Raw genomic sequence first — 72,089 nt, 5'->3', positions numbered from 1 at the left:
AAAGACATGAAACACTAAATTGTTTGAAAACTTTACCAAGATAGTTTAAGTTTCATTGCATTGAAACTGTAGTGATTATAAAGATTGTGTCATGTGTTTTACAATGATGCAAAAGAGTATAATCATGCACGTCATGAATATACAAATAAGGTTCTGTTATCAACCCTGAACCCTGGGCTAGCACTTAGGGTGGTCATCTGAGACAGCTGTTTCATTCCTTATTTAAGATATGTGGAAAGAGAAATGTGAACATTCAGATACTTCAATAAAGTGAGCATAAAATAAAACATAGAAAGGGAAACTTCTCAAAAATAAAAGCAGCTTCTTTCACATTTGAGCCATACACATAAGTATTACACAACACAAAAACAATGGTACCCACTGAGTCTACACAACATGTAGGTTTGTGTTTACTTCCCCTTCCTAGAGAAAAGCTTTCCTTAAAAGTAGATATATCATTCTATCTACAGGAAGTTTTGCATTAAATCAGAGGGAAAAAAAGAACCTCTTAGTTACATCATTTTCCAACAGAATCAATGATATATTTAATTTTGAAGTTTGCAGAGACAGAAGATTTTAATACTGTAAAAGTGGAAAAGGAGTCATGTGTATTTATGTAATATTTCTTTGTTTTCTTCTTCTTCTTCTTCTTCTTCTTCTTCTTCTTCTTCTTCTTCTTCTTCTTCTTCTTCTTCTTCTTCTTCTTTTCTCTCTCTCTCTCTCTCTCTGTCTCTCTCTCTCTGTCTCTCGTTATTTTAAGTCATTTAGCTAACTGTGCCATGAATTTTCAGTCATATGGTACCTCCTCCTCCCCTCCCCTCTGTAAGTCTTCTACACTCAGCCAGCACAGTACATTTTCATGCTATTTCCTTTAAACACAGCAATCTTTTTCTACCTCTGTTTTGCTCGAACTGTTTCCACCATAGTCCATGTTACTCTACCCACCACGACCTCTCTGTGCTCCATGGAGTCTTCCTCCTTTCTCAGATTCAGCAGCACTTTCCTCATCCACATTTAACAATTCAATATTCTACTTACATTTTATTTATTGCAAGTAAAGTCTACTGGAAAGGTACATACATGACAAATGAGTGCTTCTTTCCTTCATAATCCCTTGCTGAGACATATGAACACAGTCAGGGTGAGATATTTTTAAAGCAAGCACAGAGAAGGGGTATGAACATGTCATTAAAGAAGAATGATCAGATATTCTAATACACACTAGAACAAAATTATAGATCTTGATAACAGTCTTTTTGGAATACTAAAATGCAGTAACAATATTGCTGGTTTTACCATTTCTTCATATTTCTAACACCTTTATTTCTTTTCTTTTGAAAGTATGGCCATGATATGAAATGACAGTAATAAAAAAATATTGCTATCACTCTAAACTTGTGAGTCATTTTTCCAGCCCCAACCAATATTTTTAATGAATGATTTGGTAAGATAGTAATTGAAAAGAAGGGAATGAAATATGACCCCAATATTTTGTTGTTGTTGTTGTTTTGTTTTTAAGATAAGGTTTCTTTTTGTAGTCGGGGGTGTCCTCGAACTTTGTAGACCAGGGTAGCCTTGAACTCACAGAGATCTGCCTGCCTCTGCTTCCTGAGTGCTGGGATTAAAGGCGTGCACCACCACTGCAGGACGAATTCAAAATATTCAACACATGGTGATAAGAAGCAAATCTTATAATACAAAATATTTTCAAACATGATTGCCATATTTGTTATTCAAAAGATAAATAAAAGCAATTTCAAAATAAATCATGTGTGTAGATTTTCTGTATCTGTAGCCTTGAAATCTGATTTATACCACTGTAAGCATAAAAATTTTCAGTTTAGATAAAAATAATCATAGCTATATAAAATATTGGTAAAGGAGGGCCCATGGGCAATGAAATCCATTAAGCCTAATATTGTTTTTTCTTGTTCACTATTACTAGGTGGAAAGGTACTTACTCCTGAGAATCAGAAAACATTTGGTTATAAGACATCGAGAAATCAGCCTCAAAATAATCAGAAAAGTCCCTCCATTCTGCTTAGCTTTTATAGTACTAGAACATTCTATACACACTGCTGGGGAAAAATACATCAATGATTTATCAAGAACTTGACCCTATATGTGACAAATCTAACCTACCCGAAAAGATGTGGCCACTGGTACAAAAGTGGCAAGACTATTTACAAGTATAAATAAACTGTTTCTGCATGGATTTGGGGCCTGATCCACAGGAGGCCTATACTATAGTGATGGTTAAAAATAATAGCTCAAAGGCCATGGGTCTTAAAGAAGAATATACTGTTTTTGTTTTTCTCAATGATAATATTGTCAAGCTGCCTTATGTATACTTGTGTTTGCGGCAACAGATATGTGTTGTGCTCAATTTTGGTCAAGGTGCTTCTTATTGTAGTAAGTTGTAGTGAATGAAGAGATTAATAACTGGTCAAAAATCTGAGAATAAGCAACTGGAACAGTTAACACATGGATGGGACATCTACATAAATCTGTCATTCAAATCACAAGACTGAGAAAGCACCACTAATCAGGATTAGAAAGAATATAAGATCCTGGGGATGATAAGGAGAGCTGTGAAATACTATGGTTTGGACATTACATGCCTCTAACACACATGATCTCACAGGAGGCATGATTTACTTTAGAAGGTTTGCTCTAGCCCAAGCCAATTAAATTCTCCAACATGAATGGAGGAGGGGACCTTAGGTTCCCTCCAAGATGAGCAGCTATTGGCAATTTAGTTATTGTGAGGGAAACAGTATCATTTCTTTAGGGGGTAGTGTCTCCATATGTATTCCTGTCTGCCCTTGAACTAGCTAACTGACTAACTAACTAACAGGTTAAACTTAAATTCACAAAGAACCCTGGGCCTCTGCCTCTCAATTCTGGGGTCAAAGAAAATAACACCAAAAACCCATAAATTATTGTATGAAGTAGAATAGGAAGGAACTCTTCAATGTAATTTTTGTTAGACAGGAACATATAGGGTAATCTATCTGATTAATGTACACACAATTGTTTTCAATAATATACTTGCAAATTAAATCAAGAATGCATCAAAAAGATTGTCCATCAAGATCAAGCTTGCTTCATTCTAGAGACACAAAGATGGTTCAACATATATTAATCAGTAAAGGTAACCTATCTGCTGTGGATATCACTCTATATAAATAAAACACTGATGGCCAGTGACCAGGCAGGAAGTATAGGTGGGACAAAGAGAGAGGAGAATTTGGGAAACAGGAAGAAGGAGGAGAGACACTGCAGCCACTGTCAGGAGAAGCAGTACGTAATGACGCCGGTAAGCCACCAGCCACGTGGCAAGGTATAGATTTATAAAAATGGGTTAATTTAAGATAAAAGAACAGTTAGCAAGAAGCCTGCCATGGCCATACAGTTTATAAGTGATATAAGCGTCTGAGTTATTATTTTATAAGTGGACTGTGGGACTGCAGGGCTTGGGGAACCTGGAGAGAAGCCCTCCAGCAACACCTATCACATACAAAAAGACTCAAGATCAGAAACCAAATGACTATCTCCTTAGATGCAAAAAAGACCTATAACAAAACTGAAATATCTTTTTTTTTTTATGAAACTTTGGCATTCTTCAGATATAGGGACACAGGTCTCAATCCAATAAAGGCAACATACCACAATACCATGTTAAGTAGACAATAAAACCAAAGTATGATGGTGCATACCATTAACCCCAGCACTCAAGAGGCAGAGACAGGCAGACCTCTGAGTTCTAGGTTAGCCTGGTCTATAAAGTGAGTTCCAGGACAGCCAGGGTTACACAAAAACCCTGTTTCAAAAAACGAACAAACAAACAAACAAACAGCAGATAAACTAAAATCAGAAACAAAGATAATTATTCTCTTCACTTCTGTTCAACTGTTAAATGTATCCATCAAAGTAATGGGAGTATAAAATAACAGGAAAAACTCAATAACCTTCCTGTATACAAACTCTAAGAATACAAAGAAGGAAATCAGGGAAACAATCCCATTCACTGAAGCCTGAAAACCATATTGGAATACATTTAACCAAGCAAATGAAAGATAGACATTGAATAAAGAAATTAAAGTAGAGACAAGAAAATGGAAAGGTTACTAATAGTCATATATCAATAGGATGAATTGTGGAAATCATCATCCTGCCAAAAGGAATCTATAGAACCAATGCAATTTCCATCAAAATTTATTCATAGAAATTAAGAAAGTATTCAAAATTCATCTGGAAACATCAAAGAATTGGACCAGCCAAAATAATCTTTAAAAATAAAGCAATCCTGGTGGTCTCATTAGTTCTATTTTCAAGTAATACTAAAGAGCTATAGAGATAAAAATAAAAGTGTGATGTTGGGACAAAAATGATACCTTATTCAATGAAATATAATTGGGTCCCACATATAAACCCATATTGCTGCAGGAACTTGATTTTTGACAGAAATCTGAAACTCTGCATAGGAAAACAGACTATTTTCAACAAATGTGTTGGACAAACTGTATAGCTAAATGTGGATACTCTGATGAAATTAGATGAATTTCACTCTTTCTGTGAATGGGAGTTTTTCTACTGTCTTTGTTTTTAGAGCTGAGGACCAAATTCAGGGCCTTGAAACTGCTTGGTAAGCAAGTGTTCTACCATTAAATTAAGTCCCCAACCCCTGTTATTAATATTTACAAAGGCTATAGATTTTTGTAAATTAAGCTTTGAAATCTATTTTTCTGGAGTTTCTGGTCCTCTCTAGAAGCTTTCTAGTGAAATCTTTGTAATGTCTTATTTATGTGGTTGGCAAATAATGTTAATTTTACCTAATTTCCTTTTTGTATTCTTCTAATATACCTCTTTTGTCATATGGGTTTAGCTAGTTTTTCAAGCACTGTATTAAAAAGAGTAGAAATAGTGAGTGGACTTATCTAGTTCATAATTTTAATGAAATTTAAATGACGTTGCTATTGGCGTTGCTGCTCGGGGAATACAATTCAGTTTTATTTAGGAATACGGCTCCTGAGACGTGCTCTAGTAGATGGTCTACTATCTATGTACGTACAATAGTGTATGAAAAAAAAATAATAGATAGGGGAATACATTTATCCATTATGAGAATTGAAAGGGAAATGGAAAGGAAGGTTTTTGTCATTCCTCTATACATCTGCCAACACAGTGTGAAAAAAATTGTTAAATTGTGAAATTAGCAGAAAGTGCATGAAGCTTGGTTGAGTTATGAAATTTGTGCAAAATCCGCACAAAACAAAGTGGTGCTGGTGTCCTGTTGAAAGGTAGATATTGTACTGCATTAATATACCAGCCAAGTTTCTGCTGTGGCTGAGATGAATGTTGAAAACAAATGAGTTGTTTTCCCAACAACAATAAGAAAACAGAATATTGGTTACAAAGAAATAAAGATAATGATTTATGTTATGCACCTACTTGCAGACAGCTGTGGGAATGTTATAGCAGTAACAATAAGTGTTTAATAGGTCGACCCACCAGATGCATGATTCCTTGTTGGGGGCCCCTACTTAGCAAAGCCATGGGTTTATTGATAATAAATTATTGGCTGTTTCCTGTCTGTAACTTTCTCAAGTGTCACTGCTATGCCTCCCTACAAAGAACAGCTGTGGGGTTCTTTTATTTTTTTGTTTTTATTTTTTGGTTTTTTTTCTTTTTTTCTTTTTTCTTTTGAGACAGAGTTTCTCTCTGTAGTTTTGGTGCCTGTTCTAGATCTCGCTCTGTAAACCAGGCTGGCCTCGAACTCACAGAGATCCTCCTGGCTCTGCCTCCCAAGTGCTGGGATTAAAGGCGTGTGCCACCACCATCCCGCTAGCGGTGGGGTACTTTCCACAGCCCTTTGGTGATGTGTTTTACACTTATTGGGCACACATATAACTGTGGATGTTCAGGGAAATTATTTCTGTTTAGGCTGTATAATTTTGATGCATAGAAATAATACTAGGATGTTTTATATTACTCAGACTGACATCGTGTTTTCAGTCACAAAGACAGAGTTTTACACAGACAGCTCATTTTGGATTTCAGAGCAGATTCAAAACAGAGTAGCTGCCCATGCAGAATAAACACAGAGAATCATTCCAAGGCATTGTTTATTGCTAAATCAAGGCCAGGGCGTTTACATTGAGATATAGCTCCCTGCATTAGTTTTCATTCTGCACCTACCCTGACTGTTCAAATTTCAGCGAATTGTTTACTGTCTGGGATCCCACACCAACTTTGAGCTACATGCATGGGTCAATGTGACATTACTAGCCTAAGAGAAACTATGTGACTTATCTTGTGTTACAAGAATGGGTAGGGCTCTGGAAATGTAACTTATAATTGTCCAGAGTTTGGCTGTGAGATATCAGTGGTGGTGTGGAGAGAGATGGCTGTGTAGAGCTATGTGAGAGCTGCTATAGAATGTGAGTGGTGTGTGTGTGTGTGTGTGTGTGTGTGTGTGTGTGTGTGTGTGTGTGTGTGTGCTGAGAGATGAAAAAGAAGAATTAAGAAATGTGAGAGAATGAATGAGGGCAAATGATGGGAAGGACTTGTATAAGAGCTAGGCAGAGGGTAAGAGTGAGTATGTGAGTATGTGTAGGTGTGCATGCTAAGTGAGGGATGTAGCTGAATGGACAGAGAGATAATCTAACATATAATTGTCCACAGTTGGGCAGAGAAGAAGTGTGAGAGTAAGATGAGAATGAATGAATGAGAGGAGTGAGTAAAGAGTGAAGTGAAGACATGATGTAATATGTGAAGGAATGTAACAGTAGAGAGAAGAAATGTGTAGATGTAACTGTGCCAAGGAGATTTGTAACTGTGTGGGGGCAAGGAAAATGAAGCTGTATAGAAAAGAGATACAGAAGAGAAACGTATGTAAAAGAAAGATGCATAGCTATGTGAAAATAGATGTAACTGTGTATAGAGATGTAGAGCTGTATATATGTAAAGATATGTAGTTGTATGTACACAATGTGTGGAGACAGAAAGGGTCAGAGACCATTTTTAAGATGAAGCAAAAGAGAACGTTATCATCAGAAAGCATGTGTTTCCTTATTTTACCAGATAGAAACTTGTCACTAAATAGTCCTTAGACAGAAAAAGTCTAGCCCCCAGATAAGATTTTTTTTTCTAAACCCTCACTACTCTGAGGTCTTCTTTTTCACTGCCCTGGAGCATATCATGGGAGCTGGCCACCATGATCAGTGATACCTATTAATAAAGGATAACTCAATTCTCAACACAATCATGGGCTTCAGAGTGTTCAAATGAAAAGAAATATTTTTTGTGCAGGTGTATAATTTGTACATCTGAATGTTGGATCAAATTTGAAATTAGAAAGCTTAAATACAAATTGTGTTATTTAAAGCTGGATGCACACATTTCCTTCCATTTTTTAATGCCAGTACACATGTGTACTTATTTTCACTGCTTTGTATAAGGGGCTGAGAATCTCTAAGAAACCAGGAAACCAGTTATCCCGAGATACTTAGTGTAAATTAAGTAATGTAAGCAATCAAATCATAATTAAAAAATATAGAAAATAAAAACAAAACAACAAAAATACTTTCTGCAATGGCATATCTCACATTTGGACTTTAAAATGGTTCAGGAGGTTGAAGCCAGGAAGTAGGGAGTTCTTGGATGTAAAAGAATGGATTTGGGTAGTCTATAGAAACGATCAGTGCTTCAATTGTGACAGTGATTTCCCTAGGAAACACACTTTCATCAATTTTTATAAAATTATAATGATAAAATGATTGCTATTTAATGAAATAACATTGGTTTTGAGATTCAGTCTAACCCTGAAACCCAGTCTGGCCTTGAACCCATGATGCACTTGGTCCAGCATCCTATGTGCTAGGATTATAGGTAAATATTCATGTCTTTAAAAGGCCTACTTACTAGACTATAGCAAATGCATATACTAAGTATATTATTAAGTAAACACTGAATTACTATAAGCAAAGTTAGTGTCTGTCCCAAATGTTTTTAATACTTAGTTGAATAGTGTTAATTTTCTTTATACAAAATTCAATTGAAGTACCATTAGTGCTCTGCACACCAATGCTTTTAAGTGTAAAATTCTTTTCTTTCTCTCTTCTGTTTATTTAATTAATTAATTAATTAATTAATTTCTCATGTATTTAATTCATTTCTCATATATTTATTTATTCTTTTCTCATATATTACATCCCAACCACAGTTTCCCCTCCCTTCTCTCTTCAGCGAATATATCTCTGTTTTTAAATCTATTTGAGTATTTGAAAACTGGCAAAGAGACTCTCCAACTTTAACTATATTCATTTAAGAACATAATTTCAAAACATTAAAACAAGATAAAAGACAGATTTTTATGTCTTGAGCCTAATTATTTTTATGCATTTTATTGTGATGATATTTTATTTGTATGTTAATTAATAATGTTTGCCTGTAGAGAGAGGAAATAGCAAGCCATTTTAAGTAAACTGAAGTCAGGCAGTGGTAACACACACCCTTAATACTATCACTTAGCAGGCAAGGTCTCTGTGTGTCAAGGCCATACTAGAAAACAGAGCCAAGCATGGTGACACATGCCTTTAATCCCAGTACCAACCATAGAGACCTGGAAGTTGTACAGACAGGCAGTGACAAAAGTGAGGTAGCTGGGCTAAGAGCCAATGAGAGGGCAGAACAGAAAAGCAATAAAGGTGTGGGTACACAGGAAGTAGCTCACTTTAAAAGCTGCAGTGTGGTGAGGTAAGGTTAGCTGGTGGCTATTCCTATTTCCCTGATTTCTAAGGCTTTCACCCCTATATTTGGCTCCGTGTTTTTTATTTAATAAGACAGCTTAGAAATTAGTCTACATTTTATTATTTGTTAGTTTTTTGTTTGCTTGTTTTTTTTCTTCATATTTTGAGACAGTGTTTCTTTGTATGGCCCTTGCTGTCCTAAAACTAGCTTTGTAGACCTGACTGGCCTCAAACTTATCGATTCGCCTGCCCCTGCCTCTTGAGTGCTGGAATTAAAGCCATGTGGCACCACCCCAAGCCGATTTTGATGTTCTTATCAACAAAAGAGCCTGATGTGAAGACAATTTTAAAGTTTTTGAGAAATGTTTTATTATTGATAAACTTTCCATTGAGAAAACATATATTGTTCTAGTAAATATCATTCTATTCATAATATTTATGTTATGAGTAAATTATATTTTATAAAATACAGAATGCCCCATTTACTAAGAGGATTACAGAAAGAGAATGAGTAATCTTCTGTCTTACCTCAGAATATCACCAAAGTTCATTGCCTAAGATTTGCCAATACTGTTAGTTTATCTGCTTTTGAGGCAAGATCTCACTTAACGTACCTGGCTTCCTAGAATACATAGTCATCCTCCTGTCTCATACTTCCTATTGTTCATAGCACTGGTTACAGGTATAAGATACTACTCACTACTAGCTTTCACAATATATTAATAAATACCTTTAAAATGACATTAAATGTTATTTTGTAAAAATAGATACACACACACACACACACACACACACACGAACAACATGAGAGATTACTTTCAAATTCTTTCCTGAGGTGATTTAAGGTAAATAAATGCTCACAGAATTTGACATAAGCAGATGCAGGTTGGGTTAGGAAAACATTAAAGCAACTAAGTGAGTGGCTGTGCTTTTATTCGATATGATTTGTGTCATCCAATAAAGTCAAGACATAGATGTACTTTGCCATATCTTGCTATGATGTTGATACTCAAGGGTCCATAAGTATTTCTACTTATCTATTAATTTTCTATTAGTAACTTTGGCTCATGATTGCATGTTTTTTCAGAAATTATGTGTCTGCTTCCTTTGACTGTACTTTTAATCATTACAGAACTCAGGAAGTGGAATGTCTTGAGGGAGTCAGTAAGTGCTTAAGAGTTTCCTAAATCCCTAGAGAAACAGAGAAACTCAATAATGAGCACATGAAAGCCTTTGAATCAGAAATTTCCTCCAGAGATGATTTCTTTGCATCAAGATGTATATATAAAACAGGATTTCTCATCTCAATGTGTCTTCTGACATGAATTAAGTGATCTCACTCATATTTTCATTGCAAGGGCCCTGTGCCTTTTACTCTCCTATATGCAAGTAGAAGTTTGTATTCCACTCTTGCTACATCTCACTACTATCATTTTCTGCATTTGTGCATCATTCTAAAAGTAAGAAAATTTAGTCTTCTGTTTTATTTTTATTTGGAGAATATAGAGAATGCAACCAAGTAAAGTATAGTCATAATTTTCTTAAATGGGGGAAGTATATATTTTTTCTTTCATTAATAAGCTAAATTCCCTTTTTTGATAATTAAATGTATACTTTTTAATTATTAACTTACTGGTTTAGGAATTAAGAAACTATGTTCAAATTTTTATCTGATAAACTTGTCAACAAAAAGAGAGAAGAGTTGTAATTTACAAATTTATTCCCTTATATACAATTCTGTCTCTTTTTCTACATAAATATTATTTTGTTTCACAACTTCTGCTGCTAAGACAAAGAAATCATCCTAAATGATTGCAACCTAAATAAACCACTTATGTTTAAAACTGTCATTCAAATATTACTCTATTCTAGATGTGATAAAATTACCTTCCATTTTTTTTTATTTTACTGCTCTTACTATGCAATGTTCTAAAACAAAGCAAAACAAGAAAAGCAATAAAGCCAGAGGGAGCAAAAGGCAGCTAATTGACCCAGTCCTTATGAAGCAGTCTGAAAAAGGCTGAGAGCTCATGATTTGGCCTCCACGACATAATTACAAGCTATGTTGTGTCTTCCCTGCTTAATGGACAGGTGTCATTTGTTCTTTATGATGCCATGACTTTTTAAAATAAGCATGAAAAGGACAATAACAAATAAATTAAAGTACCACAATATTTTTAGGCATAGATAGCACGTTTAATAAATAAAGGCACCCATGTTCTGAATGATGAAGAAGAATTAAAGGGAGAAGTGTGAGTCCATTTCAAGGTAGTTTAAGGAAGTTACCCTGCATATCAGTGGGGACAAATATGTGGGTTATGATTTAGAATAATCAGAATGACATGTTCATTTCATCTTCAAATTGTGCATGATACAGAAGACAGAAATTTGAACGAAGCTGACTAAGAGAATGAAAACATTTTCTTATAATACATAACTAATTATATTTTATGTTTCTTTGTATTTACAATGTAAATGTGAAAGTTAAAGGTTTCATGGGAAGCGCTGGACTCACAGATAGATATGCATTTGTTATGAGAAACCCCTTACCCTGAAAATTGGGCTGGGTCATGGTAGCAAAGACAGTTTGCTAAAAATTATGTGTGTATCTTAAATGTTTGCATCACTTTAAGGGTTAAAATGGAAGCTACTGAACATGTGATCCAGAATCTAAGAGAGATATTTTTCTTGAATTCAAACAGCAGTTTTGAGTGTTTTTCACAATGCTTTATATTTCATATCAAATACCCTTTAATAACATTCCCTGGGGGTGGTCCTCTAAAATTGCCTAAGGATTATTACAGACCGTTTTGATTCTAGGACTAGCTTTTTGTTATGTTTTGGTTTAGGTAGGGTTTGTGTTTGGTTGTTTGGTTGGTTTGGTTTTTCATGGCAGGGGTTTTCTATGTAGCCCTGGCTGTCTTGGAACTCACTTTGTTTGTAGACCAGGCTGATCTTGAAGTCAGAGATCCACTTGCCTCTGCTTCCCAAGTGCAGGGATTTAGAGGCATGTGCCACCATCACCAGGTACTAGCATTTTGTAACAGTTAAATACACACACATGTGGTGATATTTTATTTGTACTGAAATGTTATTTTAATTTTATGTTAATAAATAAAGTTGCCCTGGGGTCAGAGCTATTAGAGCCATAGTAAGAGCGTGGTGGTTAGAAGAGCTAGGTAGATTTCTGTGTGTTCAGGGATACAGCCAGTATTGGAGACATACGCCTTTAAGACCTGGAGGGCGGTACTTACAGGCAGTGATGAGGCAGTCGTGTGGTTGGGTTTACAACCAATGAGAAGGCAGAACAGAAAGATTATTTAAACAGGGACACAGGAAGTACCTCCCTCTCTCGGGGAAGCTAGGAGCACTGCAGGAGGTAAGATTTTATCTCTGAGCTCTGACCTCTCGGCTTTCTTTTTTACATTGGCTCTGTGTTTCTTATTTTAAAAAGACGATTGGTTACATCTACATCTGGCGCCCAACGTGACAAGAATCCATTAAAAACTGCTTGGGGCCGGCTCCCTAGCCGGAGCAGCCGGCTCCCTAGCCCCGGCCCAGGTCTGCTTGGCCTCAGGCCAGACTGTGAGCTGCTTGTTTAAAGCCAGTGCTACAAACAACTCAGGCCTGCCCTGCTAAACAGGGCCCCTGCCTGTAAAGCCAAGCCTTGACTCGGCTCAAGAGGGAACAAGTGGCTGGCTTTAAGCTTTAGCCGGCTACCCCTTCGCTTTCACTTTCACTTTTGCTTTCGCTTTCGCTTTCTCTCTTGCTTTCTCTCTGTCTCTCTGTTTCTGTCTCTCTCTCTCTCTCTCTGTCTCTCTCTCTCTCTCTGGATTCACACCTAGGACACTAGGTGGCTCTTTTGAAATTCGCTCGGATTTCTACTGTTCTACGCAGATTTGGTAAGTCATAAAGGAAACTATTTAAAAGACAAATTTTTTCCACATTTAAAAAAAAATGGGTTTCCTGTGTACATTGGAAGAAAATTGGGTTTTGTTTGAAATTTTAGGCAGTCTGACAATGGAACAACTATATGAAAAGATTAGTATTATGGGAATTATGCAGTTTATCATCATGCTTATTCTCATTTTACTATTTAAAAAGATAGTCGATTTAAGTGCCAGGATAACAGCTTTAGAAAAACCTGTTAATTTTAACAGTGAAGTTGGTTCAAGTTTGGATCATAAGGTTACAGAAAGAAAGCCTGTTTTCACACAGTCATCCTTAATTTATCCTGTAACTGTACAGCAGATGCCTGATCAAATGGCTACACAAAATATCTGGGCTCCAATTGAACTGATGGATTTTAAAAGGTTTAAGGAGGCAATAGTATCTTATGGCATGCATTCCCCATGTGTAAAGCAAATGTTAAACTCTTGGTCAACATATAATAGGATTATACCACAGGACTGGCGGGACCTTGCACAAGCTGTTCTGGAACCCAGCCAGAGAATTCAATTTCTAACGTGGTTTAAGGATGAAGCTAGAAACGTAGAAAAACAATGGACGGATAAAGGAATACAAGTTTGTCAGGATCAGCTTATTGGAGAAGGCCAATATGCTTCAATACAAACACAATGTTTATATGATGTTCAAACCGTAATTTTATGTCGAATGGCAGCCTTGAATGCATGGGACAGAGTTGAGGAACCAGGAAAAAAACCTGAGTCATTCACAAAGGTTATGCAAGGCCCAAAAGAATCTTTCACAGATTTTTTAGAAAGACTGGCTTCAGCAGTAAACAGAATGGTCTAAGGATCAGAAGCTAGTAAGGCAATAATTGAAGCTTTGGCATTTGAGAATGCGAATGCAGCATGCAAAAGAATAATCAGGCCGTTAAGGGCAAGATCTGCACCTTTGGAAGATTGGATTAGAGAAACAATTAATGTTGAGGCTGATGAGCATGATGATACGTGGGTAGGAGAAGTAATTTCAAAAGGTTTGAGGAGTGTTAGATGTTTTGGGTGTGGAAAGCAAGGACATTTTAAAAGGGACTGTAAACAGGTCATTCCTAGAAGCAATGTTTCTTCAAGGAACAATGGCAACAGAATGCCCCTTCCTTCTGGAGTATGCAGAAGGTGTGGTAAGGGAAAACACTGGACCAATGAATGTAGATCAACAAAGGACAGACAGGGTAATCCTTTGCCTCAGTTTTCGGGAAACTCCCGGAGGGGCCTCATGCAGGCCCCCATAGCAAAACCAGTTCAAACCTTTCCTGCAGCTGTAGAGGAAATCCCTGCTCTGAGCGATTAAATAACCAAATGACTATTGGAATAAATCATGCTGGTCAGGATGATGAAACAGAGAGAATAGAAAATTCAGGAGAAAACATAAAGAAAATTTTTTGGCAAACTTCTATTAATGAACAGAGACCAAAATTAACAATAAAAATAAATGGTGTTTTGTTGTCTGGTCTGGTAGACACAGGTGCGGACATTACCATAATTGAACCAGAATTTTGGCATCCAGCTTGGCCTCTTCAGGAGGTAAACGTTCAACTGTTAGGAATTGGGACATTATCTGGAGTGAAACAGAGTGCAAGATGGCTGGAATGTATAGGTCCAGAAGGACAGAGAGGAAAATTAAAACCATATGTCGCTAACATAGCTATGAACCTGTGGGGTCGAGACTTGTTGCAACAATGGAATACTCAGATTAAAATCCCTCCAATCTCAGAAACAAATCATAAACTAGCACATGTTTCTGAGAGAAATATTAGAAGGCATTATTTTGAGTGGTCACCAGCCATCCATATTATACAAGAACAGGGCACAACAACTGATAATCTTCCAAAAATACCAACAGCTCTACCTTTAAAATGGTTAACAGACAAGCCTGTATGGGTTCAGCAATGGCCTTGAACAACAGAGAAACTCCAGGCTTTAGAAGAGCTGGTAGAAGAAGAGCAGTTAAATGCTCAGCATATTGAACAGTCAACCAGCCCTTGGAATTCTCCTGTATTTGTTATTAAAAAGAAATCTGGTAAATGGAGAATGGTAACAGACCTTAGAGCAATTAACAAAGTAATTCAGCCAATGGGCTCTCTACAATCTGGAATTCCTTTGCCTACTCTGTTACCAAAAGGATGGCCTCTCATAGTTATTGATTTAAAAGACTGTTTCTTTTCAATACCCTTACAAGAAAAGGACAAAGAAAGATTTGCTTTCACAGTGCCTATTTATAATAATTCTCAACCAGTTAAAAGATTTCAATGGAGGGTCCTCCCACAGGGAATGTTAAATAGCCCAACTCTGTGTCAATATTTTGTACAACAGCCATTGGAAGTGATATGTAAAAAATTTCCTAAATCTATAATTTATCATTATATGGATGATATTTTATTAGCTGACTCAAATGCAGATACTTTAGAAAGAATGTTTGAAGAAGTAAAGAAAATTTTGCCTTGCTGGGGATTACAAATTGCTCCTGAAAAAATACAAAGAGGGGATTCTATTAATTATTTAGGATATAAAATAGAGCTACAAAAAATTAGACCCCAAAAGGTGCAAATTAGGAGAGATAGACTACAGACTCTTAATGACTTTCAAAGATTATTTGGAGATATTTCTCATCTACGAACTATTGTTGGGGTAAAAAATGATGAACTGACTAATTTGTTCAAAACCTTAGAAGGTGACAAGGACTTAAATAGTCCAAGAGAATTATCACCTGAAGCTGAGAAAGAATTGGCCTTGGTAGAAAAGAAAGTACATGAAGGGCACGTGGATCGTATTGATCCAAAGCTGGATTGCATTTTGGTTATTTTACCTTCTAGGCATTCCCCTACTGGAATATTAATGCAGAGGGAAGATATTATATTGGAATGGATATTTTTACCAAATAAACCAAATAAAAAATTAAAAACTTATGGGGAAAAAATCTCTGACTTGATTTGGAAAGGAAAATTGAGACTTCGTCAATTAGCAGGAATAGACCCAGCAGAAATTGTCGTACCTTTAACTAAGGAGGACATTGAAAAATTATGGACAGAAAGTGAACCTTGGCAAAGAGCTTGCAGTAATTTTTTGGGAGAAATTAACAGCAAATATCCCAAAAGCAACAGAATTGATTTTATAAAGAGAGCTGATTGGATCTTGCCTCGAATTGTACGGCAAAAACCCATGTCTGGAGTTCGTACATTTTATACAGATGCCAACAAACAAGGAAAGGCAGGTTACAAATCAGAAAATTTAAGTAAAGTGGTACAAAGTCCTTATAATTCAGTGCAAAAATCAGAATTGTATGCTATTCTGTTGGTATTAATGGATTTTTCAGAACCTCTCAACATAGTAACTGACTCTCAGTATGCTGAAAGAGTGGTATTACATATTGAGACTGCAGAATTTATCCTTGATGCTTCAGAATTAACTTCACTATTTATTCAATTACAAGATACAATCAGGAAAAGGAGTCATCCTTTATATATAACTCACATCCGATCTCATACTGGTCTGCCAGGCCCTCTAGCACAAGGCAATGATGAGATTGATAAATTATTGATAGGAAATGTGCTGGAGGCCTCAGAATTTCATAAAAAACATCATGTCAATAGTAAAGGTTTAAAAAAGGATTTTTCCATAACCTGGCAACAAGCCAAAGAAATAGTAAAGAAATGTCCTACTTGTTCCTTCTATAATCAAACGCCATTGCCAGCAGGATGTAACCCAAAGGGTACTCAGAGGAATGAAATCTGGCAGATGGACGTGTTTCACTTTGCAGAATTTGGAAAACTGAAATATGTACACCACACCATTGATACTTATTCAGGATTTCAATGGGCAACTGCTCTGAGTTCTGAAAAAGCTGATTCTGTAATCACTCATTTGCTAGAAGTTATGGCCATTATGGGTATACCTGCACAAATCAAAACTGACAATTCTCCATCATATGTCTCTTTTAAAATGAAACAGTTTTTTGCTTATTACAATATAAAGCATATTACAGGTATACCACATAATCCTACAGGTCAAGCAGTTATAGAAAGGTCAAACAGAACTCTAAAGGATATGCTAAATAAACAGAAAGGAGTAACAAAAACCCCCAGAAATAGACTGCATAATGCTATATTAACTTTGAATTTTCTGAATGCCAATGAGAAAGGAACAACAGCTGCAGAGAGACATTGGGTAATAGAAAAAACTACAGAATTAAATCAACCTATATACTTTAAGGATGTGCTGACCTCAGAATGGAAGCCAGGGTATGTATTATGTTGGGGACGAGGTTTTGCTTTTGTTTCTACAGGAGAAGATAAGCTGTGGATACCATCAAAATTGATAAAGGTTCGATTTGAACAAGAAAAACCTCTTAATTAGAGGAGGTGACAGTTCATCAATCAGCATGAACATCCAATTTAAACTAACTTGTACCTGTAACACATGTCTTTTCATTTAATCAGATAATAACTTGCCAAAAAGGAACATCCCCAAAATTAGTCTTGGGGGAAGGTTTTTGTTTTTGTCTTTTAGGAGAATGAAGGTTAAGGAATCTGAAGGACACAAGACAAATGAGACAACTGAAGAAAAGGGACAAATCATCTATCCCAGGAAACAGAGTATATGGGAGTATATGGCATATGGGTATATATTATCTAAAAAATTTTATGTCTTCTTAAATGTTTGTTTCTGCTTTTCTCTAAAGATTTAACACTATTGGTTTTCTAATAGTCCCAGTTCAATTAAAATTTAAAGCTGACTTTGGAGTTGGAGAATGGCTCTCTCCTTCTTTAAACTCAAGCATGTTGTTAAAAGGAAAATGCAAACTCCCTGTATCATGCCAGAAAGAGCCATTTTCTGCTATGGGACAGGACAAAAGCCAAATTAATTAAGGGACTATTCTATTACTAATCTCAACTCTTTGATTCTATTCTGATTCTTTAAACTTTTCTTAAAGTATAAATTTTATATCAAAATTTACAAGATTGATATATATATATATATATATATATATATACATTTTAAACTTTGTTAAGATAGGAATGGTCATATAGAGTACTAACTAATTCTAGAAAAAAAAGGCTTCAATTAGCTGCATATATATGTCTTTGTGTTCGAGTCTCTTATCAGTTTTCTGCAGGAAATCATGGCCAGGCCTAACATCAACTGAAATCTCCAGGAAGAAGATGGGGCCCCACAACAACAAACACAACAGCAACAATTCCACGTGGACAATAATAATATCACTGAACTGACAAACATCATCTACAGATCAGCTTTGAACTACAAGGTGCTCAGAGCAATTTTGAGATGACTAGCTGAGATGATCCAGTCTCAAAGACTACTTGAATAAGGACTTGAGATAAACCCTGAACTTTGGCTTTATACACAGACTGGATAATAATGAAGGATATAGTTATCTTTCCTAGAATTTGACAATTAACCTAAAAAATTTTCTTTCAGGATAAAGATAACTTCGCCCATACCCAGCAGGAAGCAATTTTAAGAATATGACACCCACATTGCCAAAGAAGTGGTGTGGGGCAGGTGGTTTTTTGGTTCTTTTAATGGGTTTTGGGTCTGGGATAATTTTCATTGTTTAGGGGGTTTGGTTACAAGTTGTTGTCAAGGGTTAGGAAAAAGGCTAAGCAAAGGAGATTAGATTTAAGGTTCTTGTTTAAAAAAAAAAGAAAGAAAGAAAAGAAAAGAAAAAGACAATTACTAGTTTTAAATACTTTACATTATTACCAACTATTAGGATATAAAGAAATGAAAGTTAGTACTTAGACATTACAATAGAAATTGTAGTCATATTAGATATGTTTTAAAAATTGAGCAGATATATTTTAGACAGGTCATCTTCAAACCCTTCAAAGATCTACAGAATATGGCATTTAAAATGTTTTAATAACTTAGAAATTTTTCTTTTTTGAGACATGTCGGCTCCTGGCAGTACCAATCTACTTCAGAGAAAATATGGGCATTGAAGAAACTGCATATGGAGTTAATTTTCATTGTGGCAAAAGTTAGCCACTGGACAACAAAGTATCCTCGTATCAACAGGACAAAATGGACAGACAGAACACGAAACAAAGGACTACCGATTCCTGCCAAAACAAGTGTGGTTATGGCTTTATCAGACGGCATCTTCTGAGGCCAGGACAATATGGCACCATCCCTGAAGTCGCCTTCACAATCTGGAAAAGGTACAGTGTCCTTTTCTTCGAAGGCAGCTGAACAGGCAGTGGGCCGATGGCTTCTGTTGTGCAATGGAACAGCAACTGAAAGCTCACGCCTCTCAATAGTAGACTGGCATTTAATAGAGGGATGTGGAGAAGGGGATGCTTAGATGAAGCCATATATACACAGCCAAGAAGAATGGACAGCTGAATTCAAAAACCATCAACAATTTCCAGAATTTAAAATCCTGAATCATGACATGACACTAGTGGAATTCAGGTGTTTCTGGTACATGGACTGCTCTCACCCAGTATGAGGTTGAACTGTTGACCTTGTGTACAACCTACTTCACAAATGAGTCTGTCAGATACCATAAGCCTATAGGCTGAAGATGATGCCCCAACACTGTGGAGAAACCTCAGGTGACTGTCCAGGCAGCTGGCTGTTTCTGTCAACTCACAAAAATTTTGGAAGCTGCTTTTGTGCACTTCTTGTTTTTATTTTTGTTAGCTAATATTATTTCCTTCTTGGGTCTCTGAGGGAGTTGAAGATTAGTTAGTTATAGTTGAAGATTAATTAGGATAGAAAGTGAATTAGATACATTTTGGACTTACTAAAATAGGATAGATAAGGGAATTATTTTCTCTGATTTGTCAAATACAAATGGACTAGACATCGTTTAGGTATTTGTTACTTGTATATATTGTATATAGTTATTGTACTTTTGTATATAGTTTTTCTTTTGTTAGTTATAACCTTTTGCCTTTTTTCTTTTTATTAAAATAGAAAAGGGGAAATGTGGTGATATTTTATTTGTACTGAAATGTTATTTTAATTTTATGTTAATAAATAAAGTTGCCCTGGGGTCAGAGCTATTAGAGCCATAGTAAGAGCGTGGTGGTTAGAAGAGCTAGGTAGATTTCTGTGTGTTCAGGGATACAGCCAGTATTGGAGACATACGCCTTTAAGACCTGGAGGGCGGTACTTACAGGCAGTGATGAGGCAGTCATGTGGTTGGGTTTACAACCAATGAGAAGGCAGAACAGAAAGATTATTTAAACAGGGACACAGGAAGTACCTCCCTCTCTCGGGGAAGCTAGGAGCACTGCAGGAGGTAAGATTTTATCTCTGAGCTCTGACCTCTCGGCTTTCTTTTTTACATTGGCTCTGTGTTTCTTATTTTAAAAAGACGATTGGTTACATCTACACACACACACACACACACACACACACACACACACACACAAAACCACACAAATATAGCATGCAAGTGGCTCAGTAGTACAGCCTTAAATATTATGCACAAAAGGCTGTCTTCAATAGCCAGAAAACACATAAATTCATAGTCACATATACAGGTAGAGTCATTAAATTATTATATAGAATGTGGTTAAACTACAATACTGTGTGTGTATGTGTGTGTGTGTGTGTGTGTGTGTGTGTGTGCGCGCGCGCACACGCGCAAGGTCTTGGGTATGCTACTCATATGTTCTTCTACAGAGGTACATCCCCATGACCTAATGGTTCTTGAGGGCACCATATTTTACATATTGTATATCTTGATAAGTTTCACACTGGCTCCTTTAACATGATTGAAAAAACATGAAAGAGTATTTTAGTAGAGACAGAGATTATATATTTCCACCATTAGTTCTTATATCCTAAACTGCATTTCTTTTTGTATGCTTGTTTTTTGAGACAGGGTTTCTCTGTGTAGTTTTGGTGCCTCTCCTGGATCTCACTCTGTAGACCAGGCTAGCCTCGAACTCACAGAGATCCGCTTGGCTCTGCATCCTGAATGCTGGGATTAAAGGCATGTACCACCACTGCCCAGCGATTTTCTTTTCTTTTCTTTCTTTTTTTTTTTTGTTGTTGTTCTTTTTTGTTTGTTTTTGTTTTTGTTTTTCGAGACAGGGTTTCTCTATGTAGCTTTGTGCCTTTCCTGGAACTCGCTTTGTAGACCAGGCTGGCCTCGAACTCACAGAGATCCACCTGGCTCTGCCTCCCGAGTGCTGGGATTAAAGGCATGCGCCACCACTGCCCAGCGATTTTCCTTTTTTTTTTTTTTTTAAAACAAGGATGCAGTTTATCTCTTTGTACACCTTGGATGTTATAGTTAAATATAATGGTCCACAAATAATTTAGCATTTTATTTTTCACATGGAACTTTTTATGAAAAATCAAATAGTGTTTAAAAAATACAGACTTTTAATATATACATATATAAGCAGAAGAATCAGGGTGGAGGATTCCACAATTTTCTAGTTATTGATATCCTGCTGTTGCTGCACATTTTACCTGCATTTCCTATCATTAACAGGTACCAAGATGCACAATTATATGGCAGATATCAACTTCACATTTGTTACTGAGTTTATCCTTCTAGGATTGACAGATCACAATGAACTCAAGGTGTTTCTTTTCATCTTGTTTCTCTTTATCTATGCCATCTCCTTGGTAGGGAATCTGGGAATGTTCTTTCTGATCCACATAACTCCCAAACTCCACACACCCATGTACCACTTCCTTCGTTCTCTGTCATTTGTTGATGCCTGTTATTCATCAGTATTTGCACCCACATTGTTAGTGAATTTCTTTGTGGAAAGAGAGACCATTTCATTCTCTGCATGCATCCTGCAATATTTTTGGTTTGCATCACTGCTTACCACAGAGGGATTTTTGCTGGCAGCAATGGCTTATGACCGTTATGTGGCAATTGTAAACCCTCTAACTTACACAGTGGCTATGACAAAGCTAATATGTGTTCTGTTAGTGTTGTGTTCATGCTTAGGAGGTACGATCACCTCATTGACACATACTATTGGCTTAATGAAGCTGTCCTTCTGTGGACCAAATATTATCAGTCACTTCTTCTGTGACCTTCCTCCCCTGTTGAAACTATCCTGTTCAGACACCTCCATGAATGAACTGCTGCTTTTGATCTTCTCTGGAGTCATTGCCATGACCACACTCTTGATTGTGATGGTCTCCTACATCTTCATTGTTGTTGCTATCCTGAGGATCCGCTCAGCAGCAGGCAGACGCAAAGCCTTCTCCACCTGTGCTTCCCACCTGACAGCTGTCACTTTGTTCTATGGCTCCATCAGCTTCAGTTATATTCAACCAAGCTCCCAATACTCCTTAGAACAAGAGAAGGTGGTGTCTGTATTCTACACCCTGGTGATTCCCATGTTGAACCCACTGATTTACAGTTTAAGGAACAAGGAAGTAAAGGATGCTGTGAAAAGGGTAATAGAGATGAAACATTTCCTGTATTGAAATGTATGTTTCTGAGTAAACAACATGAGACAATTGAATCATGCAATAATGTTCGTTAAAGTCAAATAAAATTTCAACCTACTTGGATTGTGGGGTTTGTTCAGTTTGAGTACTAGGTTTTATAGTGATAAAAAAAGCATTCAAAGATAATGTGGCATGATTACCAATATTGTGTTGTATTACCTTACCCCTAGAATAAGACCTAAGGAAATTATTGGGACTGGTAATATATCCAATACCTTAAGTAAATTGAAATTGTATATATGTGTACATTTATAGAATTAAATATATATTTGAAATTTAATATATATACATATTTTGTAAATATATCTGTAGTTACATATGGAAATAACTATACATATTTATATACCAATAAGGACAGCATAAATTAAAATAGTCAAAGATAAAATTCACAAAAATGAAAACACCTCTAAGCTTGTTGTTCTCTTGAGCGATATAGACAGGTAAAGTATTTTCCAACACAAAAATATCTGTAAAACGCACATTAAATTGATGGACATGTGTTTCCCTCCTATGGTGAAGACACCTGATAAAGTAGCTATCCACAAAGCCTACAGAATCCCCTTGGATATCTCAGAACTGGAATTATGTTTATAAAGTATATGAGTAAAAATTTATTGAAAGCACTAAAATAATGAGGAAAACATGAAAATATATCTGAAATAATATTTCTTGCAACATGCTAGAAATATTCTATGAAACCAGTTACTACTTCTGATTGCATGACAATACACAAAAACAAAATTCTAGCTGTGCTAAATTAAAATTAAAATATCCCATTTAACAACATTTTCAGATATGTCAAATATTTATGAAAAACAGGACAGCACTATTCCATCATTTACTGGGAGAAAAGGTAACTGTGTGTGACTGTTGAGAATAATTTCAATTTCTTTATACTAATGGAGAAAAGTTTAATGTCAATGGATTAGAAAATTTTGTTCTTCATCATATCTACCATAGAATTAAAAAATTGAGTCCATACAAGCTTATCCCCTTATAATTACAATTGCTTTATTTCATTTCCTTGAGGGTAAAGACCGTGAAAAATCCACATATTGGATAGTAGAGATCAAGGAAATTAAACAAATAACAACTCACACAAGTATTAATAATGGATTATTACCAACACAGTAATGGGTTATGGGTATCTAGATATAGAGGATCAGACATAGAATAGTTTGCCACAGTCTTTGATTTGTACACCAGTAGATTTAGTCAAATTTAGATTTAGATGTTTAAAAATAAAACATCTCATTAAACAGTGGCCACCCACAGACTATTTTTTCCTATCATTCTTTAACACTACAACTGCATATGTGTATTTACTCTGCACTAGGCATTATTAGAAATCCAGAAATAATCAATGAAAATAAAAGGATATATGTGAATTATGTTCTCTACTTTGTATAAGGAACAGAATAATCTATGGGAAATAAGGAGCCAGTTTTACACAGATATTCAAAGGGTAATATAAATAAATTCTAGTAAAATAAACCTCATACAAAAAAGTGTGTAATTGAAAAGAAATTCTTTGGGTGGAACAGAATGGATTTGATGGTCTACAGAAATGACCTACATTTTTATAGTGGCAATGATTGTCCAAGAATATAGATTTTGCCAATACTTATAAAAGTATATAGATAAAACCGAAATTAAGTGAACATATGCTAATCACTTTGCTTTTAAGACTGAGTCTTATGATGAATCCCTGTGTATCCTTGAACCAATGTCATTCTTTCCTCAGCATCCTTGGTGCTGGGATTGGGATGTAATATAGCTCCTGTATTTTAAAAGAATTGCTTTCTGAAATATCACAAATGTATGCACTACACTCTTCTTTTCTACCCATCAGTATCAGTCCTGAATTATTTTAAACAAATTTAGTTTCCATAGTACTATTTTAAAATGTTGCTGAATGTTAGCAATACAATTGTCTTTATGCAAAATTCATCTGAAGTCCACTTAGTGTTCTGTGTATCAGTGTTAATAAATGTCAATTTATTTTTACTATTGATCAAGAGAATAAATAAGTCCTTTTTTCTAAACTTATCTGACTAACAAAAATTGGCAAAGGTCCTCTCCCAGTGATAATATATCCTTTTAAACAAATAATTTCAAAGCACTAACAAAAAGTAGAAGGCCTGTTTGTGTCTTGCATGTAATTATTTTGCTGTTGTTGTTAACTGAAAGCCTGAAATGAAGACAGTTCTGAAGTCTTTGAGAAATTTTTCTTCAACATACTTCCTCCTAAGAGATGATCTAACTATGGTTTGATAAACGTTGTTTATTCATTACATGCACTTGGGAAAAAATCTATTTCATAAGACACAGAATGCCTCAAATAATAAGATTTTTTCTATGAATTACAACATAAAAAGTCATCTTTTGTCCTGCCTTAGAATATCACCAAATTGCCTTCTACAGTTGTACTGTAATTTTTATGGGTGTTTTGTTTTCTTTTATTTGTTTGTTTTCAAGATGCTACTCTATAGGCCAGGTGAGCTTGGAATTAAGTGGTAGGCCAAAGTATTCCAGAACCCATAGAGATCTATCTCACATCACTACCTCCTGCTTTGGGATTATAGGCATGAGAAATCATCAAGGGCTAGTTCTTATTTTAAAAAATAAAGACATACACTTTAGAGAAAATTATCTATAGTGTTGAAAAATAAGAATAATTCTTATTTAAATATATATATATATATATATATATATATATATATGCAGAGAGTAGTTTGAAACACTACTACAAATTTCCCTCCAGATCGGATTTAAAGTGAAGTAAATGACCAGAAAATTCTGCATCAGTTGATACACACTAGATGGAAAAAACATTTAAGTAACAAAAGTGTGACACTGCTTTTATTTGACGTGATTTCTGTCATCCAATGGTACTAAGAGAGAAATGAATTTTGTTATGCCTCACTCTTCTCTTCATAACATAGGGTCCACTAATATTTCTGTACATTTGCTTGTTTTATGTTTGTGGCTTAAGCCAAAGTCATGTGTTCTGAAAAGCATTCTAAGACACTCAGTAGAGATTTGCGTTGGTTCTGTTCCTACTTTTTTCTGAAATTATATGGTCTACTTCCTTTCACTGTACTTTTTTTTTTTTTTTCATTACAAAACTCAGGAAATGGAATGCCTTCGGGGAGCCGTTAAGTTCCTAAGAGTTTTTAAATCCCTGGAGAAGCACAGAGAAACTTTTAGTAACTACAGTAATACAGCCTTTGAGTTGGAGGTTTACTCCAGGGATGGTATTTGAACCAAGGCAAATATATAACAGTCTGTCTTATCTCAACTTGTTTTCCTGCGTGATATAAATGATCTCACTCATATTTTCATTTCAAGTGTTCTGTGACTTTGATTCTTCTATATGTAAGGACAGATTTCAGTTTCATCTCTGCTCCTTGAAGTTTTTGTCATTTGCTGAATTCACACAGCATTTTAAAAGTAAGAACTTTTAGTATTCTGTTTTAATTTTTGTTTGAGAAAATAATAATGATAGAGAAACATGTTATAAATAGTTACTACTATGTCCTTAAATGGGCTGCGATGTTGAATATTTTTTCTTTTACTTGTAAACTAAATTCACTTATTTGATTATTGCATAAGCAATTCTATAATTTAGCTACTGTCTTAATGATTAAAGACTTATGTTGAGATTTTAATCTGATTGACTTGCCAAATTACAAAGGAAAACTAGTTGTAATTTACCAATCTACTTTTTTTGCTTTAAGTAATTTTTTTCTACATGAACATAAAATAGTATTTACATCTCTTTGATACTTTTGCACACACACACATACACACACACACACACACACACACACAATATATATTAAATCAAATGTGTGTTAAGGTCAATTTACATCATAAAACAAGAATTACAGTTTAAAATATATACTTACAGCCGGGCGGTGGTGGCGCATGCTTTTAATCCCAGCACTCGGGAGGCAGAGGCAGGTGGATCTCGGTGAGTTCGAGGCCAGCCTGGACTACCAAGTGAGTCCCAGGAAAGGCGCAAAGCTACACAGAGAAACCCTGTCTTGAAAAACCAAAAAAAAAATATATATATATATATATATATATATATATATATATATATATACTTACACCTATAATTTAAATATTATAATATCAATGAGATTGTATTTTCCTGTATTTATTATTTAATGCCCATAAACTGTGGTTCTTTTTCTAAATTCTAATCACATTATAAGTGAAAGGAATCCCAAATGAACACATAACATCAGTTTTCATGCTTACTTACTCTTTAGACAAAGCTACCAATTACCTAGTCTTCAGAAGGACTAAGATCCAGAGAAGTTCACAGAGTCAATTATGAAATATGCCCTCTGCTCCAGAAGGAATTGATGAGAGCAGAAGTGTTGGCCTCCAGCTGTGATTTTGTTATCTTTTCATCCTTCACTTTTTTGTAGTATTGTTTTTAAAAAGCAAGAAAAGAAAGATATCAATAAATTGAACTAATACCGTATTTTGAAATAACTGAAACTGAGTATATTAAAAAAGGCACTTGTGTTGTGAATGTTGCAGAATTATAATAAATAATTATAACAGTAAATTATAAAAATATGATAAAATATAAATAATGATAAAGTCAGTACCTGAGTTGATTTTAAGACTTGTATGGAAATCAGTTATGCAACCTTCTACTTGAGGATCACTAGTTTGGAATGTGATTTAGAATAACTCAAAATGGCATGTTCATTTGATTTTCCAAATTGTACCTGGTTCTCCAGACAAGAAGTTGGATCATGAGTGTAGAAATATAAGCAAAAATCGAAAGAAAAATTAATTCTTATTATAAACAGCTAACATGTATTTTATATTTCTTTTTATTTGTGATGTATATGTAAAGAAAAAATTAAGTTTCAGGGAAACATTGTACTAACAGTTAGAAATGCATTTGTAAAAATAAATAAATAAAGCTATGCCTACTCTAAAAATTGGGTGGCACCAAGAAAATTAATACAATTTTTAAAGAATTGTCTTAATATTTTAAATATCTTCTTTATTTTGAGACATTTGTTTTGGTATAGAATATAGAAACTAGTAAACATCAGAGCCCCAAATCACAGAGTAAGGGTGATACTCAGAGTACCGTAGTGAATGCCTGGTCTTTGCTTGTTGACACAGTTAAACAGAAAGCAAAGAGGTATAAGGGATTCATAGAAGACTGAAGTATCATGCACAAGGCCTTGTGTTCAATATCCTAAAATGTACACACACAGAGACATAAACTCATACATACCTGTCCATATGTGTACACATACATGTGTATGAACCCACGTGCACACATACATACAACTCACACAGAACAGGAACTAATTTTTAAGGAATAAAGTGAATACAGGCATAGGTAATATACCAGTGTGTATACAGGTTCATGACCATGGTACTCAATGTTGTACAACTGAGGTTCAGCCTGACTAAATTATCTCATCTTTTAAACATGTGCTATGTGTTGATATATTTTGAATTACTGCTATTAATGTCAATTAAAATAATGAAAGGGGAATAAAAAATGGAGTCACAGATTAAATTTCCAGCATATGTTCTTATGTTTTACATTTATTTATTTATTTATTTATTTATTTATTTATTTATTTATTTATTTATTTATTATTTAGGTTTTTTGAGACAAGGCTTCTCTGTGTAGCTTGGCACCTTTCCTGGAACTCATCCTGTAGTTCAGGCTGGCCTCGAACTCACAGAGATCCATTGGCCTCTGCCTCCTGAGTGCTGGGATTAAAGGCGTGCACCACCACTGTCCAGAAAGTTCTTATGTTTTGTAAATGAGGCTTTTACTGTCCTTAGCAGGAACTTCTGTTTAGCTCTTTGTGAAGCTTAAGAATTGCATATTAATGTATACTTACCTAAGAATCCATCATTTGCTTTATCTAATCATGGACATTATTATGAAAAAGGAACAAGACAGTATGTCAAAAAACAATAGGATAATATGGCTAGTTTGGAATTCCTAAGATATTAATATTCTACTGTTACTACCAATTTATCTGAGTCTTTCATTAACAGGTACCAAGACATACAAGTACATGGCTGATGTCAATTTTACATTTGTTACTGAGTTTATCCTTTTGGGACTGACAGATCGTGATGAACTCAAGGTGTTTCTCTTCATATTGTTCCTGTTGATCTATGCCGTCTCTTTGGTAGGGAATGTAGGAATGTTCTTACTGATCTACATAACGCCTAAACTCCACACACCTATGTATCACTTTCTTAGCTGTTTGTCGTTTGTGGATGCATGGTATTCTTCAATATTTGCCCCTAAAATGTTGTTGAACTTCTTTGTTGAAAGAGAGATTATCTCATTCTCTGCATGCATCCTGCAATATTTTTTGTTTGTATCACTGCTTACCACAGAGGGATTTTTGCTGGCTGCAATGGCTTATGACCGATATGTAGCCATTGTGAACCCATTACTATATACAGTGGCCATGACCAAAATGGTTTGCATTGGACTGGTGTTGGGCTCATGTGTAGGAGGTTTAATCAATTCAGTTACACATACAATTGGCTTAATGAGGCTGTCTTTCTGTGGGCCAAATGTCATTAGTCACTTCTTCTGTGACCTTCCTCCCCTGTTGAAGCTGTCCTGTTCAGACACCTCCATGAATGAACTGCTGCTTTTGGTCTTCACCACCATCATTGCAATGATTACCTTCTTGACAGTGATGGTCTCCTACATCTTCATTGTTGCTGCTATCCTGAGGATCCGCTCAGCAGAAGGCAGACACAAAGCCTTCTCCACCTGTGCTTCCCACCTTACAGCTGTCACTTTGTTCTATGGCTCCATCAGCTTCAGTTACATTCAGCCAAGCTCCCAATACTCCTTAGAGCAAGAGAAGGTGGTGTCTGTATTCTACACCCTGGTGATTCCCATGTTGAACCCACTGATTTACAGTTTAAGGAACAAGGAAGTAAAGGATGCTGTGAAAAGAGTAATGGAGATGAAACATTTCTCTTGTTGATTTATGACAAAGATATACAAAATATTGATGTAAGTAGTTATGTATAAAATTTCAATAAAGGTTAAAATAACTGGAATTATAGTATTCCTTTGAGTTGAACGCTATGTTATACAGTGCTAAAAACACACTCAATAATTTTATGCAGTAAATGTGTGGATTGTGTTTTGTTATTTAACCTAAACCATAGACTCTGTCCTAGGGTAGTTATCTGATATAATTGACTGTATCTTTTTTCCCTGATATTATGAATTGGAATTCATATAAATATGTTTATTTATGAGAAATATACATACATAAAATATAAATATTCAGACTCACCAGTAAGGATACCACAAATGAAAAAATAAAAAGATAATGTTTACAACATTTAAGATACTTCTTATCTTATTCATTTTTGAGCAATATAAATAATTTTCCAATACCATAATGTTGTTTTACTAGAATGTAGCCAGCTACATATAAAAACATTTTTTCTTGATAATTTATAGTCCTAATACTTTAAAGTTATTATGCTTCTTTAAAAGTATCTTGAAGATGCCACTTCCAGCCAAGATGCCACTTTTAATTAATCCCTCCTGGCAAAGGGAAAATCATTTTTCTCCAATAAAGTGTCATTGAGTATCTCAGCCACACTCCAGAAAAAGACCCATGTCTAGGAGTATAAAACAAAGGAACACAATGATTATTTTGTGAGATTTAACATTTGTTTTGGTACTCTTTTGCCTTATTGTTTTTTGTTGTTGTTTTGTTTGTTTGTTTGCTTTTACTTTTTCCTTTAGTTTTGATTTTTGTTTATCTCTTTTTGGTTTGGGGGATTATTTGATATGTAAAGAGAACATGAAGTTGGGTATGTAGGGAGGATCTAAGAGAGTTGGAGGAAGGGAAGATATGCCAAAATTTTGTGTGTATGTGTGTGTTAGAATTTTCATTTAAAAGAGGGGTTTTAAAAAAGAACCCGGTTGCAGATCACATTTCCATGCACGGGGGTGATATGAGTAGTTCTTGGGTCCCACTTCCACATGTGGAATCTGACATCGAGGAAGCTCAGTGTTGAAGTTCCTCCCCATTGAAGGATTGCTGAGGGTAACTGAGCAAGTTAAAAATCCCCCAAACCTTCATGGAGTAGCTTATGATGAAGGAAGGAATTCATTAGCAGGAAGTAAATTAGGTTATGAAGTATAACTGACAGGACTGCCTATTGCCTGAGAAACAGCTTCCTGGTATCAAAGGCACTACGCAAACATGCAAAGGATGGAAGTAACTCACAGTCTCACCTACCATGATGCCTATAAACCACATCAAAAACCAGCGTAGTATGATAAGCCTACAGGTGAAAAAATGGCACACAGTGTTATGGAACAGCACACAGGAGGCCTTGGCAGGTTGGGCCAAGGTGCCTCGGTGGGTGAGGGAGACACGCCATGCAGACACAGGGGCGGGCAGCGGTGGAACAGTGAAAAGTTACTCACACCACGCAGCCAAGGCATCCATGTGGAAAGTTTATTGGGGGAGGAAGGGAGAAGCAGAGGGAAGGAAGGAGAAAGGGGACGGGGAGGGAAGGATGGAGGGAGAGAGAAGACAGAGAGAGAGAGAAAGATAGAGTGGGTAGTGCATAACTCATGGGAATAGAAGCAGAGATGGGTCAGGGCAGAGGAGTTTTCTCTTACAGCAGGCTAGGGTATTACCTGCTTATTGGCCAGAATTCCAAGAAGTGGTTCTGAATGCTAACATACATACTTTGGTGGTAACCAACAGCTGTACAATTGGACTTAATAACTGCTCAATAAAATTGATACCAGGCTGGCTGGGCAGTGGTGGCACATGCGTTTAATCCCAGCACTCAAGAGGCCAGCTTGGTCTACAGAATAAGATCCAGGACACACACCAAAACTGCACAGAGAAACCCTGTCTCAAAAAAACAAACAAACAAAAACAAAAAACAACAACAAAAAAATTGATACCATGCTTGATACCATACTAACTATTTAGTAGTGGTAAAATCATGGTTATTGGAAAATATACAAGCAGCAGTTTACTAAACCAACATAATCACTAACAACAATCTATATAAAACATAAGTGCAATATTTACCCATCAAGGAAGTGTCTCTTAGCAGCAGTAGAAGACTACTACAGAAAAATACAGCCAAACAGTATGTAGAGCTGTGAAGCCAAGTCCCAGTAGAAACATCTACAAAGCATTGCAATACCTAAGGCTCAGGGAACATTTTGCAAGTGGGACAGAAAGATTATAGTACCAGAAGATCAGAAAGTGTGTTGGGAGATTGTGTCTCCTAGGTATGTAAGAAGCTACACCCATAAAGTCTCACCAACATGAATGCTTAAACATGAGCTGAACAAAGACAATAAAAAATGGACATGCCAAACTGGTTTGGAAAAGCCCTTGAGACCTCAAATCTAGACAAAGAGCCTCAAGCATCTGATAAAAGCTCAGAGAGGGAGATGTGCTCTTCTGAGATATGCTTTTTCCAAAGGAAGAGCACATCAATCAGTTGTCCAGTGCCAGATGGTCAGCCTTGGAAACATATATACAGATAACATTACATGGACTCAAAAGGTTGTATTTGGGAAGATGAATGTATATACAAAAAGGCATATTCATGCAATAACAACTGAGGGAAAAAGAGGCCATGAATTTGAAGGATAGCAGGGAGGGGTATATGCAAAGTTTTTGAAGTGAGGAAAGAAACATAGGAAATGTTGAAATTTAAACATATAAATAAAAAAAGAATATTGAAATATGTTGATTAAAGACTCTGCCATGAGTGCCCAGAACATAGCAAGCATTTAGTAAATAGAAACACTTTTTGACATTTTTAATTAAAAATAATCATTTTAGCAAAGCCAATTCTATTATTTACCTTATATTAGATTAAATTATTGTAGATACTGAAGTCAGTATTCTAAGTTTACTGCCATTTATTTTTGGACCAGGCTGGCCTCAAACTTACATAGATCTGCCTGGCTCTGCCTCCTGAGTGCTGAGATTAAAGGCATGAGCCACCACTGCTCGGTCTTACTGCCACTTTTGTAAGCAGTTGTTTATTTATTTATTTGGTTTGGTTTTCAATGACATATTAGCTACTTAATTATGCACACTACTCTTCAATTAATAATATTTAGAATACCATTAAGGCTTGCATTGAACTCTTTAAATATTTTAATCCATTATTCAATTATTCTAGGTACTCAGTGTTCCATTGCGACAAAAATGTTGATTTAGAAATGTATCCAGGTTGCCTAATTGGCTATATTACAAACATCATACAGTATCTACTATATGAAAATAGAGAGAGGAGCATAACTACACATACACACTTCACATTAAATCATATCCAAGTCTTTTGTGCTTTCACACTGAATATATATATATATATATATATATATGTATATATATATGTGCATATATATCATATATAATTTACACATATAAAATAGGTAAATTATAATTTCAAAATAGAAAATATTTTTTCATGTTTCTCTTTTCTTTTTGTGCTACATTTTTGGGAACATAGCAAAGTCCTTAACTTCCTCAGGGCTACCTGAAGCATTTTTAATGAATCCCTGTGTTTACAGTGCCCTGGGGATTGCATCCTCCAAAGGCAAAAAGCCAAATATAAACTCAACAGTAAGGAAATTTAGAGATGGACCAATTCTGCTTCTTCACACCAGGTAGGTGTCCTTCTTGGTTACTACAGCACAGCATTTATAATTAACTTCACAGGTTTTCAAAATGAGCAATGTCCCCAACACATGAATATAAAGTGACACAATGTTACCTGGTGCTAGTCCTTCTGATCATGAATTTCAGGAAATGGAGTCAGGAAAAGGCAACAGTCAATGGTCACTCCTGAGACACACTGTAGGCATGTTCTACATTTCTTCAGATAGCTGTGTTTAGTGGTGTATAGTTTTATTTTTTGCAAGTTGTAAAGAGAATGTAGTTGAAATCTTTTCAAATCTAGAAAAATTCCTATAAACTGTTGATGTTTCTTAAGCTGAGTAAAGGAACAATAAATTAAATTTTTCCTTCATTATCAGAAAAACGTTTTAGACTCTAATATAAATTTACTGAAATATAAATTATTTTAAGCAAAAGAGAAGAGAAAAGAGTCTAGACAAAGTTGTAATTAGGTAAATTTTAAAATCCTTTATGAAATCACCGAATTGAACAAAAACATGGGAATTATGATAAATTCAGTTTTCTTAAAATAAAACTTATTAAGAGAAAATGCTGAACACTATTAAACCAAAATAATTTTTAAAATAGATTAATCCAAAATGCCATTGTGAAGTTACTCAGCACATGCTTACTTTTTCTTTATTTTCTGTGTTTGTTAGGCATCTATCAGCAGTGAATATCTAGGCACCCTATGTTAGGTTTGACAATTTCCCAGATGTTTCTAGATGACATCCACAACTTATCACAGAGATAAGTTTATAGATAAATCTACTTAATTATAAAAATTTGAGTGCTCTGGTGGAAAACAAGCCATAATTTTATTGCAGTTTCCATAAAGTACAGAAAGTCAATGCTAATTTGCAATATTTGCCTTGTTGTTAAATAGCTGGCTTGAAATTTGAGCCCCTACCTTACCATCCTTTACCTTATTTTAAAAGTCAGGGATACCTCTTTCTCAGATGATCTGGATACATTGATTGTGAAAAATGATATTTATGAATGTTTGGCTAAAATAAAGTTTCCTATCAAATTTATGAAAAATATTCTCTGGATTTGTCTTACTGAAAATTCTTGTAACCCAGTATATTAAATATTCCTAAAATTTCTTTGTTAAGAATTTCCTATAAGCATTGCCTTCCCACTTTCTAAGTATGTTATAAATCAACAAATGACATTATTTATTTGAAGTCATATCTTAAAATAAAATTAACCTAGTTATCTAACTTTTGTGAATTAAAAGTTAAATCTATAAATCATCAATTGGGTCATAGGTATACACATTCTTTCTTAAAATTGATTTGTCCACTTGACTTAAGAGATTAAAAGACAAAAGAAAAAATCAAAGCCTTGTGAACAAAATATATGCTGTTTTCAAATCCACACTGAAGGGTAAAAATTGCAGAAAAATCAGATCATTTATGGTAAGTGCTATTTACTGTTTCAAATACTAATTTTGTGGAACAGCGGAACAAGTTATTTGAAAGAAACATCTCACTATAATTTATTTTCATTTCATAATCCAGACTCTGAGTCTCATTTTCCTTTATTATTCACTCTACATTAAATTAGATGTTATTGTGTCTGTTTATACTTATTATATATATATATATATGTGTGTGTGTGTGTGTGTGTGTACGTGCAATATATTTGATACATTTATATTGTGTTTTACTTAACTTGCCTAAATTGAATAGAGAACATTCTTTTGATGTCTTAACCTACATAGTAAATGCTGAGAGAATTTTGTTTGCTTGCATGTTTTATTCTTCCATAGTAGGTACTAACCCCTGGAAGGCAAAGTCCATCTTTTTTATTCTGGCAGTTTAGAATATTCTGTTACCCATGACCCACTGACTACACTCTCTACCAGGAAAAAAAAATAAAGACTTGATTCTTATTGTGTCTTTCAAAGAGTATTGCATGTTCTCACACATCTTCCTTCATATGACACATAATGCTAATTTTAATTCCTTGATGAGAGGAATGTTGAAGAAAATGTTCTTAAAAGCTGACTTTTCATACTTGGCTAATTTGAATTTGATTTGTATCATTATAGTTGATAATGAAAGCTTTGAAGTTCTTAGAAGATGCTAATAGAATGATTTCATGACTGTAAACTGTACTCTCTGGTCATTTCCTTTTTCCTCTGGTTCTTTGCAGATCCCCCATAAAGGAATCACATCAATGGCTGACAGAAATTTGAGTGTGATAAGTGATTTTATCCTCCTAGGACTGACTGACGACCCTGTGCTGAATACTATACTCTTTGTGCTGTTTCTCTTAATCTATGTCATTACTGTTGTAGGCAATTTGTGGATTATCATAATAATTTTAGCTACTGCCCAGCTTCATTCCCCCAAGTACTTTTTTCTTAGCCACTTGGCTTTCTTGGATTTCTGCTATTCATCAGTCTTTCTTCCCAAAATGTTGATAAACTACTTGATAGATCAAAAAACCATCTCCTACTATGGCTGCCTCCTACAGTATTCCTTCGTCAACATGTTTCTGACTGCAGAATGCTTCCTCTTGGCTGCAATGGCCTACGATCGGTATCTTGCCATCTGCAGTCCACTTCACTACAGGGTTCTCATGACCCCCACGGTTTGCATCTATCTGGTGTCTGGCTCTTACTTGCTGGGCTGTGCCAACTCACTCACCCACCTGAGAAGCCTTCTCAGTCTGACATTCTGTGGGCCCAATGCCGTTGACCACTATTTCTGTGATATTCCATTACTCTTTCAGCTCTCCTGCTCGGATACCCACCACAGTGAGGATTTATTCATTGTTCTTTCTGGGGCTACAACCATAACGACGTTTTTGATAGTAGTTGGCTCCTATCTGGGGATTCTTATCACTGTCCTGAAAATACATTCTGCCAGGGGAAGTTATAAGGCCTTATCGACATGTGCCTCCCACTTAACTGTAGTAACACTCTTTTATGGAACTGTGATATCTACTTACATGGGAACCAGCTCAAGCTTTCCGCAGGACACAGAAAAAATCCTATCTGTGTTTTACACACTTTTGCTGCCAGTACTGAATCTTTTGATATATAGCGTGAGAAACAAAGAGGCCAAAGAAGCCATGAGAAGAATGATTAAGAGAAAAGTGTTTTCTCAGTGACTATGAATTTCCAGACAGAGATATTTAAGGCATGCTTCTTTATACTATAGACTAAGATGTGGTTAAATGCCTACAGTGTTTCAAGCAGGAGCAAGTAAGAATTTTTGAAAGCAATTTTTGTTCAAACATACATTCATGGCAGGCCTTTAATTTTTAATGTTTTTATTAGCATTAAATTAATTATTCACTGTGATTTTATTATCCCATATATGCATGGCAAATATATGCCATATATGTGAATATTATATACATTGCTGCACTATATAAAATATGCAATATAATAAGATTGGCCTTTCACAATACCACAGGAGCCATTCTTTTTCCAACTAGCCCCCTTATAAAACACAAGTTCCTTTTAGGGAGATGTGAGTAGTTCTAAGAATTATATTGAGTTTACTGATGGGACATAGATGAGGGCTTATTTCTGTATTAATTTGAAACTCATAAAAAGAACCACTTTCTCAATAATTATGTACACAAGTCCATATACTTAGTTTAAAGGCACAAGGGGAGAGAGGAGAGGGAAATGTGCATGTGAAAAAACAAATTGGCATTTAGTGCAACACTAAAAGCAGATAGGAAGCTTTCACAGTGTTTGTTTCATGCCATGACAAGTACATTTCTGTCTTGTTCTAGAACAATAAAACCCCACATGGAAAAGACTCATGATAGTTTCTGTTCTTCCTTGAGTGAAAATGCCACCCAGAATGAATTTTCAGCATCCCTGTTTTCACAAACATCTGCCTTTAGTACAGGTACAAACCTTCTGGCAGTTGTTTTTTCCTTGCAGAATCTCAGAAGTCTTCTCTTAAATAGTTTCATGTCACTGATATCTACTTTTTATTCTCAAATGATAGTTCTGAAAAATATAATATCCTCTATAACTGATTGACTCCATTTTCTATCATTGACTATTTTAAAATAGGATTGTCACTTTTCTTCAAGAACAGAGGGGAAGAGAAGAATAAGAATCATATAAATAGTAATAATTAAGGAAAACTGACTACATAAGAAAACTCTGCATTTCTTTGTTACAGTGGACCGTTTTACAGATGAAACAACTCAGGTCAAAAGATGTGAACACAGATCACAGGTCAGACATGACAAAACTCTGAGAGATGAAAATCAAAGACATACTATTGTATGCTTATAAATAAGCCTTCTCCTATTTGACATTAATAAATAGCACTTATTTTAAATTTCTCCTATACCATCTTTAATTTAGAACAATGGAAATTGGAATATTTAGTAAATGGGGGTGTTTTTTCCCTTTATGGAAATATTATACCCTTCAGTTGAACAGAAGTATTGCAAACCAATACAAATACCTTCACTTATCTGTGTCTACTGAAACTCATCAAAAATCAGAATTTAACATCTTCCTCAAAATAATATAGTTTTCTGAAATGCCATTTTATTTTAAAAACTAGTTGGTACTCAGAACTATGTGTTGCTTATATCCACATGTCATTTTTTGGCTTGCTTGAAAGAACATTTAAATCTTCATTCCCCATTGCTGCCATGTCTAGACAACTCTAGACAACACCAGGGGAGCACATCTGGACATGCTAACACTCAGCATAACAGATTTGTAATACATAATGAGTGGTGATTGTAAGCTTGTAAAAACAAACAAACCACAAAAAATCCTACAACTGTGTTCATGTTTCTAGAACAATAAATAGCTCAAATATTAGTGTATGCAGATAAATAAACATCAAACATTAAATGTGCCAATGGATTTTCATTTATCCAACCGCTTATGTTTATTCTTAGAATTTCTATCTCCTGGTATTGTCACTCTTCCACAACCAATTATTGTGGTTTCCAATGTAATTGATGACTTGGTTCTTTTTCTCTCATCTGCAATCATTGTTCTCATTGAGAAACTTCAAGAATCTTTCTTTGTCTAAAAATATTCTTGTGAATGTTCCCGAAAATATTGCATTTTTCATTCATTTTAGTTTCCACCTTATTTTTAGCAGTTTAATGCAGGTATACAATTCATTAGAATCTCATGTACTCCCTAATTACCTTCACTTATTCCTTACCATTAACTCTGTTGCAAAAGCATCTCACATCTGGAGTCAACTACTCCCAAATATCTTTTGTCTTATTATTTTGTGCAGTTTTTTGGGCAGTTGGTCATTTGTGCTGTGTGTTCATGATTGTAGCACCATGCCATATCCTTGAAGACAGTGATTTATAGTACCGTTTCCATTGTTATTCTTCCTCCTATTTCCTCCCTCAAAACTCTCCCTTATGCTATAGCCTGCTCTGTTTCAAATTGATAGTTTTCTTAAATTGTTGTTAACATGTGTGTATGTATTCCTAAATACATGAGTATATAATCCCCCAAACATTATAGGTTATTAGTATTGCTCTTGGTTGCCCTCCAAAAGTCAAAGATACGTACCTATTGCTGAAGAAACTATATGCTTCAGAAATAGGGCCCAAGGTCCTCAGCTGGTAGTGAGCTGAATGGCTCCCCCCTGAAAACTACTTTCCATGGTTTTCAGAGTGTGTTATGTACTAGATCAATGACCAGGATGCCAGGATAATGATAAAGATGCAGTAGTGAGTGGAACACATGCCTTAATGGTAACCTCTGGTGGTATTGTGTTCCTCAAAATATTGTGCACCCTAATAAACTTATCTGGGGTCAGAGACAGAACAGCCACTAGATATAAAGGCTAGAAAATGGTGGCACTCATACCTTCAATCCTAGCATTCCACAGACAGAAATCCCTCTGTATCTCTGTGAGTTCCAGGCCAGAATGGAAACAGTCAGGCATGGGGACTCACGCCTTTAATCCCAGAAAGCAAGCCTTTAATCCCAGGGAGTGGTGCTAGAAAGCAGAAAGGTTCATAAGGCGTGAGGACCAGAAACTAGAAGCATTTGGCCTGATTAAGCATTTGGCTGGTTAAGCATTTGGCCAGTTTGGCATTCAGGCTTTTGAGCAGCAGTTCATCTGAGACCCATTCTGGATGAGGACTCAGAGGCCTCCAGTCTGAGGAAACAAGACCAGCTGAGGATACTGTGAGGTGAGGTAGCTATGGCTTGTTCTGGTTCTCTGGTCTTCCATTTCACCCCAATACCTGGCTCAGGTTTGATTTTATTAATAAGAACTTTTAAGATTCATGCTAAAGTAACCTACAGCTCTCTAACTTAACATAAGGCCCACTCAACCAGAGGATAACTGTGACTGGTAATGGAAGCCTAGCCAACCACTCAGTGCTAGTGAAGTCATGGATCTTGGGGCAAAACCTACATTCGTCACTTTACTACACAAGAGTAATTCCTAAATATATTCTGTGGTGATACTGTGTTCCCCAAAATATTGTGCGCCCTAATAAACTTATCTAGGCTCAGAGAACAGAACAGCCTCTAGATATAGAGGCCAGAATATGGTGGCACACGTGCCTTTAATCCTAGCATTCCAGAGGCAGAGATCCATCTGGATCTCTGTGAGTTCAAAGCCACATTGGAAACAGCCAGGCATGGTGACACATGACTTTAACCCAAGAAGTGATGGCAGGAAACAGAAAGGTATATAAGGTGTGAAAACCAGGAACTAGGGTCTGTGGTGGTATTGTGTTCCCCAAAATATTGTGTACTCTAATAAATTTATCTGGGGTCAGAGAACAGACAGCCACTAGATACAAAGGCTAGAAAATGGTGGCACTCACACCTTTAATCCTAGCATTCCAGAGATAGAAATCCCTCTGGATCTCTGTGAGTTCAAGGCCACATTGGAAATAGCCAAGCATGGTGACACACACCTTTAATCCCAGAAAGCCAGCCTTTAATCCCAGGGAGTGGTGGTAGAAAGCAGAAAGATATATAAGGCGTGAGGACCAGAAACTAGAAGCATTTGGCTGGTTCAGCATTTGGCTGGTCAAGCATTCAGGCTTTTAAGCAGCAGTTCAGCTGAGAGCCATTGGGATGAGGACACAGAAGCTTCCAGTCTGAGGAAACAAGACTAGCTGAGAAGCTGACCAGGTGAGGTTAGCTGTGGCTTGTTCTGTCTCTCTGATCTACCAGCATGGACCCCAATAACTTGCCTCGGGTTTGATTTTATTAATAAGAACTTTTAAGATTCCTGCTACAAGGGTTGGTTAAGCTTTTAGGCTTTTGAGTAGCAGTTCAGCTGAGATTCACTCTGGATGAGGACTCAGAGGCTTCCATTCTGGGAAAACAGGATCAGCTGAGGAATTGGCAAGGTGAGGAAGCTGTGACTGGTTCTGTCTCTCTGATCTGCCAGCATTCACCCCAATACCTGTCACTGGGTTTGTTTTTATTAATAAGACATTTTAAGATTCGTATTACAACATTCCAAATATTTGTTCACGTCCCAACAAAAATACAAGTTTTACATAATTTTTCTTTGCAATTTAGGCACTTGTACATTAGATATTATAAAGAAAATAAACTTTGGAATGTATTTGTTTTTCAATCTATTAAACCAAACACAACTGACAAAAATAAGAAAGAAAGGAAGAGAGAGAGACAGAGAGATAGAGACAGAGAGAAAGTAGATGGAATGATCCCTAATGACATTCTGACATACTCATATATCAGTGCCTATTCCAATCGTCATCAGAGACTCTTCTTCCTGCAACTTAAGGGAAAGTATGCAGGGACCCACAGTAAAACATTAGGCAGAGAGAGAACTCTGGCTGGAGTTCTCCATCAAAGACCTTCCTCTCCTTGGAGATAGAGCTCAGTGAATTCCATGGAAAGGGGGGCAGGTCAGGGATACCAGGAGAGCACAGCCTGCAGAATCAACTAAATGGAACTCATCTGGACTCACAGAGACTGAAGCAGCAATTACTGAGCCTGCATGTATTGACACTAGGTCCTCCGCATATGTTACGGCTTTTTGCTTGCTTTGGGAAGACTCCTGACAGTGGACATGGAGGTATCTTAGACTCTTTTGTCTGCTCTTGGAACCCCTTTCCTGCTACTTAGTTTCCATTCTTAGCCTTGATGTGAGGGTTTGTATCCGGTGTTTTTGTATCTTGTTATGCTGTGTTCATTTGATGTCCCTGGAAGGCCAGCTCTTGAGCAAAGTGGACTGGATCTGGGGGAGAAGGGAGGCGGTGAGGAACTGGGAGGAGTGGAGGGAGGGGAAGCTTTGGTCGACATGTATTATATGAAAGAAGAATAAATTTTTTTAAAATGTGAAAGTAGCCATTTATGAAACGAATATTTGCAACAATGTTTAGATATTGGGATAGCAATATTATACAAAGATACAAGGAAATGTTCTCCAGGCACAGAAAGAAAATTAAGAACTAAAGCTCTGAGCTCTGTGAAATGGGGGACTGTATTCTGCATGGTATAGTAAATGCAATCATGATTTTAAGGAAACTACTTGGACCAAAACTGGTAAGATCAAAAACTCTCCCACTCACTTGTAGTGATATGTAGCAGTAGGTCATAGCTTTGAGTCTTAGAACATTGTTTTTGGTTATTTAGCTAAAAAGTAAATCATTTTTAAATCTTTGTAGTGCTTTTTTTTTATAATTGACAGAAACTGTGATTTTTTTTCATGATTGTAAATATCACACTTGGAGAAAACAGTGTAATAAGTATTTATGCATAAATATAAAATCATTTTATAACCCATTTAGATAAAGGCTTGAAGAGGTCAGTCATTGAATATCTGTTTTAGTCTCAACATTGTGCAAGATGCCTCATCTGTGATATATCATCTAATGTAATTTTCAAAGAGAAGCAGGGTACATGTCTGTATTGCCACTGGGCAATCATAGACACCAAGGATCAGAAAGATTAAGACACTCTCACATGGGTACAAAGGTATAACTATTGAAACAGTCATAGACTCACATTTTTTTAAATATTTACATTATTTATATCAGCCTAATTTTCATATAAAATCTTAAAATTATCAAAAATGTGAATGTGTGAATATAATTAATGTATTCTAAAGATAAAATAAAAAGCCCACGGTGTTGATGTTATAGTGTTGCTCAATCCTGGCTTTTAAATGTCACAAGCAGACTAGTGAAACCAAAATCTCACGTTATAATAGTGTCTCCATTGGCGTTATTTCCTTCTATTTAGATTCAAACCTTAGAGTACAATTAAAACATAAACCTCAAGAGATCAAATGTGGCAACTGACAAGCTCCTTTATTATGTGAGCTTAGGAGTTTGAAGAGGTCTATATATAAGAAGTCTCCATTGCACAGAATGTTATAGATAATATTTTTTTGTGTGGCCTTCTTAGAAATAATGCTACCAATAAAATATTTTGAATATGAATAAAAGTTTGAGGAAAAATAAGGACTTTTACTTTGAAGGAAATTATATAAAACAAATGACAGTTAGTTTAGTTTTTATTTCTACTTCATCAGGGCAAGGTAATTAAACAACAACAAGAGGTATCATATTATCAAAGGCACTAAAAGTTATCAGTATCATGATATTTATAATGGTCTGCAATAGACGAAAATAACTTTGTGCTACATAGTCTTTCAGAAGTAAAACTAATAATCACAGAACCAAAGTACTGCATCGATAAGTCATGGAACTCAGAGCATCAAAGGAGGTAAAATTAATGGATATTAAAAGTAAATGGATGGGTACAGAAAGAGAAATAGACTTTTTTTGCAAGTCTATGTGAGCATCATTATCTTTCCATGATACTTAAACAAGTATGTCTGTTGATATAGTTATATATATAATGTGTATGCTTGTCATATTAGATTACTTTTTCCTTTTTCAAATTTGCATGTTCCAGTAAGACTTAAGAAAGTTATTTTAGTGACAGACAAGTGAATATGATATCATTGCACAACTTCATATTAAATATGTAAATAAATATATAGGAACCTTTGTGGACATGAGGCACATTAAATGATTATGTAGAAACAATAGGATTCAAGCCCCTTTGGCATGATGTGCTAAATATAAAAACAAATTTGCTTTAATTGTGCATTCTACTTTCATTTTTACTTATGTACTTGTCAGTGCATTAAAAAAGTAACTTCTGTTTTCATGAGATCACTTTATAATGTTTTGGTTTAAATATTTGTTTTCAGACTTTTCGTCATTGCTTTGGGAAATACTCTCGAACAAAGAACTTGTTACTTCCTGACGTCATGTGTGCTGTAAGTTGGGTATAGTCATGTTCTCTACATTCTCAGGTGAAGAGGAACTGTGTTATACATTAAAGTCTGCAGCACCTGAAATCATCAACAAAAAGGATAAGTGACAGAAAATAGAGAAACAGGAACAATTGCTTTATGAAAATGAAATGTGAGTTGGATGTTTACAGTTTTCCAGCATGAAAACTAACTGAAATGTACTGAGTCTGAGACACTATTAGATGTGTCCATCTTGTCCATAACTTGTAAGTTAGATGTTAAAAAATTATGAATCCAATATGAAGTTATAATTAAATACATGAATTACAGTTTCTAAGTAGGCTTTATATTTCCTAATACTTCAAAAAATAAATGTATTGAATGATTGATTCCAATAAATAAATTGATAGGGGGTAAACTTTTGTACCAGCGGTAGAGTTTGATAGATGATAATGTAATTAGCAGGAGCATCTTGTAACTATTATAGACAAGATGTCTTAGAGCATTCAAAATTCTGCATAACCTTTCATTTCAATATCCATTTGTATTTGTCATTTGCTTTAAAAATAAGTCAAAGGCTGGAGATGTATGTCAGAGGCTAAGAGCACCTGCTTCTTCTACAGAGGACTGGAGTTTGGTGAACATCACCCACATCAGACAGCTCACTACATAATGTAACTTCAACTCCCAGATTTCCAACAGTCCCTCTGGCCTTTACTGGTACCTGATTTCAGGTACATGCACATACACACAAACAAAAAAATTAAATTAAATTAAAAATACTAAAAACCATATTGTCTTTCAACGTTTACTACCTATTTATTTTGTTCTCAATGCTGGAGGTCAAGCCTACACTGATTCTTGGACCTTTTGTCTTGAGTGTCTTTTTTTTTTTTAATTTTTCTTACTATTTATTCAAGGTTAAATCAATGGTTGAGTTATCAAAAATGACAGAGGATAATTTCACAGAAGTGACAGTCTTCATGCTCAGTGGATTTTCAGATCATCCAGAATTACAAGTCAGTCTGTTCTTAATATTCCTTTTCATCTATTTATTCACTGTGTTGGGCAATCTTGGGCTAATCATGTTAATCAGAATTGACTCTCAGCTTCACACACCTATGTACTTTTTTCTCAGCAATTTAGCATTCATTGACATATTTTATTCCTCCACTGTAACACCCAAGGCACTAGTCAATTTCCAGTCCACACAGAAATCAATTTCCTTTGTAGGCTGCTTTGTTCAAATGTATTTCTTTGTTGGTTTGGTGTGCAGTGAGTGTTTCCTTCTGGGATCGATGGCCTATGATCGCTATGTGGCAATCTGCAATCCCTTGCTATATTCTGTGATTATGTCCCAGAAGGTGTGTAACTGGCTGGGAGTGATACCATATGCAATTGGATTTACAAACTCTCTGATATCTATCTGTGTGATAAGCAGTTTGCCATTCTGTGATTCCTACATCAATCATTTCTTTTGTGACACCACAGCTCTTTTAGCCCTGTCCTGTGTAGATGCCTTCAGCACAGAACTTGTGATCTTTGTTCTAGCTGGGTTCACACTCCTGAGTTCTCTCCTCATCATTGCTTCCACTTACCTCATCATCATCTCTGCCATCCTCAGGATCCCATCAGCAGCTGGCAGGTGGAAGGCCTTTTCTACCTGTGCCTCCCACCTCACAGGGGTCACTGTCTTCTATGGCTCCTTGATTTTCACCTATTTGCAACCTGATAACACATCATCCCTCACCCAGGCACAAGTGGCTTCTGTATTCTACACCATTGTTATTCCAATGCTGAACCCACTGATTTACAGTCTGAGGAACAAAGATGTGAAAAATGCTCTCCTGAGAGTCATCCACAGGAAACTTTTTCTATGACAAACCATACCCATTGCAAATAAAAAAAGACCTGGATGATTTCAAATAGTTACTTCACCAATCAGGAAATTGTAGAGTAACTTCAAAAGACATACCACAGAGTTATTGAGAACATAGCGTCTTAGAATTCGATATATAAATCATTATTTTACTTGTTTATGAGATATACTAAATTCATCAGGAGGTCATTTCAGCTCATAAATTGTTCATGTAATAAAAATACAGAAGGCAATAGGAAGACATATGTATGTATTTCAATGAAAATAATATCACACTAAGGTATAAATATTCTTATAGTTTATAAATTTTTTTATATGTGAGTGTTTTGCCTATATGAGTAGAGATGCACTACCATGTGTGTTCCTGATGCACAGGGAGGCTGGAAGAGAGGATTTCATCTCCTGGCCCTGGAGCTATAGATGGTTGTAGCTACCATATAGGTACTGTGAGGCAACCTGTGCCCTGAAGGAACAAAATTTTGAGCCATTTGAATATAACAGTTACAGTTTTTCTCCATTTACCTGTAAAACATTCTTTGTGTCCTAGAGTCACAGATTTATGCTCAGTTGACTTGCAATCTTTCTACTTTGTTATTGTGTAGAGTGATGTCCAGTCAGTAAAATTCTACAAATATATATGTATATGTATGTATGTGTATATATATATATATATATATATACATATATATATATATGGCATTAGAAAATACATGATTATAGAGTTCTATAACATTGTTTAAGTGTGTGAAAATTTCTAGGCTATTCTTGAAATATGTCATTGATGCATTGTATTTGACATAACTCTATGTAAATATATTCCTTTGCTATAGTGGCTTCAGTTTGATTTTCCTTTGTGAATAAATATGATGAGGGGTTGAGTGCATTAAAAAATTATATGCTGTGTTTATGATCTTACCTAATTATATCTGGCTTGTAGTTATCACATTTTTACATTTCGAATAAGCATCTCATAAAGAGAATTCATCTTTATTCTTGTGGAAATAGTTGTTGTTATTTATATGTGTATTATTGCATTATTATGCAAATAATTTGAATATTAATATTATTGGCATTAATAAATATTTTTATCTCTAATTATCCTTCTTCTTGTTATTGACATTATATCACCTGTCTGTACATAGGTGTGAAAACTACAATTCTTTTATTTCTCTTCATGAGAGTAACTTGTTTTAAATGCCAAATTATATTTAAATATCCATATATCTCTTTTAAGAAATTTACCTTCTTTAGACTCTTTCCACCCATTTTTCTTTTACCTCTATACCCTGTACTGGTAAAATTCACAAGTGTGTCTCCTGTTTATTCAGTCATTTTTTTGGCTTTATTACTCCAAATTTCTTGGTCTTTCTCTGCTAAATGATTAAGGTGACAATCTTCATACCATGTGTCACATCAGCAGGGTGTTAGATATCTTCTAGCTGTTGAATAGTGAAAGCAGACACTTAACTTAAAATATATTGCATCAAGCTTTAAAACAATACCACTTTCCATTCAGTGTGCTAGATTTAGAACAGCTTAGGGATGTTGCTGTTAGTCATAGGTATTCTTGGAGTTTGCATCTTTTTTCACCATCTTTAAAGTATATTTTTATATAAAATAAAAAGTAACTTTTAAATTTACTTTAATTCATGAAATATTTCAGGCATTACAAAGGAAAGAAATTTATCAATGAAAAGATAAGAAACTGAATGCAAGTTCTTCTGATCATGTATATTTAGGTTCATTGTTGTACTTTACATTTCTATTCAAAAACTTGTCAAATTTTCAAAAAAATTTTAATGTAATTTGAGGACATATTGAAATGGTAAAAGTATAAGACTATGCTAGTTTCCCTGAGATGATTACTTTCTACTATTTAAATTATATTATAAATATTGCTAAATAAATATAAATTATTAAATAAACATTATCTTATAAATACTATATAAATTACTCTCTAACATATAAGTAAATTTATATTTCACATCATTTTTATACACAAATACTATGTACTATTCAAAACCTCATTACAACATTTACTAATTTCTTTTGGCAATTTTAAATGTAAATTGAGGATATAATATTGACTATAGTAGACTAAAATTAAGTAAATAGCCAGGCGGTGGTGCCACCTGTCTTTAATCCCAACACTCAGGAGACAGAGGCAGTGGATTTCTGTGAGTTCGATGCCAGCTTGGTCTATGGAGCAGATGCCAGGACAGACAGGGCTATACAGAGAAACCTTATCTTGAAAAACAAATGAACAAGCAAAAAATTAAGCAAATATGTGTGCTAAAGTAAGTATGTACCCACAAAGAGAAAATAATTGAGACAAATTATAATTATGTTAACAAAATATCAAGAATGAATTTGAATTTTTCATTTACTTTTTTGAAATCTGTTGTACTTTACTTTCTTTTCTGATTAATATGTCTATTCCTATAAACATGCTTTTAAATGCTCACAATAAAAAATTATGTTCATTTTTATGATATAAAGCTTAAAATAATTATTTCTCTAAACATTGCTTATCATCATAAAAAAGACTTTATGTGATCATTATGCAATGTAAAAAACTCTATAGTTACTAGGTCAGTTTAAAAACAAATAATTTTTTTCATGTGAAATATCAGAAAAGAAGACCAGGTGAGGCTGTGATTCATGGTAGAAATTCTGAGAGAACAAGCCATTGATCATTTGCCCTTGAACTTTTGCCCTTGAAAGTGTGCCAATTTCATTCCCCTGGAAACTGGTATCTAAGGACAGTCTCATGTTGTGTGATCTTCAGTGTTGGTATATGAAGCGCTTTGTCTAAACAGGATGAGGCAATGCACTACACTTGAGGACTTTCAAGCATTTGGCATACTTTAGAGACTGAACTTTTTATGAAAATTTTCATTTGACCAGACTCAAACAAAATTTTATTATAGATTGTTTTCATTGATAATTTAAAAAATGAATGCACAAAAATTTAAATATAACCACCCTAATGAAAACAAACATTATGTTATAGAAATGTCCAAGTCATTTAAATACTTTCATAATTTATACACTAGAAAAATTTAATGTTGAAGCATTTCTAGACTACAGTAAAGAAAGAAGTGTCATGACAATCCTTGGCTCACAGTAAGTATCCCCAACTTTAGATGATTTTAGGTGATTTTGTTTGGGTCTTATCATGAACAGTGTTGATATTTGCAGAAATAGAAATGTAGTGTTGACAAAGTCAGTGACTGCATTCAATGTAAGTGCATTGAAGTATATTTTTATTAGTTTTAGATTGGTCAAGTACTATAATATCTATAATTCTAATTTACCACAATAATGTGATTTATGATTGAAATTTATTTATAATGTGTTTAATGATTTTGAGATTAAATGGGGACTAAATGATACATTGTAAATGTTCCCTGTAATTCTTGATTAGTTGTCAAGCCTGATAAGATTTGTTTAAAATGCTATAACTTCAGAGATCAAGATTCTGGGAAGGATCACAGTGCTTTAATTTTTCTTACTTCAGCAACTTTTCTGAACTTTTCTTAGTTCTTTTTTGTTTTTTAGTAAAATATGTAGGTGACTGTACAGCCTTTATTGTCACATGCTCATGAATATTAAAGGGATTCAGGAAGGAAAGCCCTGAGAACAAATAGTTCTTTCTTCTAATTATGAGGCATATCAATTTGCACTTTAAACGTTTAATTCAAACTATTAGTTTTAGCTCCTTATAAAGTCTTACTAAGCTTTTAATTAAGGGGATAAAGAGATGACTCAGTGGTTAAGAGCACTAGTTGTTTTTTTTTTTTTTCTAGATGACTTGGGTTCAATTCAGAGCACTTACCTGCAGATCAAAACTGACTGTTACTACAGTTCCAGAGGATCTGACACCCTCCTCTGTCTTCACACATACACACTGCACAATCATGGTGCATGGTGTATAATACATGAAGGCAAAACACCCACAAACATAAAACAATATACCACATGATGAAGAAATAATATGTCCTATGTTAAATGTCTAAAGACTGCCATAGTCCTTTGTGATTGATTTTCTTTTAACACCTCACATTTCTCAGCTTTATAATATGAAAATTAAAAGTTTCCCCTCATAGTCACGATATTACTAAAAAGAAAGAGAAAAAAATAGGAGTTATAAATTCACTAGGTAGACAGATATATGTTGTATCATTTTCCATTTTATTCCGGCTTTAAATTCTAATTTTAACTAAAAGGGACTGGAACAGGGATGATGAAGTAAAATGTCATATCATGCTTAAAATAAATATTAAATATTGGTGTTTTCTATCAAACATTGTAAAATTTGTGTTTGTGACAAGCAATGCAAATCTTTTTACCTTCTTCACCTTGTAAGACTATCATGTTAATGTTCTATCCCCCACCTCGATACACACACTATAAATCCTGTGTGTACACAAAGACCCAGCTATATTCTAGAAATTTTAGGTAGCCAAGCCCTCCTTGCTTTCTTTCATTTTCTTGTCAAGGATTCTTTTAAAGCTAAGAAAGACTATGAGGTCAGATTCCTGTCAATGGGGGAAAGAACAGATGCCACCTGCCTTAGGCCATGTGCACTTTCTACCTTGGGATGCTTTGTCCTTCCAAGCACAGTCTCTTGATTAAGAGGAAAGCTCTACCTTGTTTAGACACATTATTTGGAGTAGGAGAATCTTTCTTTGTGACACTGGATGTTTTTCTAAATTTTCAAATACTAGTCTACAACTGCATCAATATCTGACAATTTATATTTTAATTTTTAAAAATAAATTATCTTATTATATAGATAAATTATATAGATATTTGTAATTCTTAATCCAAACACAGCTATTACTAAAATTGCTTTTGATTTCTCAGCATTTTAGAGCCATTCACTATGAACTCCTGGAATCACACAAATAAACCTGACTTCATTCTCATGGGACTGACAGATTCCAAGGAGATCCAGCTGGTCCTCTCTGTGCTGTTTCTCCTGATATACCTGGTCACTGTGCTGGGGAACATAGGCATGATGCTGGTCATTCGTCTAGATGCCCAGCTTCACACTCCGATGTATTTCTTCCTCACCCACCTGTCATTCCTTGACCTCAGTTACTCAACTGTCATCACACCTAAAACCTTAGAGAACCTGCTGACTTCAAACAAGAGCATTTCCTTCATGGGTTGTTTCACCCAGTTGTACTTTTTTGTCTTGTTTGGTGGTGCTGAATGTTTTCTTCTTTCCTCCATGGCCTATGACCGCTATGTGGCTATATGCAACCCTCTGCACTACCCACTTGTTATGTCCACAAGACGCTGCCAGTCCCTCCTCACTTGTTCCTATATGATGGGAGCTATTGATTCCTCTGTCAATATGCTCTGTCTAAGCAGGTTAAATTTCTGCAGCTCTCATGTCATCAATCACTTTTTCTGTGACACACCTGCAATTCTAGCACTGTCCTGCACTGATACCTATGTCATTGAAATGATAATAATCATTGTCTCTGGTTCAACTCTAATGGTGTCCCTTCTTACCATATCAATGTCTTATACATCCATTCTCTCTGCCATCTTGAAAATCAGTTCTACTTCAGGAAAGCGGAAAGCCTTCTCCACTTGTGCCTCTCACCTAGTGGCAGTCACCATATTTTATAGCACTATGATCTTCACTTATTTAAAACCAAAGAAGTCCTACTCCTTGGGAAAGGATCAAGTGGCTTCTGTTTTCTACACCATTGTGATCCCCATGCTGAACCCACTCATTTATAGTCTCAGAAACAAAGAAGTGAAAAGCGCTGTCAGTAGAGTTATCAAGAAGAGGGAGGACCATAGGCAGTTAAGATAACAGTGGTGCTCAGCACGTAGGCTCTTCTCTTTCTATGTTTCCTATTAGGTCTTTCCCTCGTCTTTATTGGAAACTTATTGTATGCTTTATTTAATTTGTGTGTGTGAAGCTTTCTTTATATTACTTGATCCTAGATATTACTAAGGAAACATTTTAGAAATCTATGTTATAATAATGTGAAATATATACTAGATCTGTGGTATAAATATGGGTGTTTTAAAGACAACTGATTGGAAAATTAGAAACAATGATCTTCATTGTTAAAATTATATTGTGTGATATTCTCTATACCCTGTAATATTAGAGAATTATGAAGCCAAAACTTCTGCATAATGAGAATGAAGCATTTATTTTAATCTCAAGAAGGAATCCACAGAGGGGTTAAGTGATCTTGTTTTGAACTAAGGATTGTGGATTTTGGACTCCAGCTTCTGATGATTAGAATGCTAAAGTTTAAGGCTATTTCCCTTCAGTCAGGAGGCTCAGCCATTAGGAACATGTGTTGCTATAGTAAAAGATCCAAGATTAGTTTCCAACATCCACATCTGGTGGCTTACAACCTAACCTACTGTAATTGCAGCTCAAGCAGAGCCCCCTTATGGGCTTCTGATCTCACATGTCCTTAGCTACACGCACGCACACACACACACACACACACACACACACACACACACACACACACCACACACTCTGTACATAGACTTAAACAAAATAAAGCCTTCTTGTAGGATGACTCCAGTGTGTGCACGTGGAAAACATTTGAAAGATGTGTTTTGATGTGACGTATTAAGAAGTCATACCAAACTGCCTTATTCTTTTTCCTTTAGTTTTTCCTGTAGTTCTTTTCTTTAATGTTTAATTTAGGTTACTTTATTTTAATTATTTTTTATTATTTTATCAATTAATTATTTTTTCCATGCCTGATAACAGTTTACCTTATACCCTCCTCTCATCCCAGTCTCTCTCCACAAGTGCCTCCCACCTCTTCCCTCTTCCTTCCCTTCAGAAGAGTGCAGGCCTTCCATGTACATCAGTCAGCCATGGGACATGGAGTTGCAGTAATACTAGGCAACTCCTCTCCTATTAAGGTTGAACAAGATAACCCATCAGGAGGAAAGGGTCCCACGAGCAGGTAACAGAGTCAGAGACATTCTCCACTCCCTCTGCCAGATGTCCAACAAGATAATTAAGCCACACAGTTGCAACACATTATCAGAGGGCCCATTGCAGTCTCATGCAAATTCTCTGGATGGTGGTTCAGTCTCTGTGAGCCCCCAGTGAGCCTAGGTCAGTTCACTGTGTGTTTTCCCATGGTGTTCTTAACCCCTCTGGTTCCCATAATCCTTCCTCCCCCTCTTCCATAGGATTTCACAATGTCCACCTAATGTTGGGCTGTGGGTCTCTGAATCTATTTCCATCAGTTGCTGGGTGAAGCCTCTCTGATGACAACTGGGCTAAGTAGTAATCTATGAGAACAGCAGAATAACATTTAGGATCATTTCATTTACCTTTTTTGTTGCCAATTTTGTACTATCCTAGGTCTGTGGACTATCCAGACTCTGGGTCCTGTCCCTCCAGGTATTGTTAGGAGTGAGCTCTCTTTCAGCATATAGGTTTCAAGCTGGTCATTAGTTGGCCACTCCCATAATTTCTGGACTACCTTTGTTCAGTATATCATTAAGGCAGGACAAATTGTAGGTCAAAGTTTATATGGCTGGGTTAGTGTTCCAATCCATCCACTGGAAGTCTTGTCTGGTTATAGAAGACAATTGGTTCAGGCTCTGTATCCCTCTTTGCTAAGAGTCCTAGCTATGGTCACCCTTGTAGATTCCTGGGAGTTTCCATTGGACTAGGTGTCTACCTTATCCCAAAGATGCCTCTGATTCTAGTTGTCTTTCCCCGTACTCTTTCCCTCAATCCTTCCCCAACCTGCTTCTTTCTGTTCTTATGTCCACCCACCCCCATCCAGACCTCTTCCTCCATCCACCTGTGATGACTATTCTATTATCCCCTCACAGAGAGATTCATGGGTTCCCCCTTGAGCCTTACTTGCACATATAACTCCTTTGAGCACGTGGATTGTACTTTCTTGCTAATATCCACCTAGAAGTGAGTACCTATCATGTTTCTCTTTCTGGGTTTGTGTTACACCACTCAGTGTGATCTTTTCTAGTTCTATCCATTTGCCAGCTAATTTCATTGTTTTTAAGAGCTGAGTAATAATAATTTATTGTCTAAACATACCAGATTTTCTTTATCCAATCTTCAATTGATGGACACAAGTTATTTCCAGTTTCTGGCTCTTGCGAATAAAGCTGATATGAACATAGTTGAGCAAATGTCCTCGTGGTATGGTAAAGCATCCTTTGAGTATATGCCCAGGAGTGGTATAACTGGGTCTTGAGGTATATTGACTCCCATTTTTCTGAGAACTGCCATATTGATTGCCAAAGTGGCCGTGCAAGTTTGCACTCCAACCACCAATGGAGGAGTCTTTTTTTTTTTCATTTTTCTTCATTTGAAAATTTTCTGCTCACTCTACATTCCACCCACAGATCTCCCTCCTCCCTCCTCCCACCCTCCAGCCTTCTCTCCCAAGCCACCCCACATCCCTAAATCCCCCAAATCAAGGTCTCCCATGGGGAGTCTATGGTGATATTTTATTTGTACTAAAATGTGATTTGTATGTTAATAAATAAAGTTGCCTGGGGGTCAGAGCTAATAGCAAGCCTTAGAAGGTGGGTGGTGGTGGTGCACGCCTTTAATCCAAGCTCTTGGGAGGCAGAGCTAAGCGGATCTCTGCGTGTTCAAGGATACAACCAGCATGGAGACACACGCCTTTAATCCCAATACCAACCATAGAAGACCTCGAGGTCTGTACAGACAGGCAGTGACTAAGAGGTCATGTGGTTGGATTTACAACCAATGAGAAGGCAGAACAGAAACACTAGAAAAAGACAGACATACAGGAAGTAGCTCTCTTTCGGAGAGGTAAGACCACTGCGACAGTGAAGGGTAAGGTTTTTAGCTCTTAGCTATTTCTCTGACCTCTTGCCTTTTATCTCTGTATTGGCTTTGTGTTTCTTATTTAATAAGATGGTTGGTTACACCTACAGGAGTCAGCAGAGCCCAGCACACTGAGCCTAGGCTGATGTATGCCCCTTCTCACTGCACCAAGGCTGTGCAAGTCATCACACCACAGGCACTGTCTCCCAAAAGCTTGCCCATGAACAAGGGACAGAACCCGATCCCCCTGCCTGGGTGTCCCCCAGACAGTTCGAGCCAAACAACCATCTTGTTTGCTTGAGCCTAGTCCAGTCCCATGAGGGTTCCACAACCACTAATCTACAATTCATGGGCTTCCACCAGTGTGGCCAGGCCAGTCATCTCTGCATGTCTTTCCATCATGATCTCGAAGTCCCCAGGCTTCAGAATCCCTCCTCTCTCTCATCAATTGGATTCCCAGAGCTCAGCCTGGCATCTGGCCGTGGATCTCTGCATCTGCCTCCATCAGTCACTGGACAAAAGCTCCTTGATAACAGTTAGGATATTTGCTAGACTGGTCACCAGAGTAGGCCAGTCCAGGCAATCTCTAGATCACTGCCAGCACTCCAAGGTGGGGTCATCCTTGTGGATTCCTGAGAGCCTCCAGGCACTCTGCCTCTTCCTCCACTGAATTTGCAATTCTCCTCAAATGTAATTATTGATGGAATTGCTTCACTAAATTGGCTTAATAGAGAAAAGATGTGATGGAAAAAATATTAACAAGTGAATATAGGTTTTTCTGAATCACAAGAATGTTGCCCAGATGGAATGCTATAAAAAAATCTAATTTTAGCTTTGTTATCTGTAATATACATGAAGATAAAGAAGTATAGTTTTAATTTCCTCTGTCATTAAAGCTCATATTAGAAGTTTTATATTGAAATAATATTAAAATAATTTTCACAGATTTTGTTTTCACTTGTAAAATTATATTTTATTTTACAAAATGATTTCAAACATTACAATTAAACTGTGACTATTAGGAGCTAATATTTAAAAAATTAAATTAAGAATGCAAATTAATTTTTTGAAAGCTTTAAAATATTTTATACACTTGTACTCTCAGTCTGTTTTGAGATTTAGCCTTATATCAATGATATAGGTAAATATAAATGAACTTTGTTTTACTTGTAACTATGTTGTATAAAATTTATTTGGTGACAATTTACTTTGTTTATGTCTAAAAAGGATAACATTAAAAAAAAATTTAACTCAGTGTCTTGATAATCACTTTTACTTCTAGAACTAGGAAGTTGTAGAGATAAGCAGTTGAAGTTCAAAGTCATCCATGACCATATAGCAAGTTTCAGGCTAGGCTGGGCTAATTGAGACCTATCTGTCAGGTCCAATGCAGGCCCCAAAATAGCAGTACTAATGACATCTTAAACAGAAGCACTCCAGTAAACAAAAGGATTCTTATAAAGTAAATGGAAACCTAAGGAAAGCAATCACTTCCCCTATTTGCAACAAAAGTCAACCACCTTGGGCAAGAGCGTCTGGTTCCTTATTAACCCAAACAGCCTCCACTGACTTGCAGGCTCTCTTGACCTCACCTTTCTTTCTATAGCTAACTGTCTCTATAAAACTGACAAAGCATTTCATGTCACCCAATGATCCCCCACCTACTCAATGAAGGAGAGAGTCCAGCGGTTTGTTTCCTCACTTTAACTCTGTTTCTAGCCACTGAGAAGACTAGCTTAGTGGTTTTTACAGTCCCCATCCACTCTGTCCAAAAATGTAAAAGAAGGGAGAAAGTTGGGGGTCCCTCAGCCATTGGTTCATAGGTCATGTGTTTCCATTCGTTTGGCTATTTGTCCCTTTGCTTTATCCAACCTTAGGTGAGACAGTTGATTGGCTTGATCTGTTTGGGAGGCATCCAGGCAGTGGGACCGGGTCCTGTGCTCATTGCATGAGTTGGCTGTTTGAAACCTGGGGCTTATGCAGGGTCGCTTGGCTCGGCCTGGGAGGAGGGGACTAAACCTGCCTGGACTGAGTCTACCAGGTTGATCTCAGTCCGGGGTGGGGGGGCAGACTTTGCCCTGGAGGAGTGGGAATGGGTGGTGGGCTGGGAGAAGGGGGGCGGGAGGGGAGAGAACAAGGGAATCCGTGGCTGATATGTAGAACTGAATTGTATTGTAAAATAAAATAATAAAAAACAAAACAAAAAAAAAAAACAAGAAAAAAAAAGAAGGGAGAAAAAAATGGAGACAGAGACTAGAGACAGAGTCTCTCTCTCTCTCTCTCTCTCTCTCTCTCTCTCTCTCTCTCTCTCTCACACACACACACACACACACACACACACACACACACACACACACACATATACACAGAGACAGACAGACAGACAGACAGACAGGGAGATTAGAGATGAGAGATTAACGCAGCATAGAAAAATGTACTAGATGACTTGTTTTCTTTTGATTGATAGATATTTAATAGCTACAATTACATATTTTGTTCAATATTTACCATATGCCAAACAATATATTTTGCAGAAACAAAGTTTGTTTTTTGCAAATTATTTCCCTGGTAGGCACCAGCAAAACACAAGTTTTATTTTCATTAAGCAAAAAGGAATGAGTTCTTTTAGATAAATAGTGAATAACATGATTCCTTATGGCTGTCTTTAGAATCCTTATTGCTATTGTACCATCCTCCCTCATTTTTCTTCATTTTCCTCCCTTGATCCTTTCTAAACAGTTCACTTTCCCCCATTTCCTCACCAAAACATGTGTATCCTGCCACTTCCCTTCACCCTCCTTCTGTATTTACTTCCTTTCTACTCCATAAAGAGCCTACCTTTTCCATTTCCCTGATCAAATATCTGAACATAAATATAAGTATACATTCTAATGAATTTTTTTTTCATTTGGGTTGATATTGCTCCCATGAAACTCCAACACCACCTAATAAAAGCCTCAATGCCAGGCAAGACAAACCCTCTTTTGAGCCAAGGTGGTCCAAGGGACCCCAAAACATATAACTTATTGCTATTACCTTTAGTTGCCCCTCAGGGGTCTAAAGTAAGTCCTTATCACTGAAGGTACCATGAATTTCTGAAATAAGACTCATAAGTCTCTGAGTTGGAGGTGAGCTCAATGTCTCCTCCCTGAGGACTATCTTTCATGCAAGCTTATTACAGAGGGAAGAAACCAAGAGTTCTGTCTAGTTATGATGTCTGTGAGCCATAACAATGACCAGTATCACAAGATAACCTAATGGATGCAATTTAGATAACCTAAATTGGATTTAGGACCTGCTCAAAAAGCAGAAACCATGCCTGGTACTAAAAACCTGGCTAACTACTCAGTACTAGTAGTTATTGGAGGAGAATCTACAATTACTACTCTATTAACCAGCGTAATCTCTAGCAACAATCTATAAACATTTGTCCTTATGCCGAGAGATAAGCTCAGTCTTCATCTCTCTTCAGGGAAATGTCTCTTTACAGTAGACAAAACCACTACAGAAAACCATAACCAATCAATATTCAGAGTTGAGAAAGCTCAATCCCAATGGATACATCTACCAAACATTCCCACACCTAAAGCTCACAGAACATTGCTGAAGAGGAGGGAGGATATAGAATGAGAGGATCAATGAGTTTGCTGAGAGAGTGTGTCTCGTGGTCAAATGCTACACTGAAAACATGACTGTCTAAACATGAACTCAACAAGGAAGATGCCAATGGACCTGCTAATGCTAACAGAGAAAAAGCCCACATTCTCCCAACCATACAAAAGAAACACTGGCTAGTAAGAAATGCTAAAAGAAGAAAAAAATAGTCTTCCTGAGGGAAAAACACATCAATTAGCTATCTGATACGAAAAGATTATTCCTGAAGTATGCATATGTATATTATTCTACAAATTGAGCAGTTTATACTAGTGAATATACATGTGTATACTTTGGCATATGTATATGTAGCAAAAATTAAAGAAAAAAGAGTTCATGAATTTGAAAGAGCAGAGAGAAGCTTATGAGAGGGTTTCAAAGGAGGAAATGGAAGGGAAATATAATTATATAATAATCTCAAAAAATTGTACATAGTTATAATACACTAAATAAAAAATCTTCAAAGAAAAGATATTTTTCAGTCTTTTCAGTATATAGTTTTCTTCTTTATGCTTCAAATAAAGACAATACTATTCCAGAATTTGTTTAAACTCTAATGGTTTCATAGGGTAGCTGGAAATGAGGACTATATGTAGATTGTACTCAATACTTCCTCTGTCACTGTATCAGACCAATTTTCATTTTGGAAAATTATTGATGAAGCCTACTAGTTTGTTTTCCAGAACGTAATTTTAGATGTACATTTCTACTATTTAGCAGAATGGTATTATTAAATACTAAGTTTTATTTTCTTTCACAGCCTCATTAAAACTTTCATCCCAGGAGTCGTAAAGGGGAAAACCTTTGGAAGTATTTCCTGGTAGATAATGACATTGATTCTAGTCCTAGTTTCAAAGGCTAATTCATTCTGCAGCCCTAAAACTTCATTTCCTTTACCATGCTGCATTCTAACCTCCTCTTTCTTATGAATACTGTCCTTATACTATTACAAATGTTTCTTATTTCTTCTTTTTCTTCTTTTTTAATTTATTTATTTTTATTTTATGTGTATTGGTATTTGGCCATGGGTGTCTGGAACTGGAATTATGGACAGTTGTAATCTGCCATGTGGGTGCTGGGAATTCTACCCGAGTCCTCTGGAAGAGCAGCCAGTGCTCTGAACCACTGAGCCATCTCTTCAGCCCCTGATATATTCTTCTTGAAGTCAATTGCATTTTTTGGTGTGTAGTTTTATTTGTATTTAATAAGGTTCTTCCTCACTTCCTTATTTAAAGTTGTATTTTTCCATTTTAATTTCTATTCCAGGGCATTTATCACCAGCTCAAATTCTATACATTTTATCAGTATTTTGATTGTGTTACTCTATGACTATTAGATTTGTTCTAGCCACTGACAGCAGGACCTCAACAATTGAACTTGGAGACTAACAACTATGAGTGGTGAAGCCCAAGCATAGAGAGAGTAAACCGAGTTCACGGTCACCACATTAGTTAAAGAAGTGTCCCTGTTTTACATTGGAGTGTATCCCACTGTCTGAGTCTAGAGCCCCATCACTTTTTATCACTATTCAAATAATATCATTTCATATAATAATATGCTACTCTAATTAGACTGGTGATCCTAGAAATCCTAAAGACGATGTAAAAACAAGATACTTTTCTTGATTTAATTCTGAGCAAATGTGTTATTGAAATATAAAACCATTATTGAATCTTGTTGTTGATACTATTGCTGATTTTGTATACTACAACTTATCTTGAGCAGAATGACAGGTTTTCTGATGGAGGCATGTGACCTTTTTCTACAGGTTCAAAGCTTTATTTTATTAAATTTGATGGCATTTTTCCAGTATGACCACAGTAAAATGACCTCTTTGAGAAACGGCTTCATCTCCTCAAAATAAAAATAAATTCCATTCTTAATAGTTCATTATGTAAACCAATTATGCAATAGAAATAAATATAGCAAAATGAATATAACTGGTATATTCTTGAGTTTAAGTGAATGTGTTCTTCATATTATGGACCTTTTATTGATAGGAGTGTGCTTTGTGGTATTATAACAAATGCACAATCATTTCTTGTACATATAGTAGAAGATAGGATTAGGAACTGAGCAAGGACCTTGAGCATAAGAAGAAATGTTATTTCATTAAAGGAGTCCAGCTGTGTAGATAAATAAGAGGCATTTATGGAAGCCAAATTAAGGTTATTCTTTTAGTCTATACATTCATTTGCATGGCTAATATAGAGAAATCTCAATAACAACACTAAATACATTGGTTATGTTTTGGAGTTTCTATTCCATCACTATGATTGAAGAATTGAAAGGAAAAGACTCTATAGGAACAAACCCATTATTTAAGTCAACAGCACGAAATAATGTACATATAAGTTTAAGGTATGTAAGAAAATATTGTGCCATTAAAGCAAAATTTCACAAGAAGACAAAAGAAAGAGGAATTATGTTTATGTTGTGTTTCCATAATCAATATGAGCAATTGCAAACTAAATATCCCTAATGTAAATAATTTCTGACATATCCAGAAAAGGTGAAGTTATTTAAAACTATGAATAGGATCTTATGCATATCAGTAATTAATTGATATATTTCAATATAAACATAGTATAAATATGTAAATCATATGCTAACATTCCCATATCTTATATTAAAAATTAATTAATGCTTTTTGGGAAAATGTTAGGCATATAACGTATAGGACATTCATATATGATGTAAATATAAGCTCATGTTAGCTTTAGGTTTACTCAGTTTTTAAAATGCATCTTTTTCATGAAGCAATTTCTCTTGAGTAACTTTCTCATTGCCTCTTTCACATCTTTGTTTCTCAAACTGTAGATGATAGGGTTCAGCATGGGAATCACAATGGTGTAAAATGTTGACACTACCATGTCACGCTCGAGGGTGTAGTTGGAACTTGGTCTCACATACATGAAGAGGATTGTCCCATGGAAAATGGACACTCCTGTTAGGTGAGCTCCACATGTAGAAAACACTTTCCTCCTCCCTTCAGCTGAATTTATCTTCAAAATGGCCACCAGGATGAAACCATAAGAGACCAGGACAATGAAGATGGTGACTAGCTCAATGGAGCCTGCGCAGTAGAAGAGAAGAAGTTGATTTAAGTGAGTGTCAGAACAAGAAAGTGCTAGCAATGGAGGAATGTCACAGAAGACGTGCCTAATTTCATTGGACCCACAGAATGAAAGGGTGAAAGTAGCCACTGTGTGTATAGTAGCATGTAAAATTCCACCAGTGTATGAAGCGATAATGAGTGGCACATAGATTCTGGGTGACATCCTCACTGCATATAGAAGTGGGCTGTAGATTGCCAAGTAACGGTCATAAGCCATTGCTGCCAAAAGGAAACATTCTGTGGTTCCAAACATAACGAAGAGAAGCATCTGCGTTGCACATCCGACAAGTGAAATGGATCTATTCTTTGAAAGAAAATTTACCAACATTTTGGGAGTCAGTACTGTAGAAAAGCAGGCGTCCAACAGTGATAAAACAGTCAGAAAATAGTACATGGGGGTGTGGAGCCGTGCATCCTCAATGACCAATACAACCAGGCCCAGATTTCCTATCAGAGTTACAAGGTATATTGCAAGAAATAATATAAACAAGAATATTTTCATGTCAAAATCATCTGTGAATCCTAGTAGTATAAACACTGTGATTTCAGTCACATTGTTCACCTGAATTTTTTTCTGCATTCTTATCTGGTGGAGTCCTTGTCATTTCTGGTTTCACTTGCAGATTCTAAACACAACACTCTGTAAACTTAAAGTCAATAACATCATACACTCATGCTCGTATTTGGAAAAGCCGTTTGTCATTGATGAGATTGTCAGTAAATGAAATGAGTTTGAGTAGATGTATTTCTCTGTTTAAATAAAATGAAAAAAAGTGATTTTTCTCTTGTTGAATAAATTTATCAGGCTAAAAAAGACAGCCAGTGCAGTTTTGTTAACTCCAGTTGCCCTCATTATTCAAATACCTTCATTATAATATTATAGTAAAATTCAGAGAGCCTGAGCATAACCATATATGATCAATAGAGGAAATTTCCTTAATATTCTTATTTTTGAAAGCAAATCATATTAATATGATAACAGTAAGTTGAGGTTTATGGAGTAAATCAAATGAGAATTATTTATTAACCATTCTTAGTTTACTAGAAGTGAGGTTTTGTGTGTTCATATCTGTAATTTGTTTTCTCACTAAAGCCTCTGCACTCATATTTTTAGACATTTATCCCTTCCCATGAGCATGGCAGGCTCAGTGATGGACAGATCAACTTCTAGAGAATGAATATTCTTTAAAGTTCCTTGCTATAATTTTTGTTGCTGTTGCTTATCACATTTTATTTTAAATGCAACCATCACTGACTATTAATTTGTGAACTCTGTTGATTTTTTATTTTCTCATACTTTTCTGGCTTTCAAATTAATACTAATGTCAGATTTATTGGTTCATATGCTGATTATTAACATAAAGTCCTTAAAATAATTTTGTTAAAATTAATTCACAACTATATCATGAAAATATTATGGCTCTGATAGGGTTTCTGAAATACTATGAACAACCTTTTACTCACTAAATACCAAGAGAATTATTTACACATAGTAATTTTTTCTTGAAGTAAGTAAACCACAATATATGGCACAAACTTGTTCCAAGCAAAATGTTAAACATTCTTCTCTGAAAAGAATATTTCTGTTGTTGGAATGAAATATTAGATGTCACATCACTTCCGACAAGATCTTCAAATGAAGAATGCCAGTGCAGTTCAGTGGTAGAGTGCTCAACTAGCCTTCAGGAGGCCCAGATTTAGTTCCTATGAAAAATTATCCTGGCCGAAAGAAGATATACTAAAGAAATGTTTGTGTTGCTCAATGTGACTATCAGTCTAGTAAAACAATGGATTTCAAAGACGTGAATTTTCCTGTGAAGCTGGTTCTGGGGAAAGAAATCGTACTAGACAGAGCGCCAACCTGTCACCATGAAAGCAGTCTCCTACAGCTCTAACATGTTGTCACAGCACTGTGAAAGATGATCCTGCAGTGCTGGTAGTGATGAAAACCACACCTTACAGAGACCACTGAGACAAGAATATACCTCTGGCCCTTTGTTTAGCCTATGGCATGACTCTGAAGAAGGAACAGGATAGGGGTCACAGGATCTCTTTGTTCTTCCAAGTGTAGCCATGTTGAATGTATTTCCTTTTTCTCCTTTTTTGTTATTAATTTGACTCTCTAGAATGGGTGGCTGAACTTGACTTCTTTGGCTACAGACTTGGACACCAAATTTGGTAACACCAGTTCGAAAGAAGGAAAATCAAACAAGAACGGTGATGAAGTATTCAGCACTGGAAAACTTTTTCTTTCAGCAAGACTTGTACCAACCTACATTTATGATAGGAAAATACCTACTACTCATGAAAAATATCTACTATTTCATCCAATAGTAAACGTACTGTATTTTGTCATACAGAAGTTTCAAACAGAAAATAAGACAGTTAAAAAAAGCAATTGAAAAATTATTCTTTGCTTCTAAACAAAGTTTCTAAATTTTTGTGGAAGATTTTTCCAATACATGGAATCAATAAATTTTTAAATGGGGGGTTATAAATGAACAAATAAAACACTATTTCTCCTAGATTTCCAGAGTGCTTAACTTTAAAACATAAACAAAATTCCAATTTCATGGTAAATTAAGACAACTTATGCAGTATATATAGGCATGTATAGGAATATGATAACTTATTTTTAAGTAAATGGCTATATTGTATGTACCTTTGTTAAGATGTACCACTTGTGGACTGACAACAAGGGTGGCCAGAGTTGGAGCTCTTGGAGCTGGAGTTATAGGTGGTTGTGAGTTAAGTGATGTTGGTGCTGTGTATTGAACTTGAATCCTCTGGAAGATCAGTAAGCAATCTTAAAGGCATAGTTATCTCTCTAGACCCCGAATGCCTGTATCAATAAAAGAACTTACATGACATCAATTAAATATGTGTGTGCATGCATGCATGCATATGTATCTTACTGTTTTGAAGGAACATGATAAAGATTGTATTTATTCTTAATAATTTATACTTCCTTACAATATAGTTTTAAAAATAATGAAATATATAATTGTTTTTGAAAATACAAAACACAATATGAATTAATTAAATCAAAACACATAAAAATATAAACTATGAATGCATTTTCAATTGTCCTTTTTTTGATAGGCAATTAGCTGGTTGGAATTTTTATAAAATACTCTTGGACATGTTGCTTGATAGAAAGAGGAGTGTTTTCTAATATATCAACCATCTTTAATTTCTTTATTTTCCAGAGAAGTAACTATTGTAAAAACTGTATCCTTGTAGCAAATATGTAATCCAGTGTAAGGTACTGAGGGGATGCACGACTGATAATAATTAAGGAGATCAGGTACTTTCTCCAACGACCTCCAAACACAAACACAAACACAAAAGTTTCTACTAAATATTTGAGGAAGCTAGAACTAATTTGTGTGTGTGTGTGTGTGTGTGTGTGTGTGTGTGTGTGTGTGTGTGTGTGTGTGTTTGACATACTTGAGACATGGTATAATGAAGAAGATTTTAGAGAATTTTTTTTACAAAATATAATAAATTTAGAAAACACAAAACACTGGGCATAAGAAAAAATAGTGCTCTTATGGTATAGTGCAAGTGAAATAAGTCATGACAGCAGTGACATGCAATGTTCATTTTCTTATGTATACCTTATATCTATGTAAAATCATGCTAAAGAAGTCACTCAATAGCCTTTAATGGATGAGAAAAGTTTGACCAGCTTAGTCACAGAACCTGATAAGGTCACACAGTTCAGAGAAAAGCCAGGAATCATGTCCATTTTTTTTCCTGTGACCATATTTACACCTACTATAACAGGAATATTATTTCACTAGAAACAACATAAAATCAAACTTCCATATATTCAGATTATTTCACAAATCAGTCTTTGATTTGTATGAATTTCCTAATTGGACAAAAAATTCAAACTTGATTTAAATCCCCAATTAAAAAATAATATTAAAAACCTCAATGCCAAGTAACCAAAGACTGGTTTGTAGTTTTTCTAAATTATGCATATATCCTTTAATATTTTGCTCTTGTTCTGCTATGTTTTCTCAAGTGTATTAAAGAAAATCCCTGACTTAGATCTGTGCTATCAATATATGTGAGACATCCTGCCTCTTTGCCAGGCTATGTTCCTTAATGCAGCCTTCTATCTGTATTTCAATGATCGCACACACATTACAATTTTAAATGAAAGGTTATGTCTTCTAAATATTTCACGTGCAATAGAAAAATTTTTTTCTTACCTTCAAAAATAATTTCTCAGTCAAGTGAGGCAAGGTATAAATACTACACATTCCCTCCTTAGACCAGGCCCCTGAGCTCTTCTAAAATCCCCAGGGACTCTCCAGGAAGAACACACTGAAGGTCATTAGGGATAGAACAGTACCCAAGTGTTGTCATTGTTTCCCCAATGGCAAGCAGGTGAATAACATTCAAAAATGAAATTTCATTATAAAAGGATGCAAATGGTTATAAGAATGCAAATTAGACCTTGATACCAATTAACCCTCAATGTAAGATGCATATGCTCTGAACTGAACAACAAATTAAATGATTTAAAACATAATTATAGCTCTGATTCTGAGTCATGGACTTAATAACTATTCAGAAATCCAACTTCCTCTCTTGAAATAAAATTTTTATCTCTCATTATCTTGTAAACATGTACAAAGATATTATATAAACATAGTTTATGAGAGAATGTATAACCTTTCAATAAAGTTATTAATTAAACATGTGAATTTAAAAACATTATACTTCTAAGTCATAAAAGAGATTTATTTTTGTATTTTCTTTTTCTTTTGAGTTTTGTTAAGGCATCCTTTTCCTCTTACTCTTGGCTTTCTCAGGATCTACCCTTCACCTACCTACCACACAGCTGCTTAAAAATGCTGATCTCTCCATCTGTTCATATTAATATACAAGGGGTATTTTTTAAACCATTACTGAAGAAATTTGAGCTACCTCTCTTGGGTTTGTCTTCTTAATGAAAGAACAGAAGCTTGAAGGCAGTGTTATTAAGATTCAGAGAGATTCAGTACAGCAGGGATTTATTAATTCTGGAAACTATCTGGAGGTGACAATGAAGAGAGAACGTAGCCAGGCTTAGCAGAAAGACCCTGTCACAAACCAGAAAAGCAACATAAACAAAGATAAATGTATGAAAATATGTTTCAGATATCAGAGGGTAGTGAAATTCAAATTAAAATAGCAGAACCTCTACTGCATAATAATTAGAATGAACAAATCCAGGATACCTGCAATATACTGATGTTGATGTTGTAAAACAGTAGGGACCCATGGACAGCTTGTGAGAATGCAAAATTGTGAAAGGATTTGGAAAAGGTAAAAGTTTCTTGCCAAGTTGCCCACGGTTTTACTTGTAGTCTAGTAATAACAGTGTTTACCATTTGCATAAAGGACTGAGAAGTTTATGTCTTAGTTGTCTCTATTGTTGCCATAAAACTCTGTGACCAAAATCAACTCGTGTCAAATTAGCTTAGTTATCCTGAAACTGGACAGGAACACGGTGGGAGGAGCTGATGCAGAGGCCAGGGGGAAGCACTGCTTAATTGCTTCTTCCTCATGGCTAACTCTGCCTGCTTTCTTCTAGAATCCAGGACCACCAGCTCAAGTGCGGCACCACGGACAAAGGACTGGTATCTCTCCCATCAAGGACTGATTAAGAAAATGCCTTGCAGGCTTGCCTTCTTGTAGCTCCGTCTTCTAGAAACATAGCCTCAGTTGAGGTTTCCTCCTCTCAGAAGACTATAGTACATGTCAAGTTGACATAAAACTAGCCAGGACAGTTTATATCCACATAAATCATGGACATGGGCACTATAGCATCTTTATTTACATTTATTAAAAGTTTTGATGGGGCGTGGCTTAGTGGATAAACCCTGGCTGAGTAAACTTGATAACCTGCCTGATCCTTAGAACCTCCATAAAAAAGCCAGGATCGTGACAAGTGCTTGTAATCCTAGCATTGAGAGGTGGTACCTATCATATCCCCGAGGCTCACCTGAGTCAGTGAGTCCGAGGGCACTGTGAGACTACCTCTCTTACAAACTGGGGAAGACAGCTGAGTCTATCCTCTCATTTATGCAACCACATGAAACACACATGTAGATGTGATCTACCAGCCTCCACCTCCCAAGTGCTAAGATTATAGGTGTGCACCACCATGCCTGGCTTTGGAAAAAAGTATTGTGTCTTCCTAATTTACCAGTGTACCAGTGTCAAATTCTATTATAACTCTGTGTGCTGCTGTGTCGATTACATATGGCACTTGTTCATGGGAACATATACATTTATGTGTGTATGAGTGAGCGCGCGCACGCACACACACACACACACACACACACACACGTGTGTATGTAAGTATGTATAATATTTCAATTGAGTAGACTATAAGTTAGGATCATGATCCACAACATAATAAGCTTTATAAAGTCTTAAGGAGTGTTGTTAGATTGATTTTGACTTTTCAATATTTCTAGCAGTTTGATGTTTTCATTTTTTGTTTTTCTAGACAGGGTCTCTCTGTGTATCCTTGGCTGTCTTTGAACTCACTTTATACACCAGGCTGGCCTTGAACTCACAGAGGTCTACCTGATTTTGCCTTCCAAGTGCTGAGATTAAAGGTGTGCACCACCATCACCCTGACCAATAGCTTTTTTTATTTGTCTTTTACTTGTAAATAGTAATCCTCTACTATCCTCAAATTTTATTCTTTGTTCATTTCAAAGTAGGTGTTTATATTGGGCACAACAAAAGGTAAAAGACATGAATGATTTTTATCATCTCTCTGGCCTTTGCAATGTATATTGTGATTACAGGTTACTGGGTTACTGTAGTGTATCATAATCATTGACTTATTACAATATAAACAGCCTAGACCATTACCATGCACCATGAAATTTAAATTATAATTCGCTATCAAAGCTGTGTTGTAAGATTTTTGTGTGGTATTTTAAGATTTCTTATCGTGTATTAAAAATATTTATTTTCCTAATTCATCATTTTTGACCAAAAAAATGCCTTTTTGTTCTTAAATTTATCAGCCTGTGTTGCATTTTTTCCAGCCACTTGTTTTTTCTATTGATAAGTTATCACAGTGCTTACTAAAACAGAAGATAATTAGAACAATTCTACCCAGGAGAATTTCCTGTGGGCTTCACAGAAAGTTAGCAGATATAAATAATCTCAATGAACCATATTTCTCATGTAATTAAACCTGTAATTGATCTTCCACAGGTAAGATTGATTTTTAGACTTAGAAATTGTACATTTTAGGAGACCTACAATTCAATATAAAGTATGTTATTTTGTACTAAACAGTTTCATTATTAAACCTGGAAGATAAATTTTAATTATCAGCTATTGAAAAAGTGACTAAGATAAATTTACTGAAATCTTGTTTATGCAGAACTCTGCCTAAGTCAATGTAACCAACAAGGAAAATTTTTTAAATGTATAATTAATGCTTGCAGTGGTAAATCAGACGTGTACCTCATTGTCACAATGAAAAGTGAAGGCAATTTTGAAGCATAAGCAATGAGGAATTTGTCAAGAGAGGAGAAAACAGTTAGCTTTAAAGGTTTTGGAGACCGTATTTTTATATAATGTGAATAAACATGATGTTTTTTTCTATCTAGACATACAGTTTTGAAGTCACTCATATCACAGCTGATTTCATGTTTTGTTTCATGTCACTGTGGTGGATGGTGTTGGAAGTGCCCCATGTAGAAGGCAGGGATGCACTCAGGTCAGAAATTCATGTTTCATGCATGGTCTTTGTTTTTCTTGTTAAAATGGGCCTGACTGTTAATTTCTAGTTCTAAAAAGAGGTAACCCTGTCTCCAAGTCACTACTCACATGGAATTTTTATTTAATTACATACATATGTAGCCATTAAACTGTTCCATTATAGTTATCCAGATGTTTTAAATGAATTACTACCACATATTGCTGCATTTTTTACATAGCTTGTTTTAAACTCATACTCATTGGGTTATAGTTTGTTCCATGGATCTAAAGATTATTAAGTATATTTTCAGTCTACAAATTCATACAGCTCAACACAACACTGTGGTAGGAATGTTTGTTTCACTTACCCATAATTTGTGAATGGACTATTTTTAGACTCTGTTACTTAAAGTTGAACATTTATGAAAACTTTATATCCTTTTCAATTTACCTCTTCAGCTTGCCACTAGAGTGACAGGTAAGGTGTGGGTACTGGTCACAGAAGGTTTTTTTTTATTGCCAGTTCTCTGTACTTAAATATTCTGTATTTTTTATGTGGAGTTTTAGTTTATTTTTTTCAAGTTATCCATGCATCTATTCTCCAGCCTCTGGGTCATTCTTTCACCTTTTCTCTGTTTGTATTCAATGAACTTTTCTATGAGAAATAATCTGTATACTTTTCATTTGACTGAAGGAATATCCACACTTGAAAATATCAGACCTCATGATAGCTTTGTCACTGTAAGGAAGCAACTGTATAAATACCAAAATGAAAAGTAAAATGCCTTAACAGATAAACACCCACATTGAAATACTGAGGTTGGGATATATTGTGTTAAGAGGTAATATAAGGAGGGATAAAAAGAATAAATAATGGACAGAGAACTGGGAGGAAAAGGGGAAAACATGCAAGAGAGAGAATAAAGGAGAAGAGAGTGAAGTGAGGGGAAGAACGGGAAGGAAGGAAAGGAGGTGAATAGTTTTTTTTATAATTAAATTGATTGTATTATTTATGGTATCATAACATTGTTTCATGATATTGACAGTTTTTTTTTTTTTTTTTTTTTTTTGGTTTTTTGAGACATGGTTTTTCTGTGTAGCTTTGGAGCCTTTCCTGGAACTGACTCTGTAGCCCAGGCTGTCCTTAAACTCACAGAGATCTGCCTGCCTCTGCCTCCTGAGTGCTGGGATTAAAGGCGTGCACCACCATTGCCCAGCAACAGTTCTTTTACACACCTAGATTTTTGTCCCAGATTGTTCATATGTAGTTTCATTCTTCATTTCTCACTAGTTCAAGTCTAAAGACTTTTCTGGAATGAATGACACCAATAGTTTGGCAAATCTAATTAATTTATTGATTGTCTCTATTAATAGAAAATGCACCAAGAATTTAAAACGTCTGATATGTTGTCATGCAATTATCATGTTCTACTTTCACCTTCAATTATTTTTCAATTTTACTAATCAAAACATTTATTTAAATACTTGTATTTTCTTGCTTATTTAGGGGAATGTGTCATGCATGCAGCAAGGTATGCATGTGGAGATCAGAGGACAACTTGAAGTCTTTGATTCTCTCCTTCCAGCATGTGAGTGTCCAGGGACTAAACTCAAGTTGTCAGCATGGCAGTAAGGACTTTTCCCCATGAGCCATCTCACCAGCCACAATTTTATTAAAACATTTAATAAGTTCAAAGGAAGTTAGAATTGTTTTAAAATCCATGTAAAATATTGTAATACATGAAGCTTTTACTCTGTACCATCAACTCATTTCAGCATGTTTATAACCAAAATAGCTCTTTAGAACAATACCCTTACCATGTTTTCCCTCAATCTTTTTTTTCCTCAATCTTTATACATACCTTGTGAAATAAATTTCTTATTCTGCAGGAGAAAAATATCATATCAAATTATTTTTCTTAGTTGCTTAAAGACATAGAAACCTATATTTGCATCCTGTTTGCTGACACTAATAGAACGTTTGATTGTCTGGAATGTCAGAGGGATTTTACCTCCTCAATTTGTTTGCTTGTTTGTTTTAACAGTCCCATATGCTCAAGCTAGCCTCACTCTTGTAAGGATGACTTTCAGTTTCTGACAGACCTATTTCCAATTCCCAAGCCAATACTACCACTCTTAATTCTCAACTTGGATTTTAATAGAATTTAAAATGGGAAAGTAACTGAATATCTGGATGAACTGACTAGCAGAACTGGTGGTTTTAAGAACAACATGAGATCACCAGGTCATGAATGCACACCTTCCACTGGATTCTTTATTCATGCTTGAGCATTTTGCACCATCAGTTGATAAATAAAAAAGGGACAGATCCTATTCTTGCCACCAAGAGTCTACTATTTTCTTGTACTATGAATGATTTTCTTCTGAAAGAATTCAAGATGGCTGTCTGAGATTTCAATATGGAGAATGCCACTGAAATATCTTTATTCATCCTGAGGGGACTCACGGACAATGTTGAACTTCAGATCATTCTCTTCTTCCTGTTTCTAGCTATTTACCTTTTCACACTAGTGGGAAACTTAGGACTAATCGTAGTAGTCATTAGTAATTCCCAGCTCCACAACCCAATGTATTATTTTCTGGGTGTTTTGTCATTCATTGATGCCTGCTTTTCTACAATTATCACCCCCAAAATGTTAATAGATTTTATGTCAGAGGAGAAAGTCATATCATTCCTTGGATGTGCAACCCAGATGTTTCTTGCTGTCAGTTGTGGAACCACAGAATGTTTTCTCTTGGCTGCCATGGCATATGACCGCTATGTAGCTATCTACAACCCACTTCTATATGCAGTGAACATGTCACCCAGAGTCTACATGTCACTCATCATTGCCTCCTACACTGGTGGAATTATACATGCTTCTATTCATACAGGAGCTACTTCTAGCCTATCTTTTTGTGGATCCAATGAAATTAAGCATTTTTTCTGTGATATTCCTCCTTTATTGGCTATTTCTTGTTCTGACACTAGAATGAATGAGCTTCTACTCTTCATCTTTGTGAGCTCCATTGAGATAGTCACTATATTAATTATCATCATCTCTTATAGTTTCATCCTCTTTGCCATTCTGAAAATGAATTCTGCTGAAGGGAGGCAAAAAGTGTTCTCTACCTGTGGCTCTCACCTCACTGGAGTGTCCATCTATTATGGAACAATCCTCTTCATGTATATGAGACCAAGTTCCAGTTATGCCTTGGATCATGACATGATAGTATCCACATTTTATGCCATTGTGACTCCAATGCTGAATCCCATCATCTACAGTCTCAGAAACAAAGATGTGAAACAGGCAATGAGAAGATATTTAGTTAAAAAATTTATGGCCACAAAATAATTTTTTTTTACTTTAAACACACAATAATACAAAGATTAATTTTCACTACCTCCATATCACCAATACTGTTAGAAATTTCTCATTGAATTTCAATTGTGTTTTTCTATTCTCAGTGAACATTTTAAAGTAAGGATCTGTACTCAAGTCCAAGTGGATTAAGGACCTCATCATAAAGCCAGACACACTGGACCTGAGAGAAGAGAAAGTGAGGAACAGCCATGAACACATTGCCACTTTCTGAATACAACAACTATAGCCCAGACACTAAGATCAACAATTAATAAGTGGCACCTTGTGAAACTGAATAGCTTTTATAAGGCAAAGGCACTGTGAGTTGAACAGAGCAGCAGCCTACCGAATGGGGAGAGATTTTTACCAA

The 72,089-nt window shown here is 35.6% G+C and overlaps 7 protein-coding genes across 7 annotated transcripts; 6 read left to right on the top strand and 1 right to left on the bottom strand.

Annotated features, from left to right (window-relative positions):
- The first annotated feature begins 21,181 nt into the window (after positions 1-21,181).
- LOC102907263 (olfactory receptor 5J3-like) lies at positions 21,182-22,147 on the top strand. Its single transcript, XM_006989725.3, has one exon. The coding sequence runs from the start codon at positions 21,197-21,199 to the stop codon at positions 22,145-22,147; it is 951 nt and encodes a 316-aa protein (XP_006989787.2). The 5' UTR covers positions 21,182-21,196.
- Positions 22,148-28,218: 6,071 nt separating this feature from the next.
- LOC102926553 (olfactory receptor 5J3-like) lies at positions 28,219-29,190 on the top strand. Its single transcript, XM_006989770.3, has one exon. The coding sequence runs from the start codon at positions 28,252-28,254 to the stop codon at positions 29,188-29,190; it is 939 nt and encodes a 312-aa protein (XP_006989832.1). The 5' UTR covers positions 28,219-28,251.
- A 5,886-nt stretch (positions 29,191-35,076) lies between these two features.
- LOC102906957 (olfactory receptor 5J3-like) lies at positions 35,077-36,101 on the top strand. Its single transcript, XM_006989724.3, has one exon. The coding sequence runs from the start codon at positions 35,077-35,079 to the stop codon at positions 36,013-36,015; it is 939 nt and encodes a 312-aa protein (XP_006989786.2). The 3' UTR covers positions 36,016-36,101.
- Positions 36,102-43,939: 7,838 nt separating this feature from the next.
- On the top strand, positions 43,940-45,016 carry Or8i2 (olfactory receptor family 8 subfamily I member 2). The gene has a single exon (XM_006989723.3). The coding sequence runs from the start codon at positions 43,964-43,966 to the stop codon at positions 45,008-45,010; it is 1,047 nt and encodes a 348-aa protein (XP_006989785.2). The 5' UTR covers positions 43,940-43,963; the 3' UTR covers positions 45,011-45,016.
- A 4,881-nt stretch (positions 45,017-49,897) lies between these two features.
- Positions 49,898-50,845, top strand: LOC102926245 (olfactory receptor 8H1-like). The gene has a single exon (XM_006989769.2). The coding sequence runs from the start codon at positions 49,898-49,900 to the stop codon at positions 50,843-50,845; it is 948 nt and encodes a 315-aa protein (XP_006989831.2).
- A 9,389-nt stretch (positions 50,846-60,234) lies between these two features.
- Positions 60,235-61,203, bottom strand: LOC102906341 (olfactory receptor 5T17). The gene has a single exon (XM_006989722.3). It carries the CDS (start codon positions 61,201-61,203, stop codon positions 60,235-60,237), a length of 969 nt encoding a protein of 322 aa, XP_006989784.2.
- Positions 61,204-70,771: 9,568 nt separating this feature from the next.
- LOC102906036 (olfactory receptor 5T18-like) lies at positions 70,772-71,710 on the top strand. The gene has a single exon (XM_006989721.4). The coding sequence runs from the start codon at positions 70,775-70,777 to the stop codon at positions 71,708-71,710; it is 936 nt and encodes a 311-aa protein (XP_006989783.2). The 5' UTR covers positions 70,772-70,774.
- Positions 71,711-72,089: the final 379 nt, after the last annotated feature.

This window comes from Peromyscus maniculatus, chromosome 4, assembly GCF_049852395.1.
Source record: "Peromyscus maniculatus bairdii isolate BWxNUB_F1_BW_parent chromosome 4, HU_Pman_BW_mat_3.1, whole genome shotgun sequence".
Classification (NCBI taxonomy): domain Eukaryota; kingdom Metazoa; phylum Chordata; class Mammalia; order Rodentia; family Cricetidae; genus Peromyscus; species Peromyscus maniculatus.
The sequence above is the reverse complement of the archived record's forward strand: the minus strand, read 5'-3'. Positions and strand labels throughout refer to the sequence as shown.

What these genes read in the sequence shown, in the direction of transcription:
- LOC102907263 (XM_006989725.3), top strand. Translation starts at nt 21,197, where the DNA reads ATGCACAATTATATGGCAGATATCAACTTCACATTTGTTACTGAGTTT.
- LOC102926553 (XM_006989770.3), top strand. Translation starts at nt 28,252, where the DNA reads ATGGCTGATGTCAATTTTACATTTGTTACTGAGTTTATCCTTTTGGGA.
- LOC102906957 (XM_006989724.3), top strand. Translation starts at nt 35,077, where the DNA reads ATGGCTGACAGAAATTTGAGTGTGATAAGTGATTTTATCCTCCTAGGA.
- Or8i2 (XM_006989723.3), top strand. Translation starts at nt 43,964, where the DNA reads ATGCTGGAGGTCAAGCCTACACTGATTCTTGGACCTTTTGTCTTGAGT.
- LOC102926245 (XM_006989769.2), top strand. Translation starts at nt 49,898, where the DNA reads ATGAACTCCTGGAATCACACAAATAAACCTGACTTCATTCTCATGGGA.
- LOC102906341 (XM_006989722.3), bottom strand. Translation starts at nt 61,203, where the DNA reads ATGCAGAAAAAAATTCAGGTGAACAATGTGACTGAAATCACAGTGTTT.
- LOC102906036 (XM_006989721.4), top strand. Translation starts at nt 70,775, where the DNA reads ATGGAGAATGCCACTGAAATATCTTTATTCATCCTGAGGGGACTCACG.